The sequence below is a fragment of the Sminthopsis crassicaudata genome, chromosome 5 (assembly GCF_048593235.1).
Source record: "Sminthopsis crassicaudata isolate SCR6 chromosome 5, ASM4859323v1, whole genome shotgun sequence".
NCBI classification, from domain to species: Eukaryota; Metazoa; Chordata; class Mammalia; order Dasyuromorphia; family Dasyuridae; genus Sminthopsis; species Sminthopsis crassicaudata.
The window spans coordinates 99108697-99180785 of NC_133621.1; the positions used below are offsets into that span (position 1 = coordinate 99108697).

Below are 72089 nucleotides of genomic sequence, written 5' to 3' on the forward strand. Positions count from 1 at the left end.
TGAATGCTAGTATGTACCCTCCACCATTGTGATAATTGGAAACTTCATGAAGGTAGGACTATACTTAATAAAATCTTTACATCCCCCAATTTCCATTGTTGTTGTTGTTGTTATTACCTAGAGTCCATAGGTCTCTAGTTTGGTTATGATCTAGTTAGTTCTCTGAGCCTTCTATTACACTGATGGTGAACTCAAGCAATATTTACAGAGAGATACAGGGATACAGAGTGATAATAATTGGATTTCTGGATAGGGAAAAAATATATATATATACATATATATGCCACTTTTAAGTTTATTATGAACTATTAACACTTTATTAAGTCTAGATAATCAACAAAACAATAAATCAAGCCCGATTTATAGTAATTGCTGATTTTTGAGGTGTAAACAGTTATAATGAAAATTTAACAGTTAACTTTTAGCAAGTTGGTTAGGATATGTCTGTAAAAACACCCATTCTCATGGTTATAATTATTTCTTTTGAGTACATGACCAGTCCTAATAAGTGATAGTAATAGGTAGATATAATCATAACAGGTAGCATTAATATAGAGTCTTTAAAGTTTACAAAGTACTTTTACCTATGACATTTCATATCTCATTAAGATTCTGTAGGGTAGAATTATTATCTCAGTTTTACAGTTGGGGAAACTAAGGCAAGTTAAGTGACTTGTTCAAAGACACAGAACTAGTAATTGTCTGAGACAAGCTTCAAACTCAATTACCGACTCCATGCCTGACTTTCTATCTATTATGTCATCCACCTACCAAATAAGCCCCCTAGCTTTTCACTGTTTTTTCCTCAGAAGGAATTATTTTGTATTTTATTTTCAAGTCATATAATTTTCAATAACACCCCTTTCCTTTCAGTTCTTTCTTCCAAAAATATGGAAATACATGGATTTTCTTTCTTTTCTCTGTTTTCAGTTAGTACAAAACACTTGTCTAAGTTATAAAAGTCACTCATGAGTGACTGAGAAGAGAGAAGTATATGAGGCAAAGTCCAAACTCATCACATTCCTGTAATTTCCTATCATTTTTGCTTTTTTAAAAAATCATTTTGTGTTAATCTGGAAAAAATATGTGTTTCCAGGAAAAATAACATTTGAATGGTATATGAATCAAACGTAGAGTAAATGAATGTGCCTTTCTGTGGCACAAATTCTGTGACTAAATCTCTAGTCACAAAATCACATTATAAGAACCTTATATGTGCATTTAATAAAAAAGAAAGGACAACAAATACAGGGATTGTTCTGCATGGACAGATAGAGAAGGTATACAGCCTAGCCCATTTTAAGTCTTTCTACTTCTAGGTTGTCTCTTTATAGAATGGAGGTAAAATACACTACCTCTGTTTCTGCTCAGCAGGTTGGCTAATCATAATTTGATTATTGTATTTAATATTACCTTCCTGGTGATGATATCCTCTATGAACTAATGCATAGATTCACTTATAGGAGAGGGCCAGTACAGTGTTTTGGGAAAAAGGAAACAAAACTCAAGTTCCAGAGCTTGTCTTAAGCTATAGGAGGGAAAGGGAGAGGGAAAGAAAAACAATGCAAGTGATGACTCAGATTGGTGTCCCAGGAGGAAGGGGCTCTAGGATGAAAACCCAGAATCTCAGTTGAAAAATTCATCTTCATTTTCCTGACAAGGTCCAGCTGCATGAGGACAAACAGCAAGAACAGATCTGGTGCTGAAACCTTCCCCAGTTATTTCTCAGTTTGGGATTGCCCCAGATTAATAATGCTGAATGACCAGAGGGATAGGCAGCCATAATGATTTTGCACACTACATTCCAGAAACTGTTATCATCAAAAATGTTAGACATGGAGAGGAGCAAAGCAACAAAATTGAAAATGTAGAGAATGAGGAAAGAGCTTATGGCTTTGATGGCTCCTATGTGAGCCTCCATGCTGGGACTCCTGTAGCCTGTGGTTTTGCTTTCCATCTGTAGGATATGTCTCTTGAGAGAGATGATCAAGAGGACAGCAGCAAGCATGAAAAGGATGAGAGGGATGAACATTCCCACATTGTAGATAATAGCCAAGTTAATCATATTGGTATTGATTTTGTATTTCTTCTTTGTGAAGTTGGAGAATGGTTTAGGTATTGAGTGAATGCAGGATGTATTATATACCTGCTGGGAGAAAAGGATGCTGTAGCAGAAGGAAATGATCACTGATGACCACAGTAGCCAGGGCATTAATCCAGCGATTTTCCATTTTAGCCTGAGGAACAGAGGATGGTTGAAATTGGCAATCTTTACAAAGTAGAAGATGCTCAACCATGTTGCAAACCAAAGGCTGCAAAACGTCAAGAACATGAAAATGACTTTGAATATCTCATAGACAGTATCTTCTTTGTAAAAGGATGGAAATATCAAAGCGGCAGAATTTTCTATCATCATGCAACTCTGAAGAGCAATTCTAGACAAACTAAGGAAAAACAAAATCCTTCCACTTGGGGAGAACTTTTTGTTCTGAACCCACTCAGCCCCGTTTATAACCATAATGAAGCCATTCCCAATAATGCCAATGATGCACTCCATTCCTGGAACTGTGAAAGATATGATAATAACAAACATTGATAATTCATCTTCTGACGAGCTGCAGATTTCAATCATTATTATCAACTACAGGTCTTCTATTTATGGAAGAAATATGTTTTTCCAATACCTGACTGGCAGATCCACAGGAGCATTGAGAATTTATCTCATAGGAAGCAGTTGATGTAGCATTTCTAAATTTATATGATTTGTTTATTTCAGGATTCTTAGCTCTGAGCCTAGAGATGCAAATGACTGAAGGGTTTGATTCCTAGGCATCTCTCTATTTTAAGACATGTTGGCAGTGGACCAGCTGGGGGATTCTGGAAAGGACTCAAACAGAGTTGAACTATTTTACTCTCTTCTTTCAAATTCAGCGATACTGCCTTGAGATCATTGTCCTTCAGTGGTCTCAGGAACTAAGTCATTAGCTTGTTAGTCATTTCTAATCTGTGACTATAGAAAATTACATTTAAAGACTAGAGGTGTCTTTTGCATGCCCTAATGATATTCATATGATAGTTTAAATTTGTAAAGTGTTTTGCACATCATTTGGGGTAGCTCTTATTTACATAAAAGCTCCTCTTGGAAAACTATGAAAAGGGACTGCTGATCCTTTGTAGTGCCGTGTTCAAACCATACATAGCTTTTGAGTTTCCACTGATAATAAACCAGCAAACATAGTTAATCCAAATCAAGTCATTTAATGAAATAATATAGTAAGATACACTTAGTGTAGTGTATACATAGTGTAGTAGGATACGTTTTATCAGTGGAATGAGTGGACACACATACAGATCATTCATAGAAAGTACATCCCTAGGCAAACTGTGTAGACTTGGTACATGAATATGACATCATAAATTAAGGAACCTGTGACCAGAGGATATATATGAAGGGTTAACTCATGTTACTGATGCTTCAGGATTGCCCATTTCTTCTGATGCTTGGGCTGCTTTTGTCTTTTCTGCCTTCTCCCAACAGGGTGTGGTGTAAATGCATTATATATTGCATTAAATCTCTGCTGCTTGTTACCTATCTTTGCTGCTATTTACTAGTCTTCATTTGGATCTTTCAGATGAGGTGCTCTCTCTTTGCCATAAAAGGAGGAATGAAGTCAGCCATCACTGTTTTAAATCAATTCTTTAAAGATGGTAGGATCTTCCAACACCCAACTGAATAGGACTAGAGAAAAGCTGCTTTCTTTCTTTAAGAGAAGAGGGATTTGTCACCAATCAAGAGCTTGATCTTCAGGGGTTAAGCTTTTTTGGTATATAGACATCCATTCAAATTTGTAGAGACTTCAAAAATCTTCAAATTCAATTCAATCCCTCTATCTTATTTAGGATTGGGAAATCCCTTTTTAATTATAATAAAAATCTGATTATTAATCATCATTCCTATTCAGAATAAGAATTTCCTCAGTTGCAGTTCTTTATACTAATAAAATCACAGGCCCTCTCAGTAATCTCATTTGTGCGTGGGGAAACTGAAGTACTTCTAAGTTTCTTTTTTTTTTTTTTTTTTTTTTTCATATTGTACAACTAATTAGTGGCAGACCCCGGACTTTGATTGATAATCCAGTGAGATTGTATTACTAGGACCAGTGGGACAACTGGGTCATTAAAAAAGGCCCTTAAAATGATCGCCAAGTAAGTAGACAGGCTGGAAAAATGAATTGACTGCCAGGGTGAGAGTGGCATGAGTCACTTGCTGTTCCCCTGTAGTTCTCCCTCTCTGATTTTTGCGTCATGAGCCCAAAATGGTGCTGGTGCACAGAAGTGAATGGGGGAGGAAGAGGTCAGGAAAGGGCACCAATGATCAAACTCTTTCATGTACCTATCATGCACTGAACTTCTGCACGAACATGAATTTCTAAAGAAACCTTTCTCTTGACTGTTCTTTCCTCTTTTCTATGAGTCTTTGGCCCCTTTCCCTGGCCTGGCATTCAGATTTAGAAGTTTAAATCCTGGGAACAGAGGGACACAGTCTTTGATCACTGACAAGCAGGAGTATAGAGCTGAGTTTTAAATTCCAATTTTGTCACTTAATTTGTGTGAATCTGGGCAAGTCACATTGCTTTTTTTGGGATCTCATTTTTTTCATCTCTGATATAAGGGGATGGGATGAGATGACTTCTAATATCCTTTCTAGCTGGAAAACTATAATTTTAGAAAATATGTCTGTTCCATTCAGATAGTGTGTTATTGAGGCCATGGTTATAAGCAGGCAGGCTCTGAGATAATAATAGATAGAAATGTTTTTGTGGGATTAAATCCCAAAATAGATTTATCTTTTCTAAGATACTGGAGTATCAATATCAGAAACAAGTCAAGAGAGTGAAAAATAAAATACTTTATCAAATTGGAAAATATAAAGTTATTTTTTATTTGTACTAAGATCTGTATATATTAGTCATGGATAGTTTTAAAATATTTTGAACAAAGTCTCTGCCTTTTTTGTTGTTGTTGTTAAGATTCAAACTGATAACCAGTTCAATTATTTTGATTTAATTGGCAGACTAATGAATCATTCATTTTAGCCAGATAGATAATTAAGGTATTTTATTAAAAAAATTCTTGTGAGTATAAATTGTCTTATTGATTGAAAGACAGATGAAAGACAGATTTAGTCCCATGAACTCCTCCCTTCATCTGATTGTTTGAGATCCTTGGAATTGGTCTAAGCTTAGATTCTAAGTGATAAGTTGACCTAGAGAGAGGGAGAAGATTTGGAAAGTTTGATCTATACTCCTAATTGTGAGTGAAATGAAAGCCAAAGAGATGAAGAGAGGAAATAAAAATAAGGAGAGGGATAGAAGGATGAAAGTAACCAGAAGTTTTCTAAGCCTCAAAAATAAAATTAAGTCAATTAGAGTACCTTCAAAAAATAAAATGAATTAAAAATATTGAAAATACTGAAAAATTGTAAAGTAAGTGAGAGTTTTTTTTGTGGGAAGACTTAGAAAAGATTTAGAAAAAGAAAATTAATACCCCATCACTAGAATTACAAAATCTAACCCAAGTAATAGGTTCCCTGAAAATTAGATATGGCAGCAAAAATCATAAGAATTTCAGACTCCTGGAGGATTAAAAATTGTAAGAGAATTTAAAGATCATCTTATTATCTTAAAGATGTAACTGGATTTGCCTATGCCCACCAAAAATAGAGACTTCTAGGAGGAGAATATCCTACTGAACAGATGATATTGACCTAGATCTTCAACTCTGTAAGTGGATTGTGATTTGATCCTTAAAGAGAATTATGGAGATAGAAGGTAGAAGTGATGGAATGAGGAAGAGGAGAATATATTTTGTCTTTTTTTTTGGAGGTCCTTGGGATTGGTCTGGGAAAAGTAGTATTGATAGAATTTGGGAGATGAGATTAGGAGTGGAATTTCCTGTGGAAAAGACAGAGGATTTAGAGAATTTGATCCATATTTTTGCTTGTCAGTGACCATCTGTCAGTTCTGTTCCTAGGAGTTAAAATTCTAAATCTGAATGAGAGCCTGAAGAAAGAATCCATAGGCTCATATTAAAAAGGAGAGAGTAGGCAAATGAGAGAAATTTATTTAGAGATGCCTGTTCATATAGAAGTACAAGGCATGGCAATGGTGTGAGAGAGTGAAACAAAGTATTGGAGCCTTTCTCTAACTTCTCCCTCCTTCCCCAGCCATTTACTTCTATCTACTATGAGTATTGTGAGTTGCTAATGCAGGAACTAGAGAGGGGGAGCTAAAAAATATCAGCAGTTACTCATATGTTGGTGGGAATTGAATTGCAAGATACCACTTGGGCTCCACTTCTTTCTGCCTCTTAAAGGCATTAGCTCAAATTCACTAATTCATTGATATATTATTCAACTTCCTTCTTTAGTATCGGAGGAAGAGACAGAAGGGAGAGTTAGAAAATTTGGCATTAAGGGTACTGGGGACTTGCTGCTATTTTTGCTAAGGGCATTGATGCCCCAGCAATTGAGGTCATTATTTAATTGACTGTAGCTAGTCACTAGTAGGGAGTTGTTCCAACACTTTCCTATGTATATAATTCAGCTTCATACTTCATTTTATATTGGCTCATTCTATACACGCAGGCCCATTAATGCTACACAGATGAAGAAATTGAGACTGAAAGAGACTATGGAATTGATCCTGGGCATAAAACTTGTCAATGGTAGAGCTAGAAATAGATTTCAGATCTCTGATTGATCATATAGTATACTTGTCCCTGATTTAATATTATCTTTTAAAGTTATATGTAAAAATGGTTTTCAACATTTGCTTTTATAAGCGTTTCTCCCTCCTTCTTCACCAAGACAGTAAGCAACCTGATACAAGTTACACATGTACAATCATATTAAACATTTTGCACAATACTCATGTTGTAAAATCAGAATAAAATGAGAAATAAGGATCACGAAAAAGAAAAAAAATAGCAAAAAAGATAAAAATAGCATGCTTTGATCCACATTCAAACTCTGGATAGCATTTTTCATCATGATTCCTTTGGGATTGTCTTAGATTATTATGTTACTGAGAAGAGCAAAGTCTATCAAAATTGATCGTTACACAATGTTGCTGTGTTCTTATTGAGCAATAGTATGTCATTATATTCATATACCACAATTTGTTCAGCCATTCCCCAACTGATGGACATCCCCTTTGAGTTCCAATTCTTTGCCACCACAAAGAGAGCTGTTTTAAACATTTTGTATATGTGAGTCCTTTTCCCTTTTTGGAATACAGACTTAGGAGTGGTATTGCTGGATCAAAGGGTATGCACAGTTTTATAGCTCTTTGAATATAATTCCAAATAACTATCATAAATGTATTAGTGTTCCCATTTTCCCCCATAACCTCTCCAATATTTATATTTTTATTTTCTTCCATATCAGCCAATCTGATATATGTGAAGCGATACCTCAGAGTTGTTTAAGTTTGAATTTCTCTAACCAATAGACATCTATAGTATTTTTTCATAGGATAGCTTTGATTTCTTTATATAAAAATTATCTGTTCATATCTTTTTACCATTTACCAATGGGGAATGACTTGTATTCTTATAAATTTGACTCAGTTCTCTATATTTGAAAAATGAGACTATCTCAGAAACATTGACTGTAAATTCCTTTCCCTCAATTTTATGATTTCCTTATAATTTTGGTTGCATTGGCTTTGTTTGTGTAAATATCCTATTAATTTAATGTAATCAAAACTATCCATTTTGCATTGCATAATGTTTTCTATTTCTTGTTTAGGAAAAAATCCTTCTCTTCTCCATAGATCTCATAAGAATACTATTCCTTGCTCTCCTAATTTGCTTATGGTATTGCCCTTTATGTCTAAATTGTGTACCCATTTTGACCTTATCTTGGCATAGGGTGTCAGATGTTGGTCAATGCCTAGTTTCTGCCATACTGTTTTCTAGTTTTCCCAGCAATTTTTGTCAAATAGTGAGTTATTATCCCAAAAGCTGGAGCCTTTTGGTTATTGACTGTTGCATCTTATATACGTTATTCCACTGATCCACCATTATATTTCTTAGTCAGTACCAATTAGTTTTGATTATTGCCATTTATAATTTATTTTCAGATGTAATATGAGTTAGTCCCCCATGTTTTGCATTTTTTTTCATTATTTCCCTTAGTATTCTTGACCTTTTGTTTTTCCAGATAAATTTTGTTAATATATTTCTATTTTTGGTAGTTTGATTAGGATGACACTGAATAAGCAAATTAATTTAGATAGAATTGTCATGTTTATTGTATCTTAACCTACCTATAAACAAATGATATTTTTCCAATTATTATGTCTGACTTTATTTGTGTGAAAAGTGTTTTGTAATTATGGTTTCTATAGTTTGGGTTTGTCTTGGCAGGTAGACTCCCAAATGTTTTATATTATCTATCTAAAATAATATTAATGTTTTAAATGGAAATGCCAAAACATTCATGTTTCCTGCTTTCATTTTTGTTACCTTTTGTAGTGATATTTCAGGGTCTCATGCTATGGATTAGAAGGGATATTTAAAAGGTGATAAGAAGTAGTTAAAAAAAACCCCAAAGAACTACAATACTGCTAGATAGGTAAATATATAATTGGATCAATCATTTTGAATAAGGTAAGCAGAGACACTTTGCTTCAATGACAGGAATGTAATTGAGGATATAATCTTCATGACCTAGAAGATGCCAAATTGGGCAGCTTGAAATAATGATGATTATTGTGTAAGCCATTGAACATTCTTCAGGAAGATAAAATATAAAATTCTCTGTATTGCATTCAAAGTCCTTCACAACCTGGCCCCTTCTTACCTTTTCAGTATTATTATACTTTACTCATCCCTACACAATTTGAGATCCAGTGATACTGACCTCTTTGCTGTTCCTTGCACAAGATACTCCTTCTGATGAGACATTTTCACTGTTTTCCTCTGTGATGCAAAACTCTCCCTTTCATTTCTACCTTCAGGCTTCCTTAGCCTCCTTCAAGTTCCAGATAAAATCCCACCTTACATCTTTTAATGGTAGTGCCTTCCATCCTTTGATTATATACAGTTTGTTCTTTAGCTATCTTAATTGAGCATAATTCTTTTCATGTTGTCTTCACCATTATATTATATGTTCCTTGAGAGTAACAACTATCTTTACTTGTCTGTGCATTTATCAACACGTAGCATAATGCATAGCACATAGTTGATACTTACTAAATCCTTATTAACTGAGTGATTTACTGAAATGCAATTCTGCCTTTAAATTCATATTGAAGATATCAAAACAAAATAATATGTTCAGAAGGATCATGATTCAAGATGAGATCACTGTTTTTAAAAAAATTGACATTCTTTTTAATATCACTACCATTTCTTTTACTGTTCCCTCCAAATAAAAAAAAGCAAACAAGGAGTAATGAGTAGAAATGAAAAGAAAGTAGATTGCAGATCTATAGAAGATTTCTATAGAAATAGAATGGTTTCCCTTGAAAAGCAGGTAGTTTTTCATCATTAGATATCTTCATATGGAGGTTGGTTGATCACTTTTAGAGCATACTATATTTGGAATTCATGTTCTGTGGGGAGATGGTATTAGATAACCTCTCAGTTCCCTTCAAATGGAAGATTCTGAGAGTCTTAAAGCTGCCATACTGCCAAGATTGTTCTCTGGCTTCTGGCAAAAGACGATGAGGAGATTCTTTTCCAACAGCCTCAAATTCTATTAGTGACACTTATTTGTATTGAAATGTACAGGGAAGTGTTTTCTTCTTAATCTTTTATTTCATAGTAGCCAGACTTTCTGCCTCTCCAACAAAATTGGAGAGACAGAGTTCTTCATTTTTTTTATCATGCTAAACCCAGATGTAAATAATAATGCAAATTGAATAATGCAAATTTCCACTTCTTAAAACTCATATATATCTCCAAATAAAGCATTTTATACATCATGCTTTTTGGTTTTTTACTGATAGGCATCTTGGTATGAGGGACAGAAGCCTGGGTCTTGGAAACAGAAAATGTAGATTCAAATTCCAACATTGTTACTTATAAGTTGTATGATCTTGGCCTAGTCATGCAACTGCTCTGTGTCTCAGTTTCCCCAGCTGTAATACTTAATTCCTATTTCTAAATATTAAGGTGTTATATAGACATTAGTTGTTTTTCTTAAGGCTAAACACAAAGCACAAAACCTTTTGTGCTCTTCCAATAAAGTATCTCTTATAACACATTAAGATTTTATAATTTTTTTTGTGATAGACAAGCTGCACAGCTGACTTTAATGATACCCTATCAATACTTACTATAACATCATATAGGGAAATATATAATTACTAAGAGTATTTTCCTCTGTTATGGAGAATAGACAATGTATCATCCAAAAGGGAAAGGGATTCCCTTTAGGTAGTGAGGTCCTCTAGCTGCTCCTATTTGTGAATGTTTACTTAAAATCAATTGACTAAGCAATCTATATAAGAAAAACCAGGTGGATAGAAAATGTGTGTTATGCAGATTATGACATGAAGTTGGTTGGATGACACATTGAGCCAGATCATCACTGCAAATGGACAATGAGATGGGATCATAACTGGTTAAGATGAAGAGAATGGGCTAGGTTGCATTTGAGAAAGTGCACATTACTTTTTCATTGATTTCTCAAAAAATAATTCATCTTTTAGATGAATATTTTAACAGTGATGCTCTAAGACTATATATGGATTGGCTGAGGGAGTTCTCACACTGAAAATTTCTTGTACTGATGAAACCATAGTTAATTCATATATGGGAATTATACTAACTGTAAAACCATCTCATTTGATTCCTAGCATCTGGAAGAAAATTCCAGCTTATCAAAGTATGACTCAGACTGTTTTAAAATGATTTTTATTACCTCTTGATTGATGCAAAGTATTTTACTAGGAAACTAGCTAAAGAATTCAGACTTAAGAGGGGATTTATTAATAATCATATCTAACTTGTGAGTTCATAGTACTTCTGTTCGTGTTGACAAATGCTCTTAAATGCATAAGACTGGTGAATAATTTTTGAATTGTTTAGCATTTTTTTTTTGCAGTTACTTGTCAATAGCTCCTTTTTTTGGCTAAGATATAGCTGCTGACATTATAAATTTGCATAAAGCACAGAGTGTCCTGCCAAAGCAGTAGTGGTCATGGAGGCAACTAAGTATTTATTTGATTTGCTTGAGTTAGTGTGTGAGAAAATGGGCATTAGACAGAACTGTCAATAAAAGCTTACTGAATTGGGAAATATACAGATCATTCCTTGGAAGAAAAGGAGACCAAGTTAAAGTTCTAGCTTTGCCACTCACTTTCTATGGGATATTGCAGAGATTTGTTTTTACTCAGGGGATTCAATTTTCTCACATGTAAAATAAAGGAATTGAGGCAAATGAAATCTAAGTTTTCTTCTAGTTCTGTTGTTCCATGATAATATTATAACTTAATGGGAAAAAAACCCCTTGCTCCTTGCAAAGCAAATACAAATAGAAAAGCAAGACCTTCCTTTGTTGTAAAGGAGTTCACATTCTAATAAGGAGAAATAGCCAATAATGCAACTTTTAAAAAATGTAATTTCCACTGATAAAACCATATTCATTTTTATGTTGAATCACTTAATAGTGCTTAAGATTTTGGTGGCAAGAATTTTCTTTTCTAGGCCATTAGTATTGGATTATTCCTTTTGGTTTCTGGCATTTCCAAGTTTAGAAAACTGTTCTCTTCTCTGTGTGAGTTTGGAGGAAAGAAGAGAGTTGTTTTATGGGGAGACCAAGACTTTAAAAATGATCATATCTATTGCAAGAGGCAGAAGAAAGGTGGGAGAATTTGGAGGTGGGAGTGAGAGAAGGATTATGCTTAAAGTGAGAACAAGTGATCTATGACATATGATGGCAAGCTTAGGTCACAGGTTTTGTTACTCTTATAAACTTATGGAGTATCTGCTCAAATGGATCTTGAGTGTAGCCAAGCAAGATAGGTCCAAAGCAGTAAAAATTGGAGATCTCATTGGAATAGTTGTGTATATAGATATATAAATATAATATATATATATAATATAATATATACATAATATAAATAGATAGAAAAATGAGTATGTTATTCAAAATAACAACAAAAAGGAGGTTAATAATCATTTTGTCTAGTTAAGTTTCTATTTATAGAAATGATACCTACCCTCAACTGCCACCCCCATCAAGCCACTGGCAAAAGTTTATTGAATTAGAAGTTAGTTATATTTGGTTTTTCAAAGGTAAAAGTTAGGATTATGAAAGTCCAGAGCATTTGCAAGGCAAATCCTTTTCAAAAATGGCTTTGTATGGTTGACTCATCCTAAGAGTTTATCAGGGAAAGTGCTTAGTGATTTCTATGCAATATGCACAATGGGCCAGTCAAAAATGTAAGGTTGAAAAAGTAGATCAGATGTTTTCAGTTTCAGTTGTAATGATTGCTTGCCATTTATTATCATGCTTCTGGATATGTGAGATCCTTTATTTCCTTTTAGATTGCTATTTGGTTGAATGTACCCATGAGAAACAGGAAGAGGCCCTTTTTGGAAATATATTGATTCCTGAGTAGATAGTGATAATGAAAATAATAATAGTTATCATGTACATGGGAGGTTTACTAAATATTTTACATATATTAACTCATTTGATTTTCACAAAAACCCAGAGCTGTACTGGAATCTATGAGATATTAAATGATCCAAAAGAAAGCTTCCATTGTATGTGGGAAGATTCTTTATGGAGGATTTTTGAGAAGACAGATATAAGATTAACAAATGGTGAGAAGATACAAATTAATTGGGTTGTTCATGTCAGTGGTATCATGGATCTTTTGAAATGTTGCAAATAATTTTATAATGTGAAATTTTGTAAAAATAAATAGAGATCTCTGTCTTCTGTAAGTAAAATGGTTCTAAGTTTAGATGTCAAAACATAAGGAAGATAAATATTTTGATTGGAGGACAAGAAAATAGCAATTAGGGGAAGATAAATATTCGGTGACAACACTGCATACAGAGAGAATTCAATATGGATTAAGTGAGAGGGATAATACAGAGACAGGGTACCACACTGTAGAGGGTGCTGGGCTTAGAGAAAGGAAGGTATAGATTTAAATCCTGCTCCGACCCTTACTAGCTGTGTGACCTTACCTCTATGTAACTTATACATATGTTTTCTCTAAGTCATAGATGGATTTTTCAATGTTGGTTATTTTCTCTGGTTCACAGCTCCATTTCATTAGGCAATTTATGCTACAAGATTCAGTCTAAAAGAAGACTGTGAACTTTTGTCAGCTTTACCCCAATCTAATTAATAGCACTCCAAGCCATGGGAGATCGCAAAAAGGGCAGACAAGAGGGCAAAGCAGAAGTTTTGGGAGAGTATAAAAGAAAGTAGCATCATTCTTCAATAGGCAAATGAGGACTAGGAGACTTTGGGGGAAAGGGTTTTGAGGGATCTAGGTACAAAGGATCTTGGGAGGAGAGGATCATTTCAGCTAAAACTAAGTGATGCTAGGAAATGTTGAGTGTAGTACTTTAGGTTATTATCATTTGCTTATTATGTGGAAAATCCCTTGAGATAAATGTACCGGTGCTTTTCTGCCACATCAAAGCAGGTACTTATTAGTTATTAAGCTGATGGATTGATTCAAAGACCTGTATATATCTACATATGCATATATATAAATGTAGATATATAGAAAGATAAATACATTAAAAAAAATGATAGGCAGGAGTGCAATGGATAGAAGATTGACCTTAGAATCAGATCTGAGCTGGGTTCAAGTCCTTCTGTTTTCACTATGTGCCCCCCAATTGTCTCAGTACCCCCAATTAACTTTCTAAGACTAGATAGGCAACTAGATGATGAAGATGATCCCTTCTTTTTCTTCCCTTCCCTCCCCTCCTCTCCTCTTACCCTCCCTTCCTCTCCCCATACCCTCCTCTCCTCTCCCCATACCCTCCTCTCCCTTTACCCTCTCTTCTCCTCCTCTTACCCTCTCCTCCCCTCCCCTTCTAGATTAGCTTTCCTATCTTGCCAAAAATGAAAGTACATTGGCTTTATTCTAAATGCCAATCATCACGGGAACTTTAATTTGCTCCATTTTTCTGATTTGGGCCAATTCCATCTACTTAATACAGCTTAGAATCTAGGGGCTCAGGAGATATACCAGTCTCGATCTTTCTAATAGCAGGAAATACAGAAACAGGCCACTGCACCCAGCAATGAAAGTATTTTAAAAAATGGCATCCTAGAAATCCATAGTGTTATGAGAAAGAAAAAAAATATTATTGAGATCATTCAACTTTATTGTAAGATATAGGCCTTAAGTGTAGGTATTGTGGGGGGAGGAAAGCAATCGAAACAAAACAAGATTTGAATAATCCAGACAAGCAAGAAGCTTTGTAGGATGTTTATCTTATAGACCTCATGGCTTCAGATGTTCATTCCCAAGGCATCTCTCTGTAGCATGACCAGCCAGGGACGGTGAGAACAGGAGTCCAATTCAGTCCTTTGCAATGTATGTTTGGTTTTTATGAGTAAAGTAGCGTGATACAGGCACGTAACCATTTTCACAGATGTTTGTTTCTAAAATAGTAGTAGCCACACAGTGCACTCTTACATCAGCTAGGAGAAAAATGAAGTAGAGATGGTACTTTAAAACTTTTAGAAACATCACTTAGCCAAAACCCAACTTACTATATGCTTTTTATAGACATCATTTATTCATTTATACAAATTACATTTATTAAACACCTTATTGGTCTCTATCACTCTCCATTTAGTTTTTCCCAAACTCAATTTCCCCCAGGTCTCTCAAATCCCATCTATCACATACCTTTGAAACCTCATGTGCAAACTCTGAAATTGAGCTCCCACCTAGATGCTATTCTTTAGATTCAGTCCTCTTGTCACTCTTTTGCCACTCCTGTTATTCCCCATCACCCAATCAATGCTCATTGTCCTTCCTCATCACATTTACCACCTCTACTCTTTTCTTTTTGGGTAGCCCTCTGCCCGAGATTCCCTTTAGCTGTTTCTCTGTGACCCAACCTTTACAAATCTTCTCTTACTTTGGCTGCACATGTCCCAGTAGAAGTTCCTTGCCCTGTCTCCTGGGCATATACAGGCTTTATATTTGAATGCTGTATAAGGACAATCAGTGTTTTTGTTGGTCCAAGTATATATTTCCATCTGGGAAAAAAGAAGTGAGAATGTATTAATATTGTTGTAACTAGGAAGGACGAAGTGAGAAGAAGAATGAATGGATCTGAAAATAAACAGGCTGACTTCATGGATGGAGGGAAAGGAATGAACAGACATCTCTAAAGGAATCAGGTAAGTAGAGGAATTCTACTGGTACATATCAGGTAGAATTTGACTTATCTTCAATGAAAACTCTTTTCCTCCCTATCAGGTTCAAAATTCCTGATAGAATCAGACTCCTGGGGTTTAGGAGAAAGAAAGGAAATAAACTGTTATATAGATCATATTACATTCCAGGCATGGGATAGGCATTTTCCCAAATAATCTCATTTGATCCTCACAATAACCCTGAGAAATAGCTGCTATTATGGTCCCTATTTTTCAGTTGAATAAGCTGAGGCACTAGAACCATACAGCTAGTATATGCCTGTTGTCAGATTTTAATTTGGGTCTTCTTGACTCTAAGCCTAGTGCTCTATCTGCTGAGTGACTTAGCTGCCTTTATGTCATCTATCTGCCTCTAGATGGGAGATTTGAAGGGAATAGAGCTAAGTGAGAATTTATATTTTTAAATTTAATGTTATTTTATTTTCAGCTATAAATTTTCTCCACTCCCAACTGCTCCTCCACCCATTAAGAAAACAATAAATACAAATTCATTGCAAATATGAAGTCATACAAGTTTCTGCATTAGTGATGTCCAGGGAAAAAAGCAAGAGAAAAAGAAAAAAAAATGATTCAGTCTGCATTCTGAGTCTATAATTTCTCTATATGGAAGTTAATAGTATTTCTTATCGAGTCCTTGGGAACTATGTTGGATCATCTTATTGTTCAGAATTATTAAATCTTTCATAGTTGGTTTAGATGAGAATTTAAAGGCCATTTTGTCCAAATTTCTCATTTTACAAATAATTCATGTACCTCCTTTTCACATCATCTACTTCTACTTTCATGGTGTGACAAAGTGTGATGGCTGCCTTTTTAGCATACTTCCCTTCTCAGTGATATTAGGTTCACTCAATCTCTCTGGCATGGATTTCTGGACTCTTTATTCTTATTCCTTCGACTTCTGAGATTTCCCTATCCCTTCTTTTTGCTCTCCCCACAAATTTTTATTCTTCCTTCTTATTCTCTTTTCCTTTCTTACTCTTCCCTTCTTCTTTTCCTTCATTTTTCTGAAATCCCCCTTTTACAGATACACAAAGTATGTCCCATACTCACTGGCACACATTCTCTTGCTTCAGTTGAAACATTACATCTTAATTCCCATAGTTCATTTCTTTTAGCACTTGGTATTGGGCTTATTTGGAGGACAAGTGGCTTCCGGCTAATAATGGAGAGAGAGAGAAAAGCAGATCAGCTGTGATAGTCCGTACAACCTCTGATAACTAATGGCCTTGGGAAGGGGTCAAGGGATAGAAAGTAAGATGAATGGAAGAGGGAGAGGGTGAAAGGTTTAAGAATAAACAGAGAATTGTCAAGGGTATGAGAGTCTCTTTCTTATTTAGGACTCCAGCATTCCTTAGTCTTAGGCACTAGAAAGAAACTGAGGTCCAGAAAGTCATGAGATGATTATTCAGTTGCTGACCAATGCCTTGACCAATGAGTCATTCCCTTCTTTTCTCTTCAGCCCTTAACCTGGGCCCATATTATCCTGGGAAAGATACAAAATGACCATAGTGCCCTAGAATTTTAGAGCTACATGGAACTCTAGATCACCTTCCCATGCTTTTATTTTGTACAAATGAAGCAATAAGAGCTCAATACAGGACATCTTTAGCCCTACATATTCCTTGGATATCCATTTTCCTGATACAAAGCAACTTGCATTTCCGGAGTGGTTTTATTTTTCCCTGTGTTAGTTTAATGTTCTCAGGCAAGGGCCTAAAATTTTAATCTTTTGACAAAGTATAAAAGTTTCTGAAAGACTTTGTGAACTCCTTGCAATGGAAAACTATACTTAATTTGGCCCCTAGTTAGAAATTGAGAGGACAGTGTGCACTCACACTTGTTTCCTTTCATATTACTCGGCTGGGCACTTCAGGTCACTGGCCTGGAGCATATGTCTATGTAGAAAGATTGAAAGTCCTTAGGTTCAACCTCCCAATCCTCCAGTCTCTACCTACCACTCTAAGCGGGACCTATAACTTAAACTTAAGCTGAGATTTGATATGAAAATTCACAAAACCACTTACTTCACTTTGCACAATGATCCGTAACAGTCTTCTCAGTCCATTTTCTGAGGCTTAAGTCTACATGATTGGTGAAGTTTACAAAAAAACAAAAACAAAAACAAAAATACCCAAAGTTTCTTACATTTCTCCAAATATAACCTATGAGTTCAAAATTCTTAGCTTCCAATCATGACAGTGGGACTCAACTGTAAAATGGAAATAATAATACCACTTACCTCCCAACGTTGTTATGAGAATTAAATGAGAAAATTTAAAAATGCTTGCCACAGCTCCTGTCTCACAGTAGCACCTCATACATGTTCCCTTCCTTCTCAAGGAACTATACTTTCATATTTTCTGTAACTTCTCTATGGTTATACTGGCCAAAAGGTAATTGCTGACTAAGAATCAAGATTCTCTTTAGCCCCACTCCATGCAGTTCTGAATCCTCCCAGACAGATTTTCACAACAAAAAAGTAGTAGCTAATCCACTGTTGGTTGCTATTGGGAGGCCACAAACCTGAGTTGATCGCCAGGTCATTATGTATGAAAAAAACAAACAAACCAGGGATTGCATGAGAGTGCTCGGTTTTAGAATCCAGGTAAACTCAACCCCAACGCCAACTTTAATGAGCAAGAAGAACAATGGATTTCTTTTTCCATAGCTTGAGATAAAGAATGGGTTAGGAGAGACTTGTCTAGGTAAGATAGAAGTTAAGGCACAGGATAAGAATAAGAAGTTTTTGAGAATAAAGAACAGCCTAAACTTCAGATTTTATGCAGGGAAATCTGCTTCTACGTGGGGCTATTGAGGCCCTCAAAGACTAGGTATAGAGTTTCTGGCATTTGGGAAAAGATTCGCTCATCTATGGGGAGAGTAGATTCCCAGTGGGGATATAGAGAAAGTGGATATTGGAAGATAGGTATCCAGAGGGTGAAATGAATCCCCACAGGAGAGAATGTGAAGTCCCCAGATTGGGAAGTGGGCTTTTCCTGGCAGACAAGGAAAAAGTATCTACATGAGGGGTGCTTACTTTTCCTCATCTTCCCCAATGACGAGTTGTAGGCAGAACGCCAGGAATAAGGCAGTAATGCTGCATCTCACCGTTGCTTGGAGAACAGACATTTTGTAGGGCAAAAAGGGTGACTTCCCTGCTAATCAGGATTGTAGCTCAGGGCCACTACTTATAGTCATAAGGAGGAAGGTAGAGGAGTGATTGAGAAGAATATATAACCAACCAGCTTTTGCTCTTTTATCCTGACACCTCCTCTTCTGTTCTTGTTGCCATCAGGTTTGTTTTTCTGAAGAAAAAATGTCAACATACTCTACTTTTGGAAGAGTATTATCCTGAGTAGGGATTAGCATTGTCCTTCCTTATTTCTAAGTATCAGAGAGTCCTCAGGCTACAAGGGACCTTGAAAAACAGAACAACTACTCAGTTACTTCTTGTAAGCTGGGCTTTTTTCCTTTTGCCAATCATTGGAAGGTAGAAATAGAAGAGTAAAAACATCACCAGTTAGGAGATCTGAGTTTTCCTTGTCCTCTGCCATTTACCAGTTGTGTGATTTTAAAACTCTTTGAGACTCATTTTCTTTACCTATAAAATGAGGAAATTGGCCTATATGAATTCTAAGATTCCTTTCACTTCTTATATCCTGCAATTTTCTACTCAGACAGAGACTTTTCTGCCTTCTTTATGTCATCCATTCTTGAATTTCTCCCTAGGAAGCTCTCCAGATGCTGTATGTTAGGGTAGTTTCTCTTTATTTGTTCCCACAGTGGGCTGATCTTTAGGGAGCTGTGTTATGTTTAGGGAATGTGTTATGATAATAACATATTTTATTCCCTTCCTATCCTCCTGTTGATGAGAATTAGGTAGGGGGTAACCCCTTTTGGTTCGGCGCAAGGATACATAGTTAAATGCAGTCTAGTGATGGTGCAGAGTCCCCTGTAAAGGAATTTAAAGGTCGGAAAACCTAGATTGATTAAAAAAGGTTTATTGTAGGGATTTGGAAGTAAGGGTAAAGGTAGAAAGATGCCAGGGCCAAAGCTAGCATCAGGCGGATAGGAACTCTTTACATGGCTGGAAGGATACCATGTTTGGGGCTCCTGCAAAGAATGGACTCCAGGTTTTCTTTTTTATAATGGAGTTGTGGGGGTTGGGGAAACCTGAGCAGATCATTAGAGTGGGTACTGGGAAAGCCCAAGTTAGCTCAGATCCAGTGGGGGCTGGGAAAGCCCGGGTATCTCCTATTGGAATGCAAAAGAGTGCTTTTTGACCAGGATTTGTGAATCAAAGGTGCTAGCTTCTTCAGCTATGGGGGTGGGGTGGGGTTGGGAATCAGAAAGGAATCTTAAAGGGACCTCAACCCACATCACTATGAGGATGTTTTTCATGTTTTCTGTAACTTCTTTATGGCTATATGAGGGGCTGTTTCCAGTGACAGTGTCCATTCTCTTTTCCATGTGTAGCAGTTTCCATGTTTTGGACCTCTGTGTGCATACACTCTCTTCATTTTGTCCTAGAATTTCCAATTCTAGGCAGTGCCAAGCTTGGAAGATAACTCGACCTTGACAGTTATCTCCATGAAACCACTCTAACTCCTACAGATCATAATGGCTTTTAATATTTCCCATCTGTTTACTTTACCCACCCTCAAACTCTCCAGTCTCCCAAGAAGAACTTTCTTCTCTCCTTCAGCAGATATTGGGAGGGAGCTCAGAACATTAGCTCCAGATTAGCCATTCAAGGTCCAGGAAAGAGAGCCAGTACCTTGTTTTTTGAACTGACTTCTGTACTTTGATGGATGTACAGTCTCATTCATGTATATATTCCCAAAAGTCAAAATTCACTCATATGTTTTTATTCTGTGCAAATTTCTTCGTTAGCATAAATATTGTGTGCTTATCTTGCCACAGTTTTTGTGTGTGTGAGTGCCAGTGCATCATGCTATTAATTTGATATTCCTCATTCTTACAACTTGAATGGATCATCTCCTTTACTGATCATATACTGTATCTTTTACGCCACTTATTGCATATGTCATTAGTAATAGATTGTAGCATATTTACGTTCATGATACAGCTTTCTTGCCATTTCCATCATCTGTCATTGCTTGCTGACTTTGGTATCCCATGATTTATGGTCATGTGGCTTCATGCAAAGAGCATAATTGTTAGAAATAGTATTTTGTTTCGGGGGGTCATATTGGAGCTATGGGAAGTACTATAAATAGTTTATCAAATAAAATCTATCTGCTATCTTCCTCCTATTCAATTTCTGGATTAACTAATTTTTCGTCTGTTGTTTCTTCCTGAGATTTGTACACTTTTCAACTAAACTAGTTATCCATCTGTTTTTTTTTATTACTGCCTATGCAACAGGTATGTTCATTCACTTATATTTTTCCTCTCTATATACATTACTGTGCCAAACTTTTTGGAGTGGAGATTCCTTGTGTTTTTAATGCCTTTCTGTTTTCTATGGGAGTTTCTTTCTTAGATTGTTCCTATCCCATTCACCCTCCCATTTCATCTTCTAGATCTATCTTTTTATTTACTGCCTTGTTCCCTGTTCCAAATATACCCACAATGGTCTTATCCTCAAACATTCTTCAATGAACCCTAGTATTTTCCTCAAAATATCACCTTACATCTCCTTCTAAACACCTAAGAATCATCTTTATTCATTCTCCCAACTTCTTTACTTCCTGTTCAATGCTTTAGCCTTATAATCTCATTTCCTATCCTTACCACTTGACTGAATCTTCTGTCTCTAATTTTAATAAAGATCTTTTAATTACAAAATCCAAAAAAATTGAAACTGAGAATACTTAATTAGCTCTCCTGTTTTGGGTCTCTTCTTTCCTTCTTATATTCTATTTGCTAAAATAATATTTCTAATGCACAAATTCATTCACAGCATTCTCCCTGTACAAGAATCTTTAATGACTTCTTATTGTTTCTTTCTTTTTTTTTTGCTGAGGTAATTGGGGTTAAGTGACTTGTCCAGGGTCACACAGCTAGGAAGTGTTAAGTGACTGAGGCCAGATTTGAACTCAAGTCCCCCTGACTTTAGGACTGGTGCTCTAACCACTGCACCATCTAGCTGCCCATGACTTCTTATTGTTTCTAAAGGACAAACAAGATGGAATTTCTTTAAAATTCAAGTGTTTTTTTTTTTTTTTAACCTTATTTTAAGTTCTTCATTTTGAAACATTCTGTTATGCCCAAACTAACTTTCCTACTTTTCCTAGTAAATGAAATTCCATCTTCCATCTCTATGTCTTTGCTTAGGCCATCCTTCTTCCTTGGAGAGCTCTTTCTCCTTAGCTTTTATCTTTAACAATACAACTTTTTTTCCAGAAAGTCAGCTAGTCAATGCTTAGAGGTAAAAAAAATGCTTAGAGACCAAAGACAGTTTTTGACTTCAAGGAACTCATAAGCTAAAAGAGGAGACAATAAAGAAACAAATATTGTACAAAAAAATTATATGTGGGATAAATAGAAAACAATGAAGAAAGAGAAGGTGCTAGAATTAAAGAGGAATTATGAAAGACCTTCTGAGGAAAATGACATCTTAATTGATGATACATCAAGGCTGAGCTCATGTGCTACCTTGTAAAAGGAACCTTTCCTGATCTCGATTGATGTTAGGTCTCTCTCCTCCTCATATTATCATGCTTTATTTATCTAGTCAGATGTTTTATCTCCTAGAATTATGTAAGTTTGTTGAGAACAGGAACTCTTTTTCATTAAGAATCACCAGCTCTGAATTGAGCTTGCAACTAAAAAAAACTAGAAAAAGAACAAATTAACCCCCCCCCAATCAAAATCACACTTAAAATTCTAAAAATAAAAGGAGAGATTAATAGAATTGAAAGTTAAAAAAACCTATTGAATAAACAAATAAAATTAAAAGTTGGTTTTATGAAAAAAAACAACAAAATAGATAAAACTTTAGTTAATTTGATTAGAAAAAGGAAAGAGGAAAATCAAATTGTTAGTCTCAAAAATGAAAAAGGAGAACTTTCCATCAATGAAGAGGAAATTAGAGCAATAATTAGGAGTTACTTTGCCCAACTTTATGCCAATAAATTTGATAACCTAAGTGAATGGAGGAATACTTATAAAAATATAGATTGCCTAGATTAACAGAAGAGGAAATAAATTACTTAAATAGTCCAATTTTAGAAAAAGAAATAAAATAAGCTATTAACCAACTCCCGAAGAAAAAATCCCCAGGACTAAATGGATTTATGTGTGAATTCTACCAAACATTTAAAGAACAATTAACTCCAATACCCTATATTAAACTATTTGAAAAAATAAGGAATGAAAGACTTCTACCAAATTCTTTTTATGACACAGACATGATGCTGATATCTAAACCAGGTAGGACAAAAACAGAGAAAGAAAATTATAGACCAATTTCTCTAATGAATATTGATGCAAAAATCTTAAATAAAATATTAGCAAAGAGATTACAGAAAATCATCCCTAGGATAATACATCATCATGACCAAGTAAGATTTATATCAGAAATGCAGGGTTGGTTCAAAATTGGGAAAACTATTAGCATAATTGATTATATCAATAACCAAATTAACAAAACCATATGATTATCTCAATAGATGCAGAAAAGGCATTTGATAAAATCCAACATTCATTCCTATTAAAAACACTAGAGAATATATGAATAAATTCCCAATAAGATCAGAGGTGAAACAAGGTTGCCCACTATCACCATTACTATTCAATATTGTGTTAGAAATACTAGATTTGGCAATAAGAGAAGAAAAAGAGATTAAAGGAATTAAAGTAGATAATGAAGAAACTAAATTATCACTCTTTGCAAATAATATGATGGTATACTTAGAGAACCCTAGAGAATCAAACAAAAATTATTAGAAATAACCACAACTTTAACAAAGTTGCAGGATACAAAATAAATCCACATGAATCACCAGCATTTTTATATATAACTAACAAAATCCAATAGCAAGACATATAAAGAGAAATTCCATTTAAAATAACTGTTAAAACAATACAGTATGATAATCAGTTCTGATGAACGTGGCCCTCTCCAACAATGAGATGAACCAAATCTGTTCCAATAGAGCAGTAATGAACTGAACCAGCTACACCCAGCCAAAGAACTCTGGGAGATGACTGTGAATCACTACATAGAATTTCTAATCCCTCTAATTTTGTCTGCCTGCATTTTTGGATTTCCTTCACAGGCTAACTGTACACTATTTCAAAGTCTGATTCCTTTTGCTCAGCAAAACAACTGTTTGGTCATGTATACATATATTGTATTTAATTTATATTCTAACATATTTAACATGTATTGGTCGGTCTGCCATCTGGGGGGGAAAAGAGGGGGAAAATTAGAAAAAAGGGTTTTGGCAATTGTCAATGTTGTAAAATTACCCATGCAAATATATGGTAAATAAAAACTATTACTATTAAAAAAAATTAAATAAAATAACTGTTGACAGTATAAAACATTTGGGAATCTATCTGCCAAGTGAAAGTCAGGAACTATATAAGCAAAACTACAAAATACTTTCCAAATACAGTCAGATCTAACCAAATGGAAAAACCATTAAATGCTCTTAAATAGATCGAGCAAATATAATAAAGGTGACAATACTATCTAAACTAATCTAGTTATTTAGTGCTATCCCAAGAAACTATTTTACTGACTTAGAAAAAAATAATAACAAAATTCATTGGGAAGAACAAAAGGTCAAGAATTTCAAGGGAATTGATGAAAAAAAAAGCAAATGAAGGTGGCCTAGCTATATCAGGTCTAAAACTATATTATTAAGCAGTAGTCATCAAAACCATTTGGTACTGGCTAAGAAACAGAGTAGTTGATCAATGGAATAAGGTTAGGATCACAGAACAAAATAGTCAATGATTACAGTTATCTAGTGTTTGACAAACCCAAAGACCCCAGCTTTTGGGATAAAAACTCACTATTTGACAAAACACCCAAATAAAGGAAAATTGGAAACTAGTATGGCAGAAACTAGGTATTGGCCCACACCTAACACCATATATCAAAAGTTTATGATCTAGACATAAAGAATGATATTGTAAACAAACTAGAAGAACAGAGGATAGTTTACTCTCAGATCTTGAGGAGGAAGGCATTTGGGACCAAAGAAGAACTAGAGATCATTATTGATCACAAAATAGATAATTTTGATTATATTGAGTTAAAAAGTTTTTGTACGTACAAAACTATTGAAGACAAGATTAGAAGGAAAGCAATAAATTGGGAAAACATTTTACATTCAAAGGTTCTGACAAAGGCCTTCGAAATATGTAGAGAATTGACTCAAATTTATAAGAAATCAAGCCATTCTCCAATCGATTAATAGGCAAAGTATATTAACAGACAATTTTTCAGATGAAGAAATTGAAACTATTTGTATTCATATGAAAAGATGCTTCAAATCACTATTGATCAGAGAAATACAAATTAAGACAACTTTGAAATACCACTACACATTCTCTGATTGGCTAGAATGACAGGAAAAGATAATGACAAATTTTGGAGGGGATGTGGAAAAACTGGGATGCTGATACATTGTTGGTGGAATTGTGAATAGATCCAGCCTTCTGGAGTGGAATTTGGAACTATGCTCAAAAGTTGTCAAACTGTGCACACCCTTTGACCCAGCAATGTTTCTACTGGGCTTATATCCCAAAGATATCTTAAAAGAGGGGAAGGGACCCACATGTGCAAAAATGTTTGTGGCAGTTCTTTTTATAGTGGCAAGAAATTGGAAACTGAGTGGATGCCCATCAATTGAAGAATTGCTGAATACATTATGGTATATGAATGTTATGGAATATTATTGTTCTGTAAGAAGTGATGAGCAATATGATTTCAGAGAATTCTGGAGAGATTTACATGAACTGATGCAGAGTGAAATGAGCAGAACCAGGAGATCATTATACATGGCAACAACAAGGCTATGTGATGATCAATTCTGATGGATGTGGCTTTCTTCAACAATGAGGTGATTCAAACAAGTTCCAATTGTGCAATGATGAAGAGAGCCGTATACACCCTGAGAGAGGACTGTGGGACCTGAGTGTGGACCACAACATAGCATTCTTATTCTTTCTGTTGTTTGCTTGCCTTTTGTTTTCTTTTCCAGTTTTTTCTTTCCTTCTTGATCCTATTTTTTTCTTCTGCAGCAAGATAACTATATAAACATGTATACATATATTGGATTTAACATATATTTTAACATATTTAACATATATTGGACTATCTGCCATCTGGGAGAGAAGGTGGAGGGAAGGAGGGGATAATTTGGAACAGAAGGTTTTGCAAGGGTCAATGTTGAAAAATACCCACATATGTTTTGTAAGTAAAAAGCTTTAATAAAAATAAATTTAAAAAATAAAAAAATAAAATATGGTTTTCATCATATCACTATTATGGTAAATAATTTTCAATGACTCTTTGTTGTCTTCAGAATAATATTCTCGCACTGGCTCCAAATTTGGGCCTAATCTTACAAGTAACTATTTTTAATTCTGTTCAATTTTACCCTTCTTCCTAGCTAAAATGTTCTTTCTCTCCCATGATCAGGCACATCCTATTCCAGCCTCCATGTTTCACTCATATAGTTCTTCTTGCTTACAATGCTCTTTTCTCCATTTGTCTATATTCTATTCAAGTTTTAAGGCTCAATTTAGTCATTTTCTTCTCCTCAGGATCTTCCCCAAGTACTTTTTCTCTGAACTTTTATAGCATTTAATTTTGTGAAGTTTACATAAATTTATTTTTTTAAATAATAAATTTAAAAATATTTCATTCATTTCTCATAAGCTTTTTGATTGCAAGGACATTATCGTGTATTGAGTTCTTAACTCTTATCTTTGGGTTGTCTTCTCTCCTAATGTGGATCTGGATATAGGCTTTGTCTAGATTGCCTAACATGGAGGACTGTATTATTGATCATGCAAATAGTAGTAGCCTCTTTTGGCTACCTTGTTTTTAAAAATTGAGACTGAGTCTATTACTTACTCTTATCTGCTATGTTCAAAAGGTGAAGATCACAGTTCACTCAAAACAAGGACATCATGAACTGAATTGGTGAGAGGGGAAGTACTTTCCTTCCCGTTTAAGTAAACTGATGTATATAACAGTATTATCTGGGCAATTGGACCTGCTCCAAAGGCCCCTCAAGGGCATTTCCATGTTAGGGGAACTGGTCATGTCTAAACATGTCCTGATTACATATCAAGATATTGAACATGAATTCATGTAGTTTTCCCCTTAAAGATGGCACTTGCATACAATAAATAGAGATGACTACAGCTTTCAGAAGTTTACCCAATAAGATTCTACAGTAGCAGTTTAATACTGTTTTCTTATCTCATTGAGATTTCACAAAGTCTCCATAATTAAATTGATATCTCTGATCTAAATCAAGAATTCTCTTTTTTTTTTCAGATCTCATTTTCTGCAAAACAAGAGTTGGATTAAATGATGTCTAAAGTTCCTTCCAGCTCTAATGTTTTACTGAGAGTTCTGTGGTCTATGTCAAGTCATCATTACCAGCAATGTATAAAATTTCTGGAAAGGCCAGAGTAAGAGAACAAAACTTGGAGTCAATATGGCATAATAGGATTGAGCACCTGGATTCTCATCTTGGCCTTGCAGTGAACTAGCTATATGATTTTTTCCCAATTTATTTATTTTTAAGGAATTCATATTTTTAAAATTAATTTTATAACATTTTTGACAGTACATATGTATAGGTAATTTTTTACAACATTATCCCTTGCACTCACTTCTGTTCCGAATTTTCCCCTCCTTCCCTCCACCTCCTCCCCTAGATGGCAGGCATTCCCATACATATTAAATGTTATAGTGTATCCTAGATACAATATATGTGTGCAGAACCGATTTTTTTTTTTTTTTTTTTTTTTGCAAAGGAAGAATTGGATTCAGAAGGTAAAAATGATCTGGGAAGAAAAACAAAAAATGCAAACAGTTTAAACTCATTTCCCAGTGTTCCTTCTCTGAGTGTAGTTGTTTCTGTCCATCATTGATCAGCTGGAAGTGAGTTGGATCTTCTCTATGTCGAAGATTTCCACTTCCATCAGAATACATCCTCATACAGTATTGTTGTTGAAGTGTATAGTGATCTTCTGGTTCTGCTCATTTCACTCAGCATCAGTTGATGTAAGTCTCTCCAAGCCTCTCTGTATTCCTCCTGCTGGTCATTTCTTACAGAACAATAATATTCCATAACATTCATATTACATAATTTACCCAACCATTCTCCAATTGATGGGCATCCGTTCATTTGCCAGTTTCTAGCCACTGCAAAGAAGGCTGCCACAAAAATTTTGGCACATACAGGTCCCTTTCCCTTCTTTAGTATTTCCTTGGGATATAAGCCCAGTAGCAGCAATGCTGGGTCAAAGGATATGCACAGTTTGATAACTTTTTGGGTATGGTTCCAAATTGCTCTCCAGAATGGCTGGATCTATTCACAATTCCACCAACAATGCATCAGTGTCCCAGTTTTTCCCACATCCCCTCCAACATTCATCATTATTTTTTCCTGTTATCTTAGCCAATCTGACAGGTGTGTAGTGGTATCTCAGAGTTGTCTTAATTTACATTTCTCTGATCAAAAGCGATTTGGAACACTCTTTCATATGAGTGGAAATAGTTTTAATTTCATCATCTGAAAATTGTCTGTTCATATCCTTTTTCCATTTGTCAATTGGAGAATGGCTTGATTTCTTATAAATTAAAGTCAATTCTCTGTATATTTTGGAGATGAGGCCTTTATCAGAACCTTTAACTGTAAAAATGTTTTCCCAATTTGTTACTTCCCTTCTAATCTTGTTTGCATTAGTTTTGTTTGTACAAAAGCTTTTTAATTTGATGTAATCAAAATTTTCTATTTTGTGATCAATAATGATCTCTAGTTCTCCTTTGGTCACAAATTCTTTCCTCCTCCACAAGTCTGAGAGGTAAACTATCCTATGTTCCTCTAATTTATTTATGATCTCGTTCTTTATGCTTAAATCATGGACCCATTTTGATCTTATCTTAATATGTGGTGTTAAATGTGGGTCCATGACTAGTTTCTGCCATATTAATTTCCAGTTTTCCCAGCAGTTTTTGTCAAATAATGAATTCTTATCCCAAAATTTGGGATCTTTGGGTTTGTCAAACACTAGATTGCTATTTTTATTCACTATCTTGTGCTGTGAACCTAACCTATTCCACTTATCAACTAGTCTATTTCTTAGCCAATTCCAAATGGTTTTGGTGACTGCTGCTTTATAATATAGTTTTAGATCAGGCCACTTTCACTTGATTTTTTTTTCATTAATTCCCTTGAAATTCTTGACCTTTTGTTCTTCCATATGAATTTTGTTGTTATTTTTTCTAGGTCACTAATAAATCAAGAATTCTTAACCTGGGGTGAGAAGTTTGTGAACTTTTTTTGGGGAGGGCAATGATTGTACTTGTGACAACCATGTTAGCACCCAGGATACCTTATAATCAGCTGGAGTCAGGATAAGCAAAAGTCTTTATTCTTGGTCGTTAGCAGTAGAAGTGAAGGGAATGGACAGTAGGATCTCCCCGACTTCACTTCTTAGTCTCCTGCCCAGAGTGACTCTGGCTAGTCTTACTCTAACCTCTAGTCCCTCCTACAATTCTCTGTCTACACTAAATGATTGGGCCAGCACAGGATAGTGGGAAGGGCTATTTTCCAAGCATATTCTTATAATTGTCCAATTGGTAATTAGCCTCAAGTGCTCGATTGTCTGACCTCAGTTCGTTGACTCAAGATTTTCAGCCCTTTACGTGTACTTTAATGAAATTGGTTATCTTTGTAAACATATGGATTTTTAAAAAATGCATTTAAAATCATTATTCTGAGACTGGTTTCACAAGTTTCATTAGATTACTAAAGGAGTGGTAAAACAAACAAACAAACAAACAAAAAACCTTAGAAATTCTAATCCAGATGAGTGCCCAATTTGTAGTGATAAGCTAAAATCTCCCTGTGGAATGTACACACACACACACACACACACACATACACACTCACAAAGAGGATGTATTACATTGACTAGTTGAAAGAAACATTGAAACTTGAAAGTGACTATTTGTTATAGTAAGACAGTAAATATTGTTTAGTAAAGTTTGCACCTAAGTGTAGGATGCCAAGTAGAATCTAAATCTCCTTGTTAAGTCTCTATTTAATACATAGAGGTATCATTCCTACTACTAATTTCTAGTGAATGCTGAGAGATCTAAAAGTTTAAAATAATAGAGAAAACACATATTTATTCTAATTCTTATAAGATTTACATTGATGTCCCATGCAATAGAATTTGATGTGCTAACAGGATGTGAGGTACACAAGGCGTGTGAGTAAACATGCCATATAAGTCTTTTTTTGATTCAGGATGTTGTGGAAAGTGGCTTGACCATGGTAAGGAGTGATGGAAGAAGGCGATGATGGCAGTAAGTTTAAGCAGCAGCCCAGCACCCAGCTCACTTTAATGAACTTCTTCCCCTTGTACATTACTTTCTGATTCCCAACAATTGCCATTTTCCTTTTTGGGAGGTCATCTTTGTCAATCTGATGGGTGTGAAGAAGAAATTTAAAATTTAAAATTTGCATTTCTCTAATTATTAGCAATTTAGACCATTTTTTTATGACTGCTGACAGTATGGATTTTTCCTTTGTAGAATTTACCACTTGTTATAGCCTTTGATCAGTTATCTATTATAGAAGAATACTTATTCTTATGTATTTGAAGAAATTCATCATAAGTCTTAGATATCAAATTTCTACAATCAGAGAAATTTGTTGCAAGGAATTTTCCCCATTTGAATGCTTCCCTTATATTTAACGGTATATTTTGTTGTTTTACAACTTCCAAATTTATGTAATCAAAACTGTCTGTTTTATTTTTGGTGATCCTCTTTAGTCTTTTTTTACTTCGTTGAGTACCTGTAAAAGATATTTCCTCTTTGCTTCTCCGATTTGATTATGATTTGACTTTTTGCATCTAAATAATGTGTAATTTTGTGACTTATTGGTCAAAATATAATTTCTTTCAGACTCCTTTAAGTTTGCAAAGATTTTTGTTGAATAGGGAATTCTTATCCCAGTAGTTGGGATAAGTTGGGATAAACACTGTGTTGTGGTGTTTGTTTACTTTTGTACGTATAGTGTACCTGGATTATTCTAATGATTGATTTTCTATTTTTTTAAAAAAAAACAACCAGTTTTCATGATTAATGACATGTAGAATATTTTAAAATATAGAACTACTAAGACTTCTTCCTTCTCAATTATTTTTATTGATTTCCTCGAGATTCTTGAACTTTTGTTCTTTCAGATGGACTTTGTCATTGTTTTTCTAGTTCTAAAAACGATTCTGTGGGTAGTCTAATGAGTTTGGCATTCAGCAAATGCATTAACTTAGCTATTAAAATTGTGTTGGCACAGCCTAATAATAAACAATTTTTATCTATCTACTTATTTTTGTTTTTCTTTATTTTCATATGGAATGCATTACAGTTCCATTCATATGGTTCCTATGTATACTAATGAAGGTAGTATCACATATTAGTATACTTTCAAGGATTTTATACTTTCTGTAGTTATTTTGAGTGAAATTTCTTTTTCTATTTTTTCATGCTAAGTTTTTGTGTTACTTTAATTCCATTTTTATAATTTTATTTTCATTTTGTAACAACAAAATAAAAAAATGAATTTTCATGTATGCAGTAAAAATGATTATATTTGAATCCATAAATGTCTATTATATAATTAGCATTTTTATAAGACATATGAATTCATTATTATTTTCAAACCTGTTCTGCATATCTATATTTCCATATGTTCTATCTTGTGTCTTTTCTTTTAAATGATGCAGCAACTTTTTTGTGGGAGACAATAATATTGCTAATCTCCCTTTCTTATCACAATGTCCTCATTTTTTTTTAACATAAAAAAGATGACATCCATTTGCTGATATGATCATGGTGGATATAGTTTTTTCATTTATGTTTTATGGGTGTTTTGTTTCTTTTTTAAATATAGTGCTTTAAAGTTTGCAAAATACTTTACACATTTATTTCATTTTTAGCCTTATAAGAATTCTGGGTGGAAAGTGTTATAATCATCCCTATTATGAGGAAATTGTGATACAGATGTATTATGAAGTGACTTGCCCAGACTCATCAACTAAATTGAGTTGGCTAGATTTGAACATAGGTCTTCCTGACTCTAGAAATAGCCTTCTCCACTTTATGTTGCCACTTTTTCAGTTTGTTCAACTCTCTGAAATATTTAAGTAACTGTCATTATTTTTTGTAAACGTTTTGCTAGAATCCAAAGTTCAAAAAGTTCAGAGCTGAATTTAATACTCCACTAAAAGTAGTTCCTTTTAAACTTTAGGCAGTTCTGATTCCTTTTTCTTCCCCATATCTAAACAATTGCTCATTCCTTTCTATTCTTTGTTTGAAATGTCTCCTGTATATATCTCTTTCTTACAAATGATTTCACCCAGTTATTGGCCAGATTACCTTTATTACTGGATATTTAATAATCTATAGATTCTTCCTTGAGTATCACAGCCAGAAATGACTTCTCCTCCTGAATCCCTATAGTATTTTGTCTATATCTCACATATAGTCTTCAAAGTATTAGCTTTTTTACTATAGGTACTTGTGTATAATTTTCATTTCTCTTACAACTGGCAGATATTTGTGGGCCCTAGAAAGTTGTTTTCTACTTAGTATGTCAATAAATGTTTGTAGAATAAATTAATCAGTCATTCCTTGGATTGATGAGTGGAACATTTCACAGTCTCAAAGGACAGTTATTTCACATTAACTGGGCTCATATGACTTAATTTGGCTTTAGTCTCAAGCCAACTTCAATTGGTGGCCTCCTTTGCACAAACTAAGGGGCAAATGCTCACAAGAGGTTGTTTACAAGGCTGGGCTCCCTCTGCCTTACATTTTGAGAGACCTGTTCTATAAAGAGGATTGTCTGGCCAGCTATTGACTTTGAGAGGCAGTTTTGAGCAGGAAGATTACGTTCTCAAGTAATTGTGAAAAACAAGAAGTAAATCCTACTATAAACATTCATGTGGCTTCATGTACCTTGTGGAATTTTTTTTCTTCCTTAGTTTTAGCCACAATATTTGACAACCTGATCTGACTCACAGGAAATTCATTAAATTTTCTATGAACCAGTGACATTGAACCTTGCTTGGAATAGCCCTATTTATATATTTCTGAAATGGTATCCAATGAAGCAGTAGGTTAATTAATATACATGACTTAGAGATGGTATCATTTTTATCCTAAAATTCATGTCAACAACAAGAACAAGTGTTGATTAAGTACTTCCTATGTGTCAGGCACTGTACTTATTGATTTGAATTCAAGAACTATGTGGAATCATTTGCTTTCTTTTTTAAAATGAAATTTCATTTTTTTTCTAGTAACAAGCATTCATTTTCTTTCCCACTTTTCATCCTTAAGAAAAAGGCCTATTATTAAATATGCATAATCAAGCAAAACAATTTACTGCATTAACTATGTTTAAAAAATTTACCATGATTCTGGAGCTTATGTTCCTCACTTCTGTTAGGAGGAAAGTAGTTCATCATCATATATCTGGAATCATCATGATTGACCATTGCATTGGTCAAAGTTCTTAAGTCTATTGAAATCATTTGTCTTTACAATGTTGTTTTTTATAAATTGTCTTCTTTAGCTTTTGGCTTTCAATATAAGTATTACGAATAAGTTCTTGGAACTTAATAGGTGAATTGTAGACCATTGTCATCAGAGATAAATCTTTGGGATTAAGTACATCTACAAGATTTCATTGGAGAATACATGAAATTGTAGACAGTGTTGAATTTGAAGTCAAGAAGATTTCAGTTTAAATTCTGCCTTCAACACTTACTAATTTTGTAACCATGGCCAAGATACTTAATATCTCTGTGATTCCATTATCTTACCTGTAAAGATGGGCATGATGGCCTCTTAAAGTCCTCATAGTTCAAAATCTATAGTTATATAAGTTTATTTCATTGAATTTTCACAGTTGAAGATAATAGAATCTTAGAATCTAAGAGGTGGAAGAGAACTTGAAGATCATTATTGTAGCCAAACAAAATTAAATTCCTTTCATAACACATTTGAAAAATGATGTTCCACCCTCTGTTTGAAAGCCTTTAATAAGAAGAAATCCACTACCTCCTGAGGTAGCCCATTCTACTATTCCTGCCAGTAAGGTCATCCCAGATTTGCCTTGATTCCTATGATCCTTTCTTTTTTTTTTTTGCCAAAATTTGAAGTTGTATAACATACTATCATTCTCCTCACTCAAGAATTCCTTTTAGTTTATGAACATAGCTTTTATGAGATCACTCCCCCAAACATATTCCCTGAGAACCTCTTTCTTTACTTATCAATATGACTTTTATCACTGATCCTAAATATATGGTCAGAGCCTGTCATTAATTACTCAATTGCCTCTGTCAATAAACAATGCACTAAGATGGTGTGGTTTAGGAATCAAAATGCTGGATTTGCTGTCAGGGAAACTTGGCTCCATTTTCATTTTCAGTTGTCACTTCTGATACTTCCTAAGTTTTATGACCATGACCATGGCAAATAACTTCAACTCTTTGGGTCTCAGTGTCAGCATTTGTAAAATAGGAATAATTATAAATGTAGCATGAACTTCATGGGGTTGTTTTGAGACTCATGAGTTTATCCATGTAAAGTGCTTTGTAAACCAAAAAGGCTACTTAAATTTTAGTTGTTTTAACCATTTTCTAGATATGCTGTCTTTATTTGCAAGTGTTTTGGACTAATATGGGGGAGAGTATCTCATTTACAGGGTAATAATGAATGGGTCTCTGGGGAAGATGCTCTTTCTGGAAAGTCTTTCTATTTTTTTTTTCTGATACATGAATTCTAAAGGAAAGTGCACATTGGTTTTCTACTGTCCTTTGACCCATGTTCCAATAACAATTCAAGGGTCTAAGATAGACTAATATAATAACATAATATCCAGTTGCTGCTCCATAAGGCCATATTTTTACCCTTTAACATGCTTTTCACATGTTGCCTAAGGTTTCCAGATTCTTTCCTTCAGGAGAATAAGAATCTAATAGGGAGTGGTCATTAGTTTTAATGGAATATATAGAGGGCTTCCTGGGATTACTTGAAAATAAACTCAAATTTTTTTTTTCTTATATCTGTGACATCTAAAGAAATATTATCTCTCAGATCAGATTGTTGAACAGGAGTAGATCTCTATGTTCTTATTTTTTACCCTCTCTGTTACTAAACTGTAACATCTTACAGTTAGGCAACTAAGAGATACAGTGGATAGAGTTCTGGGCCAAGAGTCAAAAGACCTAATTTCAAATCTGACCTCAGTCACTTGCCAGCTATGTGATCCTGAGCAAATCACTTAACTTTTACCTCAGTTTCCATCAATAATAAATGGGGGATAATAATGGTATATGCCTCTTAGAGTTGCCACGTAGATCAAATATGATAATATTTGCAAACTGTTTAGCACAAGGTACAAGATTAATTAATGCTGTTTCTTTCCTTCCTCTTACTTATCATTTTCTTGATTTCCTCAGTTTTCTCCTAACAATGACCTTTTAGACTTCAAGATCCCCTGAGTCTCAGATATCAGTGGATTACACTAGTCCTCTGGCTTCATGCTAGTCAGTCGGCATGCCCACATCCTTTGGATGGCTTGGATGGGACGGAGGAGCTGATCTCCCAGATCTGAAGAGGGAGCATATGAGATCTCTAACCCTTTGCATAACTATCTGACCCTTAGATCCAAGACTTCATGGTGGAATGTGGTTGAGGAATGCAGCAAGGAAAGATGGACTATTAATTGGAATTTCAGGAAATAGGGGAAGCGAACATCAAATAATAAAAAAGTTAATACATTCCCTAGTTACTGAATTGCTAAGTCCTAGTGATGCTCTGAGTGGTGGTGAGGAAAATATAGAGAAAGGATAGTAGTAGAGCAAAAGAAATTTAAAAGCTGAGAGGGAAGAACAAGATACTACAGGTAAGAGCCAGAAGAACACCTTAGGCATAGTGCTTTTTCAATGAACTGCTCAACCCAAAGTAGTGATACATTCCCAGACTTGTCCTTTTTTCTTTACTTAGTTAAAAGAATAACTCTTTAATTTTGACAGATGCCCCAGGAGCCTCCATCCTGGAATATGGATCTTGCTATGACTCAGGATTTTTCTCTAGGAACAAAAGCCTTATTCTTCTTAAGAAACCACAGAAGTAAGTTGATACCTTTTCCTGGTATCCTCTACCATCATAGGGGCTGGTACTTCATATCTACCCTGTAAGCATTTATTAGTTAGTTAAGAAACATTTACTTAGCACCTACTATGTACTAGGCACTGTGCTAATTGTTGGGTATGCAGGAAAAAAAAGTCAAAATGCAGTCCCTGCTCTCAAGGATCTCAAAATCTAACGGGAGGGTCAGCAAGCAAAGAAATATCTACAAACAAGCTATAGATATGATAAATGGGAAATAACTAAAAGAGGGAATGCACCAGAATTAGGAAGAGTTGGGAAAGGTTTCTTGTAGAAGATAGATTGTGCTGAATTTTAAAGGAAGCCAGAGAATCCTATAGGCAAAGATGAGAAAAGAGAATCCTCAAGTGATGGTGGACAAGCTGAGAGAATACCCGGAGCTAAGAAGTGGAGTGTATGTGTGGAACAGACAATGTCACTCTTTCTCTTCTTCTTCTTCTCATCCTCCTCCTTTTCTTCCTCCTCCTCCTCCTTTCTTCTCTTACTCCTCCTCATGCAGGATCATGTTCTTATCACTAGTCAGTTTGACTCTATTAGCATTGAATAGTTGAGATGTACTATAGGTTTTTTGACTCATAAATAGCTTTCAGAGCATCATAAAAATGCTTTAGATTATTAATGTCAGTGTAAAACTGAATTTTACTGCCTTATTACTGAGCAAGTAATTTTACATCTTTCTAAGATTTGCTTGCACTTTACTTTTGAGTTAAATACTGCCTTCTTAGAGTTGAACTATTCTGTTAGTAAACCCTTTGGAATTCTTGTTTTTTATTTTAACAGCTTTTCAATCTCCCCATCATTTTTGCCAATCTTAATGTTTGCAAATATTCTGACCCAATGTTATGCTATACAACACATAGCTGAAGCTGCCCACTCCTTTTTTGCTTCATTCTTGCCAACTGTATATTGCTCAGCTTTCCTTTCAAGTTAGCAACAAACTGTTAATGCTTGGAGAAGAACCCTAATCAGAAGACATTAAGTGTTTTGTTAATAATTTTGTCTTGGGGCCACTGCTGTTTTTGCATGTGAATGTTTAGCTTGGAGAGAAAAAGCCTATGATCAGTTCAGTACTTTAAACCTATCATAGTTACTCCTATTTCCTTACTATCTCTTATAATGGTATATAGTCTATTAAATGTCAATGTTTGCTGCAAAGATGCATTTGGGAAGTTTTATTGTGTTTAGGCAAACAAAAGACACTATTGGTGATGAGACATGAAATGCATAAATCTTCAGTAGTAAGTGACCATTGCTGTTTCTGACTCTAATCTTCCCAAGGACTACTTGTCATGTCTGATAGTCTGAGCCTACTCTGAAAAAGTCACCCAGAATTAGAAGCTTGTCCTTCTTTTGGCAGATTGATGAAGAGGATTTTCAGGTCTTTATAAAATTTTACTATCACATCACTAGAGTTCATCAGAGTAGGAGCCTATGCAGTACTAATGGTGGTATGACATTTTCCTGCAAGTGGCAATCACATTGTCAGGAGACTTTCATTTATTTCTTTTGGGAAGTATCTATGACTGTTGACTAGATTAATTTTGATTGTGAAACCTATGTCAGCTTCATGATGCTCCCCATCACCATGTCCACTCTAGGAAAATGTATCCAGTTCTGATTTCAGTAAGTTGGCCATTATTGTCCAGCCTTATTTCACTCAGAGCTGTGGATACAAGACAGATTCTACTAAAGGTATGCCTCAAAATCTTTCACAAAGAATTCAGAACTAGAAAGAATGAAGCAGGAAAGACTTTGTGAATCTACTGGGATTATAGCTTGATTTCAAGATCATAGGATCATAGATGTAGAATTTGAAGCTTTAGCTTCCCATTTATTTGTTTTGTGTTTTTCTATTAATCTTGATTTTGTACATATTATCTGATAAAATGCAAATTTTTGGAGAGCAGAGACACCTTCATTTTTGTCTTTATATGCTGGGGCCTGGCACATTGTATAGCTACTTAGGTAATGGTTATTGATCGGAGTATATAAATTTCAATCCCTTTATTATAAATGAGGAAACAGAGAGCACAGGTAGTAAGTTCACCCAGATAGTAAGTAACAGAGGTGAGATTTCAATGCAGGTCCTCTGTCCAATACTTTTCTTATTCTGGAAAATGTTTCTTCTTCAAGAGGAAAGAGGATATAATGGGATGAAATTGAGGTCAAAAGGATTTGTCTTAGAAATATACCTAGAGTAAGGAGATAGATTTTGGTCTCTTTCTGGGTCTTGCAGTTCAGTATGAATAAAGAGTTGGCTAGAATTATGGGATAATGGGAGGAAATGAAGATGAGGGAATTGCTCTTTCTCTTTTCAGTTTTTAGGTGAAGGCCAAGGAGTCACCTGAATTGCTTGTAAATATACTTTTCCAGGAGAGACTTCCTGAACTGAGTTATCCCTTGAATATCTTTTGGTTCTCTAGAGCTACTCTAGTTTCTTAAAGGCTCTATTGTTTTCATCTGTCCTGAGTTAGCCTGCATACGAAATCTCTGAGGAGAAAGTCTTTCTCCTCTGCTACTATGTCCTCTGGTGTTTTCTGATAGCAATTGGGAAAATAGGCTCTTGGTAGATCCTTTGAAAACCATTTGGCAATGATACAGCACAACATCCTCTTGCCCTTTAGGGTTTGTTATTAGCTTTGTGCTTCTGTAAGAAAAATCAACAATAACAGCGTAATAGTGCATGTGATATATGTCCCCAGTGGCACAAGACTTAATTAAATGACAATAAAGGGTCAGTTTATATCTCCCTTCTCTCTTCCAGGTAGAGTATGTTGTTCTTTATTTGCTTAACTCTGGGCTTAACTGCCATCTACCTCTATCTTGTAAGATAACCACTGTATATTTATCTTCTCTAAGTAGTTATCTTCTCTTCCCAAAGTGTCCTCAATATTGTCTCTTCTGAAATATCTACTTGTCAGTTTTCCAGGATAGTGAAAATTGGTGAAATGGAAGTAGAGAAAGCCTTCCTATATGGTATCCTAGTAATACAAATTTGGGTTATGACCGAAGATGTGTGTTATGAGAATACAATAGAATGTTACTGTGAAGCAAAAAATAGTGAATATGAGGAATTTGGAAAAAGATGGGAAGATTTAACCAAACTAATGAAGAATGAAATGAAAAGAACAAGAGTATGTATAAGGACTACAGCAATGTAAATGAAAAAATCATGAAAAGGAACCTGAGCTCTGAATTACTGAGAAACCAAAATGACTCTGTAGAATAAACAAGGAATTATATTTGTGTTCTTTTGCCAGGAAGGAAGCAGAGGTAGTTAAAAGGGAATACTAGAGCAGAATATTATATATTTTATCAGATATGGTCACCATATCAGTTGGGATCTTTAATTGTTTTTCTTCTTTTTGAGAGATGTTTGATTTGAAAGGATTAAGGACAATGGTCATACCTAAAAATGTCTATGATATAAAAACTAAAAGATATAAATAAGTTAAAAAATTATAGGTGGGAAAAATGATTGCAAATGAACATGGATATAAAAAGTAGCATAGTTCTATGAAAATAGTGCCAAGCAAAATAAAGCCCAAAATAAGACTTGTGATAAATCCTAAAATTGACAATGACAATGACAGTGATAATGAGGATGACAACAACAATCATAATGCCTTTTAAAACTACTAAAGGGAAAGAAATTATGTGCACACAGACATACATATTGGACAAGGTTATTAGAGAAGTACATTTGAGGAGTACAGTAGACATGGTTGGCTGTTCTTCATTTTCAAAGTGGACTGAAATATGTTCAACTGTGGCTGATCTGACCAATTGATTTTGAAAGTCTCTACCATAAGTTGGGTGTATGAATATTTGAAGGGAAGCTATGTTTAAATTTTTATATCTCACATTTCTTTTGAGCTACAGCAATTCTGCTTTGCTTATAAAGTAGCATATCATGACTTTGGTGTAGACATGTCATCTTGGAGGTCCTGTGCCAGTGTTTTCTCTTACTTTGACCATAAAGGCATATTTGAGGGTTGTTTTTATCTGCATCAGAGAATAAGGATAATTCACATTATTCAATAGGTAAGCAGAGAGACAGCTAGGATTCCAAAGGAGATTATAATACCTTATTTGTGGATAAAAGTACCAGGGATCTCTAGACATGTCAGGCTGTGGATTTGTGCCTTAGAGAAACTTCATAAAAACAAGGAGAAAAAAAAGGTGCATATTCAGTGTCTTGCCCCAGGAGTGATAAACAGTAAAGATGAAAGTTATATAGAAAACTGGGCATGAACCTCTAAACCTAACTAGTGAGCAAAGGGAAAATTCTCAGGATAGTGGTAGTTGATATCCATTCATATCCCTGAGTCCTTCCTCATATCCAGTCAGTCTTTCAGTAGGAATGTGTCTGAATTAAGGAAGTTAAATATCAGGGGAATAATTGGAGTTGGAAATATTATATATATATATTTACATATTATTATATTTAATTTAGAGCTGGAAATGAGTTTACAGGCCATTGAATCTACCCCTCATTTTATAGATTAGTCAATTGAGGTCCAGAGATAAGTAGCAAGTGTTTATTCCATTGTACTAATTGTACAGGTAAAATGCAATTGGGAATTACATATATATACATATGTACACATATATATGCAAATGAATATATATCCATATATGTGTGTGTATATATATATATATACACACATATACACACACATGTGGATGTGTGTGTGTAGCAAGAAACTATAAAGTTTGGAGAAGCAAGGAGAGAGAAGGTGAAAATATGTATATATGCTTTTCTGAAGTTACATTTTATATGTTTTGTAATTATTGATATGTATAATAAATTGTTTCCCCTTTTAAAATATAAGTTCCATGCTTGTATCTCTAAAACCTGGCAGATTCTCTGACACAAGGCTAAAATAAATGCTTGTTGATTGCTGATTGATTTAGACATATCTTAACATATTAAAAGTATGCCCATATTTATAGCTGGAAGTTTCTCTGTGTGATCCTCACTATATGCTAATGTCTATCATTATTTATATATCTCTGTTGCTCTGTTTCATTTTTATCAAATGAAATACTATTTTAAGCATTTTATATGGTGCCTGGCATGTAGTTGGTGCTTAGTAAATATTTATTCCTTCCTTCTATGTGTATTCATATATATGTGTTTCTTCATGTTCTCAATTCATGTGGGTCTCATGACTGCACATACTTACCTGTTTAATTCATTGCTCTGCCATATTTGAGGATGATGCCTTTGGCTGCCTTGGCCACAGGAAGAATATCCGGGTAGAGAAGGACACAGGAAATTTTTTTTACTAAATCATTTGTGACAGATTCTAGCCCCAAGACTATTGGTTTTGGAAGACAATAAGGGCATGGGACATTCAATTAACCCTGTGTCTGAGTAGTCTTGACAGGATGAAGATAGCCACAAAGTCATTAAGAGGAGGATCATTTCCTTAGACTCAGGGGTTCAAGGCTCTAGAGAAGGGAAGGTTGTCAAAATTGTAAACCTTAATATTCTGCCAGCAGCAGAATAAAAATAATGATTCAGAAAAGAGAGGTAGGAAAAAATTCTCCTCTGGATTTTTCTCTACTTTTCCCTCTTGCTCTCTGGTTAGGGAACCTGGGAACTAGTAATGTGAGAAAATGGTCCATTTCATTATCCCTAAAGTTAAGAGTTTTGAAACAGCTAATTTTAGTCTTGTTTGGTATTTTGGATTCATGTTTGAATCTGTTCGAATGTAAGCTCTTTGAGGGCATAGAATGACTATTTTTTATTTTTATTTTTTTGTTTATGTCCCCAGAATCTAATACACTCCCTGGTCCATAGTAGGTACTTAGTATTTATTAAACTCACTGATTAACATGTCAGAGTCATGTCTTCAGTCTTCTGACACAGGGTCTGCTCGGGGGCAGGATTGACTGAAGTCACTAATCATGTATTATGGACCTTAATATATATGTAGATATAAACATAAGTAAATAAAAATATGAGAGACAGTATGGTGCAGTGGATAGAAGAATGACAGAATCAGATCTGAACTGGATTCAAGTTCTTTCTCTTACATTTATTAATTGGGTGGTCATCTCACATATTGTCCCAGTGCTCCTAGCTCTAAGACTAGCTAGTCAGTTACCTGACACAGTGAAAAGAGTGTTGATCCTAGAGTTAGGAAGACTCATTTTCTTGAGTTCAAATCTGGCCTCAGACATTTATTAGCTGTATGAACTGGTCAAGTGATATAATTTCTGTCTGCCTCAGTTTACTCATTTGTAAAATAATAACAAAAGGACTTACCTTCCAGTATTATTGTGAGGATAAAATGAAATAATATTTGGAAAATTACTGATCTGTAGTGGAGGAGTTCCCACCAAATATATAAACATAGATGTTCAGATAGATAGATGACCCAATAAAGGCTAGATGAGAAAATACCAAACATAATGATGACCTAGTGCTATATAAAGCAAAGACTACAATAAAACAAGTATATATTCTTTTTTTTTTTAATACTGAGACATTATCAATGCAGAGATAATTATGATATAATAAAACAAATATAAGGTTTATATAGAGAAAAGATATTGTTTATGTAGCACTATGAGGTTGGTACTCTTTCAAGCTTATACTTTGTCTCTCTGTCTCTGTCTTTGTCTGTTTGTTTCTCTCTCTGTGTTTCTCCCTTCATTTTCTCTCTCATAATCTCATTCCATGCCATGAATTATGTTGTATGGATATTTTTTTCAGGGATGTTTTTGTATACAATGCATATATGATTCTCTCTTCTTCATTGCACATAAATTCATATGTCTTCTCATTTTCTCTGAATTCACCATAGTTATCACTCTTTGTAGTAGAATATTTTATTATATTTATGTAGCACAATTTGTTCAGCCATTTCTTAACTGGTGAATATCTATTTTAATTCTGCTACAAAAATATTGTTCTGAAAATTTAGGTAAATGTAAATTTTTTCTGTTATTGGTTTCCTTAGCATCTATTAAAAATAATGAGATCATTGAGTCAAAAGGAATGAAAATTTCAGTGATTTTTCAAATCATTATCAAGTAATAAAATTGTTTTACTCAATGGTCAGACCAGTTCATAGCTCTACCAACAGTAAGTATTTTTTATATGCAGGTCTTTCTATAACTCTTCCAGCACTGACCATTCTCATCCTTTAAAAAAATCAATTTTTGCTATTTGAAACTTGAAATATCTCATAGTTGTTTGAATGTTCATTTCTTTTATTTTTTATGATTTATGATTTGGAACATTCTTTCTTGAGGTCATTGATAGTTGGCATTTTTTCTTTAGAAAACCATTCATATCCTTTGATCTATATGATATCTTCAGTATTTAGGTCACAAAGCAGAGATGTAGAAAAAGGTTCCAAGCCAAACTGTTTTTTGAGTGTTAAAAATGTATGTATCTTTGGAAATCTACTGGATTAGTACATTGAAGGCACTATCTTTGAGGGCATTTGACTATCTTTTGTCTTCTTTTGTATCCTCAGAACTTAGCACAGTGCCTGACATTTGCTAGTTGCTTAAGAAATGTTTATTGATTGATATTAGCAAGGCACTTAGAAAGTGCCAGATATATAGTAAGTGTTTAATAAATAATTGTCTGAACAGAAAGTTTATGTGGTGGGAAATCTGTGTACTATCCTTTTAATAAGAACATATACATGTCTTCCATTCTAATTAACTGATATTTTGTTTCTTGTTAGGATTACAAGGTGATAACTCAGGTTGTCTAAACAATTCTCTAGCTCAGAATTCACATCTTTGGTTCAGACCTTTGAAAGAAGTTTGCACCTTTGGACTTCTGGGGGGGGGGGAATTTACATGTTTAAAGGAGTTTGCACCTTTAAGAGGAGCAAGTTCATTGGTTGAAGTATTTTCCCACAAGCCCCTGAATTCTCACATGCCCATTCTCTGGGAGGATAAAAAAAGACAACATTGGGCCTGGAGAAGCCATCTGGATTGGGGAAGGACAAGAGCTGGAGGAGATTCAGAGCCAGGATTCAGGAAGAAGAAGAAGAGGCTGGCTGGAGAAGGAAACCAAGAAACCTGATCACACAGAGAAAAGGATTCACAGAGAAAAGAGATCTCCTCCCAGAGAAGGATTATAACTGAGAGAAGATCAGAACTTTACATATTGGTGCAATTGTTTAGACAACTTGAGTTATCACCTTGTAATCCTAACAGTTTCTATTTGATGTTTTTATTTACATAGATGTTGGTTGCCATGCTGCTGTTCTTTTGAATGTGCTTTCATCACTCTGATTCAGTTCATATGAATATTTCCACATTTATTTCATACTTGTTGCTTCTCTAACAGTATAATATACTGTTACATAAGAGAAGAGTTGCTATGTTCCTTGAGCAAAGTAGAACTGTAGTAGCTCAAAGCAAACATAAGCTACACAAATTTAGATATGACTCCATTCCAAATATCCATATGGACTTTTTGTGCTCATCCTCTAGTAGAATCTTCTAAGTTTTTTATTGGTTTGATCAAACACAGTTGGATACATACAATAGAGTGATGTCATTTTGGTTCTCTTTGACAGCGAAAGACAATTAAGAGAGTTGGAACAACCAACCCTCCCCACCACTTTATTTAGCCATTCCCCAATTGTCATGAGCACAGCTTGTAAATTTTTGCTATTATAAATATTGCTACTATGAACATTGTTATACATGATAGCTTTTTTTTCTTCCACTGAATTTATGGTACGAACAACTTTGTAACTTTTGTTGCATAATTCCACATAACTTTCCAAAATATCTGGGCTTAATCACAACCTATCAGCAATGAATAAGCAAGTTTGTTTCTCCACAGCCATATCAGTATAACATTTTTTAATCCACCATATTTGTCAATGTAGTGGGAGTGAAATAATACCTGAGAATTATTTTAGTTTGTATTTCTTTAAGTATTAATGATTTAAACTCTTAATAGCTGTTGATAGTTTGGTTTCCTCTTGGAAAAAAAATACCAGTTCACATACTTTGACCATTTATTTACTAGAAAATGTCTCTTGAATTTAGAGGTTCATGGCTATTTCTTTAGGTTTTGAATGTAACATTTTTGTCAGAAATATTTAATGAGAATTCTCCCTATTTGTTCCTATTCTTTTTATTTTTATTACATTGCTTTTATTTAAGTCATAGCTTTTTTGTTTATAGGTAATTGAAATATATTTTATAATTTATAAATTCCTTGTGAAGAATTTTCTCCCATCCATTATAATGACATGTACAACCTATTGTCCTCAAACATTTTTATTATTTGGCTTTAACAAATCTAAATAGTTTATTATTTTATAATTAATTTATTGCTTTTTAAGATGATTGTGTAAATCCACTAGGAATAAGGAGGCAAATTACAATTTCATTTCCCTAGAAAATTTTGTTGAATATTTAATTCTTTCTGAGGATTTTGTATCATTGGATTTAACAAATATTAAACTGCTATATGTGTTTGTGCCTGATTCTTGATTATCTTATCTATTTCACTAATGTACTTTTATAGCTTTTAGTAATACAACTGTAGAGAATTTTTATGATTACTGCTTTATAATATAAGTTAAGGTCATTTAATGTTATTCCTCTGTCTTCATGAACATTTAACACAGTTCATGCTATGCAACCAACACTTAATAAATGCTTGTTCATTTGCTTTCTTTATTGTTTCTATAGACTTGAGACCTTTTGCTCTTCTCTAAGAATTTAAATTTTTTTTCTTTCATTCTATAAGTATCTTATTGATAATTTGATTAGTATAACATTAATCTTTAAGGTAATTTAGGTAACAACTTCATTTTTACTATATTAGCATGTTTGTCTTATTGAGATTGGCAGCATGAAACCAATTCCGATGAATGGATTTGAAATGAGAGAGCATGGGTTTAAAACTCAACTCTGCTATTTACTACTTACTTATGTGACCTTAGGTAAGTTACAACTTCTTTGCCTTATTATTATTATTATTATTATTATTAAAATGAAGAAGTTAGACTAGAAATTCTATAAGTTTTTCCTAGTTTTCCAAACCCTTATTTTTATAAAATAATATTTTAATAGTTGTAATTATCTAGTCTTTTATGATTGTTAACTACAAATGACAAGTCTCTTGACTTGTCTTTGATAAATCCTTAGAAATTTATTGAATTTTGTTGTTATTTTATAAGGTATTTTTCTTTTTATCCATTTTAAAATATGGAAACATGCTAATGTTTTGATTATCAGTCAATAAGTCAATAAATCATTGAGCAGATATTTATTTCAGTTGCTACTATGTGCTAAACACTGTTGTAGAAACTGGAGATGGAAAGACAATATATAAAACTATTGTCATGAAGCTTATAGTATAGCAAAAGGAGATCACACAGATAATTATGGGAATAGACAAAATGGATATAAATATTTGAAGAAGAAACTCATATTTGAGTAGTAATAGAAGATAATATGTAGAAGGTAGTGTTTGAGTTGAGTCTTTAAAAAAAAATTGTGATTTTGAAAGATGTAGGTGAGCAGCAGTTGCATTCTAGGCATAAGAAACAGCCAATACAAAGGGATGGAAAAAAGAAATGGAATGCTATGTTTGAGGAACATCAAGAAGTCAACTTTTGCTGGACCATATTGCATATAGGCTGGGAAGGAAAATTGGGGCTTGTTTATAAAGGGCTTTTGATGCTCAAAGAAAAGTTTATATTGATCTTTGAAATGATAAGAAGCTTCTATCTTTTATTGAGTGGGCAAATAGACCAGGAATTAAATAGGAATTATCGACTAAGAGAACTGGGAATCATATATGTTAAATCCCTTTGAGTGTGTTGACAAAGAAGAGGATAGAGCCTTATACATTGATTCAGGACGCATATTATGTAGAAGTTGCCAGAAAATTGACATATAATAGTCAAATTTGGGCTTTAGGAAAATTCTTTTGGCAGCTATAGTTAAGGATGGTTGGGAGATTGAAGACTAATTTAATCAGGAAGACTAATTAGAAAGCTATTGCAGAAGGTCAGGCAAGATGCCATAGGGGAGTGAAGTAGGATGATTACCATGTGAGTACAGAGGAGGGGATGAATTCCAGAGATTTTGTGAAAGTAGAAATGACAAAATCTAACCAATGAATTGAAATTTAGGATTTGAGATTGCAAAGTGGGTAATTATAAGAATGGCTATAAAAAGGAAGAATTCATGACCAAATAGGAGTTAGCTTTATGAGATATAATAAAATGTAATTATATTGTAATTTTAATTAATATTAATGTAATATTTTAACTATTATTTTATTTATATTATAATTATATTAAATTAAAATTTTAAGTTATAATTATATTATTTTAATTTTAATTAAATTAAATTTAAAAGGTTTTGCACAAACAAAACCAATACAGCCAAGGTTAAAAGCAAAGCAGAAAGTTTGGGGAGAAGAGAGAGTTTAAAGTAAATGAACTATACTGTTTCAGTAAAATATGAAACAAAGTCTTCAGCTATGAAGGGAAAGAGAAGTGGCTGTAAGAGTATTTTTAGGAAAGAAGACAATATTTGGAGCAGCTAGGTGGCACAGTAGATAGAGCACCAGCCTTGAATTCAGGAGGACCAGAGTTCAAATATGGTCTCAAGACACTTAGCACTTCCTAGTTGTGTGACCCTGGGCAAGTCACTTAACCACAGCCTGGGGGGGGGGGGGAGAAGAGAATATTTGTGGTAACTACTGTGGATATTGGTATAGAGAGTCAATGAGGGCTCAGTATTTGATTTGTTTCTTACAATTTTGTTGAAGCATTATTTGTCATTGTTTCACTATAGTTTTCTAAGTAAATTATCATCTCATATATTTGCTTCCTTTTTAGCAGTATGTATTCTCCTTATCTTTCTTTCTTTCTTATCTTTATTTTATTCCCCTAATTAATACCTCTAATATTAGGTTAATTAAAAGTGGTGAAAGTAGGTGTCATTATTTTGCTTTGATTCTTTGTCTTCAGTAGATTAAAAACATATTATGGAAATGTCCTTTCAGGCTTATGACTTTTTGTGTCTTTAATATATAATAATGCTATAATTCATCGAAGATTCTTTCTATATCTTATTGAATTACATGCATTTTGTTGTTCTGATGTCAGCTATTTATTTTGACAATTGTTTCTTAATATATTATTTGTATCATTTTTACAAATTTAAATGAGAAATAATGAATGAGGTTTTTACATATAGTAATTTTTTCTTTGTGTTTTATTTGAGAAAGTTTTTCATAATAGGTAAAATGCTGACTCAGAATCAAATCTATGCTCATATTTCACTTCATTTCATTTATTAGCCCTGTGATTATGGGCACAGAATAAAACATAGGGTTTGGGTAGTGATGGTGCTATGTTACACTTCTAAGAGCTGCATCTTTGATAGCACCTCCTGAGGCCTTCTCAATTCTCCTTGGTTTTCCTGGAAAGAGAATATTACAGAGTACAGAAAGTCTGGGCAGATGTGATCAATGGGATTACTGTCAGTTATCTTTTTATAATAACAGAGAATAAGTGAGGTGGGATAAGACTAGAGACAGGCTAATGTTTTCCTGATTTTCAAAATAAGAGAAGATATAGACCAATGACCTTGACTTTTATGTCTTTTGAGATTTTGGAACATGTTATGATAGGGGCAGTTGGATAACTAGATAATAATAACTGCCTAGTTTCTGCTTCTTCCTGATCCCTATAGTTTAGCATTCTAGCAGTGCCTTAGGCTGTATATGCATGGTTTGACTCCCAAATCCTAGTGTCACAATGAAGACACATATTCTGAATAACAAATAATTCCATTTGTCCAGATCCTGGTCTTCCAGTTTCCAGCTTCAAAACATTTCTCTTTTCCAAAGCTTTTGCCAACTCTGGCAAGCAGCATTGAGTAATCAGTTTTTATCAATGAGGAAAGTCTTATGCAAATAACTCTGAATTGCAGGTTACATTGATAACCAGAGGAACATTGAACAGTTATCTTAATCAGTACATTTATCAAAAATCTTGTATTATTTTAACATGAGCATGTAAGATAATACCTTGAAAGAAAGTTTTTAGAGCTGCATTTTGTTCTTCCATATGAAATGCTTTAAAATAAATAATAGACAGTAAAACTTTGTATTTTCTACACATTTTAATCAACTATGTGATTGTAAAAAATTTTGCTGGAACAAAATCATTTAAAAAAACCCATCGATTATTTTCTCAAATTTCCACCAAATATGACCTCATATGCATTTTTATCACAAAGATTTTATAGAAAGCAGAAAGAAGGAATATGGATTGCTATTTAATGTCTCAATCTCCTTTTCTTGGCCTATGATTTTTTTCAATTCCTTGGCATTTTCCCCTGTTTGAGATATTTGTTTATTATTATAAATAGAATGGAAATGTGATTACATTGTCTTTCATGGTAGATTAGTGGATGAGAATAAAAATGCTGATATATCTGTTTATATATATTGGTGTGTGTGTGTGTGTGTGTGTGTGTGTATACAGACACACACACATGATTAATAGATGACTTATTAATTGAACATAGAAAGAGTACTATTCCTGAGAAGGGAATGTTTCTAGGAATCATTTTTATCATTTCCCTCAATCCTCTCATGGAGCCCTTAGTCCACCTAATAGAAACACACATTTACCATGAGCTTCTCAAAGGTAGGGACTGCTTTTTGCCTTTCTTTGTATCTCCTAGCTCATAGTTAACACTTAGTAAATACTTGTTGGCCAGCACACCCATTTTTGCAAACACACATAAGACATAGAGATAACAGTATCCATTGATCATATTCACAGAAAATCTGCTACAAAGACATGTCTATTGTGTGTGTATAAATATATTTAGGCATATCCTGTGCATGTATCTGTGTCATCTTACTCTCAAATTAAGTGTTCTTTCCTATTGTACTATCTTTGCTGTCTGCTCTATCCTGTCCATTTACAGTATATTCCCAGATTCTAAGACCTACAGGTAGTTTTTTCAATGAGAGGTGAGAAGTATGAACTGTGTTAGTAAAGGGCAAATGGAAAGCAATGAGAGAAGAAAGGCAGAAGTCAAGATTTCACTATTTGTCTTAGTGGTCCTATCAACTCTTCTGAAGTGACTAGAATATTTCTTCCCTTTACAGTTATCTTCTAATACCTCTTAATTCTTTTTTATCCTTTACCTTAATACAATTCATCTGATCTCTTTCCCAATCACTCTGAATTCTTTAGATCTTTTATTTTTTGCACCTGTCCTCGGATAATGGTCTTCACTGTCTCATTGCGGAGGGTAAAAATAAAGGGATTGAGGACAGGGGTCAGGATAGAAGTGATTAAGACCACAAATTTGTTGAGCTCCACAGAATGTGCTTTACCAGGTTGAACATAGACAAATATTGTACTGCTATAGCCAATAAAGACTAGAGTTAGGTGGGAGCCACATGTGGAGAAGGCCTTTTGGCGGCCACTGGCAGTAGGGATACGCAACACTGTGGTAATGATATAGCCATAAGAAACAAGTGTTATCAGGAAGGAGCTGAGGACAAAAGCCAAGGCCATCATAAAGTCCCAGAACTCTAGTAGGGATGTATTTGAGCAAGCTAGCTGTAGCAGTGGGGCATTGTCACAGAAGAAGTGGTTAATGATGTTGCCATGACAATAGGAGAGCTGTACCCGGGAGATAACAGTGGGTACCATGGCCAGGAAGGGTGCTGCCCAGGCAGCCCCTACCAGAGAAATGCATACTACAGAACTCATAAGGCTACCATAGCGTAGTGGGTGACAAATAGCTATGAAGCGGTCCAGAGCCATGTCTGCCAGGATCAGGAAGGTAGTAGAACCGAAAGAAAAATAGAAATAGAATTGGACCATGCATCCAGTGAAGGAAATTGTCTTCGTGGAAGCATGGAAATCTGAAAGCATCTTGGGTACTACAGTCATGGTAACCAAAGTCTCTAGAAGGGCAAAATTTCCAAGGAAGAAGTACATAGGTGTATGTAGTTGGGCACTGGCAAAGACCATGGCAATGATGATTATGTTTCCTGTGAAGGCCAGAAGATAAAGCACCAGGAAGGGCCCATACAGTGCCATTTGCAGCTCCCCAAAGGCTGAGAAGCCCAAAAGAATAAATTCAGATGGCTGGCTTAGATTTGCCATATTCTTATAACAGGATAACCTGGAAGAAAAGAGAAGGATGGGGGATTAAAAAGAAGTAGAGATAAAGAGGCAGATACGAACCGAGAGAAATGGAAAAAAAGAGGGAGGGGCAGTTAGTTGGTGTAGTGGATAAAGTACCAGCCCTGAAGTCAGGAGCACCTGAGTTTTTGAACTGGCCTCAGACACTTAACAATTCCTTGCTGTGTGACCCTGGGCAAGTTACTTAACCCTAATTGCCTCAGGAAAAAAAAATGGTTCTGTTCCCATCTTCCCAGGGAGAAAAGACAGCCTCTGATCTCTTCCTTTGCCATTACCTCTGAGTGTCAAAAATCTGCTCTAAATAGTAGCTTGTAGATTTGAGATTTAAAATCACCTGGATATGTTTAAGTAGCTCTCTTTAGAGCATTACTGTGATTTTTATGCTATCCACATGTTACAGGCATTTAGAGACTCTTTGAAGAGAATAAGAATCTGAAACATTGGTCATAGTCATAGATCATTCATCAGTAAATTTCATCTTAAAGGAAGAAAGGAAGAAAAAGGAAGGAATGAGAGTTTGTTCTTTCAGCCTCCTATGGATGACAAAGAGCCAATTAAAAATAAAAAAAAATCTGTGTTGTTAGTATGACTAAATTGTCATCCATCTAGAATAAATAGTCTGGTGATGTTATAGCTTTAACTTCCTAAATAAACCTTCTTTCTTTCCAGTTGTCTATATCAGTAGGTGGCAATAATATTGCTGAGAAGTTGACCTGTTCTTCCTGAAAAGAGTCCTTTATAATGCTCAGAAATTGCCACCTTTTTTTCCTCACAAAAGGAAGTGAAAGAAGGATAGAAAGAGGAGAAAGAAAACAAGAGGGGAAGAAGAGGGAGAAGGGAGAGAGGAGAGGAAAAGAAGAAAGGAGAAGAGAGAAGTAAGAAGGGGAAGAAGGGAGGGAGAGAAAGGAAGGAGGAAGGGAAGAAGAGAGAGAGAAAAAGGAGAGGGACAGGAAGAAACAGGAACAAAAAGAAAGAAAAAGTAACACAGAAATAGAGAAATAATGAGACATGTATAGGTAAAGGGAGGAGAGAGGACAGTAAGAGAGACAGAAAGGCTTTTCAAGTTTCCTGTGCTTAGGGATATTGTCAACTTGTATTCCTATAAGCATATATCTCTATTATGCCTTTGGTTTTGTGTTGGGAAATTTATTCATAGTTCTTATTAGTTAACTGCCAAATTTACTACAGCTTCTGATTTTGGGATGACTGGATGCTTTACCATCTGTTTTTAGAAACTGAGGCTAGAAAGAACATTCAATGCTTATTTAGTTCACCCTTTCCCTAGATTGTAGAGAGTATTTTATCCAGCACAGTGGAGATGGCAAGTGGGCCTGTTATTCTTTGAGGACATAGTGACCATATATTATATCATATATTTTGATAGCTCTAATCAGTAGTACATTTACTTTGTCAATGATACTAGGCTGCCTTGACTGACAGGGCTGATAATAGTTGTTGAATTGAATTGAATTCTGTGAGATTGAGTTCCCTGCTGGCCTTAGTTATAACACAGAAATTTCTTGCCATGTCTCAAATTAAAATAGAAAGTGCCAGTAAATTTCTTGTTAAATTGAATTCAATTGAATTGTGTTGTAAATATCTGGGAAAACTATAGTCTGAGCTCCCTGTATTTAAAAATTTTTTGAAGGTGCTTGTGACATTGACTAGAGAATATGAATGTTCCTTAGAAAGTCATCAATGTTCTTAATAATGTAAAGGCTTTTCTTGCTGACTGTAAGAGTTCAACAAAGAAGCAAGTGTACCAGGAAGAATGCATTTGATTGATGAAGACGAACAGTGAAAGACTAGGACAGACTAAAAGACACATAGATGCTTTAGAGAGACAACAGTGTATAATGCAAAGAGTAATGAAAATTATAACCACATTGTCATATGTTAAATAGGAATGATACCCATCTTTCCTGGTTCCTGGTGTTATCCCAAGGTTTGGCTTAGATAATGTATATGAAGATACTTTGCTTTGTAAACTGTAAATTGTTGTGCAAATAGATGATATTATTAGTACTTTTGATCATACATAAGTGAATTCCTGATATGGGGAAACAAGACTACAAAGTTCTTGAGATAATTGAAGTCTTGGTTCAGTGAAATAATGAAAATAGAATTGAACTCTTTTACTTAACATTCTAGAGAGGTAGAACTTTAACTTTGAAGCCTGACATGAGGTTCCTTCAGAATATAGTCTTTGCTTTAAGGGGAAATGGATTTAAGGCAAAAGATGAGGATGCATTTAGACTCCACATACTTGACTAATCTCTATTTCTCAGCTTACTACTATAAGATGCTTTTAGCAGAAGACTTACCTTTGATGTCACTGGGGTGACTCACTGTGGTTATTAGCCCTGAGTCAGGATGGTCATCGCTCTGAATCTAAACCTTAGTGTTTATCAGGATCAGACAGTAAATCTGCTTCTCAGAGGGCCGAACAAACACGAGGGAGTAGAACTCCATAGAGTTAAGAATCTGGCTTTAACCTGACTCCCAATTAAAAGGTTTAAAATCCTACCAGTGGATGGAATGAGGATAGGGTCATTCCATTTCCTTTCAATCTCCAGGTAGTATTCATGGGCTACTGGAAGAGAGAGTGAAGACATGTAGTAGGCCAGATATTCATGACCTCTTGAGAGGAATACATCTTCTCTTTGAGTTCAAGCTCTATTTCCATTTCTGGCTATAGTTGCCCCTCCTTTACCCTGGATACTTTGTGCCTGATTCTAAATCTTTCCAGTTTTGCTTGGGAATTCCTGATTACTTACCACTCATTAGCAGAGAGTTGGTTGAGCTATATTGTTCTCTCAATGAATTCTCTGTAGGCTGGGAGGCAGAAACTGGGGGCTCCCTTGGGACTTGAAGAAAGTAGTTTGCCTACCACCTAAACTAAGAGAGGTCAAATGTCTGAGAGATCAGCTTGAGAGTTAGGAAAGAATGAGGAGAAGCTAGTGAAAAATGTCAAGGCTGAAGCCAGCTCTAAATTTGAACATTGTCTGCTTCCTTAGTTGTACTAGAGAAGGACCCTATTGGAGCCATATTCTTTTTTTTAAAACTTTCTTTTTTATTATAGTTTTTTATTAACAAAATATATGCATGGGTAATTTTTCAGCATTGACAATTGCAAAACCTTTTATTCCAACTTTTCCCCTCCTTCCCCCTCCCCCCTCCCCCAGATGGCAGGTAGAACAATACATGTTAAATTTGTTAAAGTATATGTTAAATACAATACATGTATACATGTCCAAACAGTTATTTAGCTGCACAAAAAAAATCGGACTTTGAAATAGTGTACAATTAAACTGTGAAGGAAATCAAAAATGCAGGCAGACAAAAATAGAAGGCTTAGGAATTCTATGTAGTGGTTCATACTCATTTCCCAGAGTTCTTTCTCTGGGTGTAGCTGGTTCAGTTCATTACTGCTCTATTGGAACTAATTTGGTTCATCTCACTGTTGGAGAGAGCCACGTCCATCAGAACTGATCATCATATAGTATTGTTGTTGAAGTATATAATGATCTCCTGGTCCTGCTCATTTCACTCAGCATCAGTTCATGTTAAGTCTCTCCAGGCCTTTCTGAAATCATCCTGCTGGCCATTTCTTATAGAACAATAATATTCCATAACATTCATATACCACAATTTATTCAGCCATTCTCCAATTGATGGGCATCCACTTAGTTTCCAGTTTCTGGTCACTATAAAGAGGCTGCCACAAACATTCTTGCACATCCAGGTTGGGGCAATATTCTTAATCAAATTTGATAGAGTTCTTAAAAGCTGCTTTTCCTCTTCTCCCCCCAGATCTACTAGGTAGATATACAATGGTGAGTGGAAGTCAATTGATTAGAGAATAGTATATGTTTTTATAAGCCTATGTAGCTGTACATATATTTATATGTCATATATAAGACAAGATGGTTATTCTTCTTACACCCTCAATTAAGCTAAATGGATATGCCTCAGGGTACATTTTAGCCTCCAGAGTGTTGGGTCATACTTTTCTATTTGTGCCCAGAGTACAATAATATGTATGATGATGATGATGATGTTTGCTGGGGCAGTTGGGGTTAAATGATTTGTTCAGCATCACACAGCTAGAAAGTGTTAAATGTCTGAGGCTGGATTTGAACTCAAGTCTTCCTGACTTTAAGGCCAGTGTGCTATCCATTGCGCCATCTAGCTGCCCCTTGTGTACTATATTTTAAGTAAACCCATCACTGTTCACATAGCCCCCTCCTTCTAGGGAAAACCATAATGGAACTTTTAACTACTGCATTTTAACTACAAGGGATTCCCCAATGGTTCAATCTTAGGGGATTAATTACTTTAACAACTTTTTCAGAGTTCTAGTTCTTAGCAACTGTTATGGAAAAAGACTTGGAATACAAAATAGGCTAGAATAGACCCATCTCTTTCTCGCCCTTAATGGCTGGACTTCTTGACAAGTTATCTATACTTGATACCATTTTCTCACCTCCCTTTCTTTAATCTCTTATAATTTGTTCTCTGCCATTACTACTGTACCCAAACTATTTTTTCCAAAAGTCATCAATGACAACCTATTTTCCAAATATAATGCCTTTTTCCCCATACTCTTCCTTGTGGACCTCTTTCTAGCATTTGACACCTTGAGCATATCCTCACACTAGAAACTATTTTCCATCAGTTTTATATTCACCAACTCCTTCCTGATTTTTCTTCTATCTCTCTAACTGTCTCTACTTCATTGCTTTCTCCCTTTACAAACTACAAAATACTTTATTACATATTTATTATCTACTTTTTATGTTTTCCTTTAATATAATTATTTGTGTTTCTCCGCAGTTGACCCATGAGCTGGGTGCTGAATTGGATAGGAGGCAGAAAACAGACATAATTGAGGAATTATATATATATATATATATATATATATATATATATGTTTTATCATGATGAAATTAGGTTCTAAAGTCAGCCAGCAAAATGGACTATTAAAATTACTCTTGAAAATAAAAGCTCATTAAGTACATTAAAGTTTTAAAAATTGTAGCTAGCAAGTGGCTAGATGTCTTTGAAAAGTAGCCATCTTAGAAAAAAAATAAATGAACCTGGTTGGTTGCTTTGGAAGCAATTTCATGTCAATTATATTTTTCATATTGTTCAACTAAGGTATTAATCAAGAGAGGGTACATGTGTGTGGTTGGGATAGTGAAGTAGTGAGAGGACTATTACTCATATAGTATATTTATTTGGTATATTTATCTGGCAAAGATAAATCAAGAGAAATTTATAATAAACTTGATGAACTGGTAGAAAAATATAAAAATGTAAGATATAAGAAAATATTTTGAATTCCATGCTGATAGAGCTCAACTGATGTTAGAATGAAATTCAGATCCATAAGCACTAGTAAAAATATTGTTCATCTTGCAACTTGGATTCATTGAATGCTTAATATATAATCACTAGTATCAAGAAATGTAAGTGGTGAGTGGGTGATCTATGTGTAGTTTTTTAAAGCATTAAAAAGTTAATCAACATTGTAAAAACCAAACTATTAAAGTAGTATTCTTTGTAATGAAATATTATTGTTCTATAAGAAATGATCAGTGGGATGATTTCAGAAAGTCCTGGAGAGACTTACATGAACTGATGTTAAGTGAAGTGAGTAGAACCAAGAGAACATTGTATAGAGCAATGAGAAGATTATGTGATGATCAATTCTGATGGACTTTTCTCTTTACAACAACTGAGGAGATTCAGAAGATTCCATTAACCTTGTGATGGAGAGAGCCATCTGCATTCAGAGAGAGGACTATGGGAACTGAATGTGGATCACAATATAGTATTTTCACTTTTCTTGTCCTTGTTTGCCTGATTTTCTTTCTTTCTTTCTTTTTTAATTGAAGCTTTTTATTTACAAAGCATATGTATAGGTAATTTTTCCAACATTGACCCTTGCATATCCTTTTGTTGCAAATTTTCCCCTCCTTCCCCCCACCTCCTTCCCTAGCTGCCAGGTAGTCCAATACATGTTAAATATGTTGAAATATGTGTTAGATCCAATATATGTATACATATTCATACAATTATCTTGTTGCATAAGAAAAATTAGATCAAGAAGGAAAAAAGAGAAAAAAAAGAAAAATTATGCAAGTAAATAACAATGGACAGAACGATAATGCTATGCTGTGTTCCATACTCCATTCCCACGGTTCTCTCTCTGGGTGTAGATGGCTCTCTTTGTCACTGGACAAGTGGAAATGGTTTGAATCATCTCAATATTGAAGAGAGCCACTTCCATCAGAATTGATCATTGTATAGTCTTGTTGCCATATATAATGATCTCCTAGTTCTGCTCATTTCACTTAGTATCAGTTCATGTAGGTCTCTCTAAGCTTCTCTAAAATCATCCTGCTAGTTGTTTCTTATAGAACAATAGTATTTCATAGCATTCTTATACCATAATTTATTCAGCCATTCTCCAATTGATGGGCACATTCAGTTTCCAGTTTCAAGCCACTACAAAGAGGGCTGCCACAAACATTTTTGGACATGTGGGTCCCTTTCCTTCCTTTAGGATCTATTTGGGATATGCACAGTTTGATAACTTTTTGATCATAGTTCCAAATTACTCTCCAGAATGGTTGGATCCGTCCACAGTTCCACCAACAAAGAGTCAGTGTCCCAGTTTTCCCATATCCCCTCCAACCTTGATGATCATTATCTTTTCCTGTCATCTTAGCCAGTCTGAGAGGAATGTAATGGTATCTCAGAGTTGTCTTAATTTGTATTTCTCTGATCAACAGTGATTTGAAGTACCTTTTCATATGATTGCAAATAGTTTCAATTTCTTCATCTGAAAATTGTTCACATATCCTTTGACCATTTATCAATTGGAGAATGGCTTGATTTCTTATAAATTTGAGTCAATTCTTTATATATTTTGGATATGAGGCCTTTAACAGAACTTTTGAATGTAAAAAATGTTTTCCCAATTTATTGTTTCTCTTCTAATCTTGTCTGCATTGGTTTTGTTTGCACAAAAAATTTTTAACTTAGTATTATCAAAATTATCTATTTTATGATCAATAATAATCTCTAGTTCTTTGGTCACAAATTCTTTCCTCCTCTATAAATCTAAGTGGTAAACTATTCCATGTTATTCTAATTTGTTTATAGTATCATTCTTTATGTCTAGATCATGAACCCATTTTGACCTTATCTTGGTATATGGTGTTAGATGTGGGTCTATACCTAATTTCTGCCACACTAGTTTCCAATTTTCCCTGCAGTTTTTGTCAAACAATGAATTCTTATCTCAAAAAGTTTCTTTCTCATCTTTTTTTCCTTTTTGATATGATTTTTCTTGCACAGCATGATAAATATGGAAATATGTTTAAAAGAATTGCACATGTTTAACCTATATTGGATTACTTATTGTCTAGGGGAGGGGAATGGAGGGAAAGGAAAGAGAAAAATTTGGAATACAAGATATTGCAAGGGTGAATGTTGAAAACTATCTTTGCATATATTTTGAAAATAAAAAGCTATTATTAAAAAACATTCTTTGCAAAATTGTGTGTTGGAAGCAGACCATGAGATAACATATATTATTGTGAATAATTCCAGGTTTCTTGTGCCAAATATATGATTTAAAAATTTTTATCAAATTTCCATGTTTACCAGTGACAATGATTACATTAAATTCTTTTAATGACAGAAACTTGTATATTTGATGAATATTTTAAACTATAATCTAAATCCTATATAGAATTCACACTGATTCAAAAAGATAAAGTAACTACATTTGTGAAAAAGCTATAAATAATAAATTCACCACTTATATGTATGTGTATATACATATACATGCACATGCATACAAATGAATGTATGCACATACATATGTATGTATATATGCATGTATATAAATATGTGTATTATATATATATTTTGTGTGTGTGTGTGTGCGTGTGTATGGTAGTCTATACATAGATATATCATCCCGATTTAAAATGTAGCACCCTCTGAAAGTATTACTTAGTTCTCACAGCTTGAAGATCAGATTTCCATGATGATAAGGACCTCTAATTCTCAAGGTATTTTGTGGGTCTTTTCTCCTAAAATTGTAGTCAATATTCCCTACTGGAATTTTTGCTTTTAAGAGTCACCAGTAGACACAATTAGCTCAAAACAAAAAAAAAATATAATATTGGATAATAACATCAGTATCTATGCAAAATTCTTCCAATAAAAGTGAGGAATTATTTCCCACAAATATACATGTAGGGAACACGTATGGAATGTAAATATAAAATGTAAAACATGCCTGTAGCACTTCAGTATCTAGATATCTTTTCTCTTCACATGGAATCCTCATATTACTAGTCTACTGGGTTCAGCATCTTGATGAATAGATTACCAGCTAAGTTTCTTAGGTCTGCTCCTCTTTGCTCAACTTCTGACTGTCGGGAATAAATCTTCCTCTTTGAAGCTTAACTCCTGACTTTCAAGGCTGATTTTTCTCTTGAATCGTTGAATAGTTCACTCCTTTTTATGGCTCCTGCGGGTCACTGTTCTCAGGGTTATATCTACTGCCTTCTTGAATCCATGGGCTTGTACTTTGCTAATTGCAGTCCATTCTACTGGGAGAGTATCTCCAGAGATGATACCATGACCAATAAGGGTAAAAAATAGTTGGAGAAATCCCGCTTTCCCCATTTATTTTTGAGAGAGCTACAAAAGATCATGCTGGAGTCTTCCTTTCATAGCTAGATCTCCTTTATGCTAGCAGGAATTACTACATGCTTGGGATTTCAGAGGCAATGGTAGGACACAAACTGTTATTTCTTCTGAGGTCACTTAGACTTATATAAAGGGCAAGAGAACAATGAAATCTAGAAAAGTACAACCAAGGGAGAAAAAACAGAAGAAATTATGTTATATAAGACACTTGTTTTTATTATTCAGTCATTTTAGTCATGTCCAACTCCCCGTGATTTTCTTTTCTTTTCTTTTTGAGGTAACTGGGGTTAAGTGACTTGCTTAAAGTCATACAATTAGTTAGTGGCTGAGGCCAGATTTGAATTCAAGTCATCCTTACTCCAAGGCTACTGTTTATTCCACTATATCACATAGTTGCCTCTATTTGGGGTTTTCTTGGCAAAGATATTAGAATGATTTGCATTTTCTTCTCCAGCTTCATAGATTAGGAAACTGTGTGGAGTAAGGTATGGTGAAGAACTTACAGATTAAGCACATAATGATCAGAGACTGCTAGCTAATGGCAAAATCAGGCCTATAGGCCCAGTCACGTGAAGGCCTAGGCTGCATTCCTTTGCCCAAATAGGGATTAACCTATACGTGGCCGAAGAAGCTATAAATCACATTGCCAGCTGCATTCCACTGATCAAATATGACCAATCACAACCTATGAAGGGTGGGATTTTGGAGGTTCTTTGTCTGAAATGTATAAAAGTCGTGAGCATCTTCAAGGGAGTGGTTCTCTCCTGCTGTGAATCTGGCTCACAGACCAGGATGGGGTCCGCTTCTCGAGATTCTAATAAATAATTCTGCTTTTCTATGAGTGATCTCTGAGTAGTCATTTTTGGATAGGATTTTCTATCCCTCACAAAACTGAGGCCAACAAAGTTAAGGGACTTATCCAGGATCACACAGCTAACAAGTATCTAAGGCCAAATTTGAACTCAGGTAGATGAGTCATTCTGATTTCAAGTCAGGCACTATATCCACTGTCCTACCTGCTTTAAAAAATTCTAGTGAGAAATCTCAGGCATGCCTTTCTGTAAATTTGTTTGCTGAGAATTTTGGAACATGCTCCCAGTTAACTCATAGAATCTCAGGAAGTATTAGGAGTATTGGTTATCCTCTGGTGCCTTAATTAATGAATATCCTTTATATCAGGCCTTAGTTAGCCCTAGAAAACCTGACCAGTTCCTGAGTAAATAAAATCATCCTAAATGAATGAACAAATAGCTTCCTTGATGGGTTTCTTGCAATGAAAAAATCCTTTCCCTGAGGGGATTATTCCATTTCAAAGATCACCTATTAAATGAGAATATTTATGGTAGTGTCTTCTTTGTTCTCAGACTATAAAAACCTCTTAGTGGAAAGGGATTTTAAGAATTCAGTTAGGAATTTTGGTGCCATTTAACTAAGAGCCTCCCACTTGAGACTGCAAATAGCTGTGAAACAGGTTCTCTCAGCTAAAGGAATTCAGATGTTGGTGCTTCCTTGTAGTGGTGATGATGTATGTTGTACATTATCTGTTTCTTCTGTTATCTTGGTGATCACTGTGTTTGTTAATTGTGCATTGGTTTTATACTATGTTTCCTCTTTTTTCATATTTTATTTAAATCAAGATTCTGAGCAGTAATAAACTTCTATATTTTACCTTTTTAAGTATGTTCCTGTTGAATGCAAAATCTTTCAAACCTAGGTTAATCCTATACCTACCTGCCCCCCCCCCAAGTATTACTATTATGTTAAACTAATAAAAAGTTAATAGAACTTAGAAATTTGTTTTGTGTATTTTTCATATTTTTGTTCTGTTTTATATGTTGTGTTTTATGTGTGTTGTGTTTTATACTTTTGTACTACTTTTATGTTTGTTAGTACATTTGAATTTTTATGTTTTTTGTATTAATAAAATAAGAAAAATAAAATCAATTTGGTAGAAAATCATTTCAAAGGAACAATACATAAAAAGTGTGGAGGCAAGGAAGGAATCTTGAGAGAGTAACAGAAGGCAGCATGTGCCATGCAAGTCAAAACAATCATTATTTTGACCATCATTAACTCTCAGATACTAATGGGAATAACCATGTTTCCAGTTCATGCTTTCAGACATCAAGTACCTTCCCTCCAATTTCAGAACTTTTTCCAGTCTGGACCTCATTTGGAAAATCATCTCTGGATGGAAAAACAGTGGAAGATCACTATCTGCTAACAAGTACCACCCATAGAGCAGAAAAGTCAGCTCAGCTAAAGAGGCAAGGTGTCTTGAGGAAAAAAATGTGCCAGGCAAGTCAAAGTATCATCTCCCCCTGGAGCCTGATAGGAATAATAGTGCTTCCAGCCAACTACCCTCAGTCAACATCCTGGAAAGAAATCCTGTGGAGATATGCTTTGATTACTAACTGTAGCTGCAGGTGCTACAGTCACAACTATTGAAGACTTGGAAAAGAAAGTGCATATCCTCAAAGCCTTTGGTCCTATCAAATGCATCAAAAACTATTATGACTTTATCAATGGATATGATATAAAAGAAAAATCACTATCTGCTTTGCCACTGTGCTCTAAGTGTCATGGGACCCTTTTCCATTTCACTTGCAGCTGAAACCTTGAGTACATATTATCTTTCCCATTAGAAAGTGTTCCTTGATAACAGAGATTACATTACTTTTCTGCACTGTGTGTTGATTCAATTCACTATTTAAAGGTCCTGCTAGGTCATTGTGTAATTGACTTAAAGATAGAAGATTCCAATTCAGTTTCTTCAATGATCAAAGAGAGTAAAAGAATTATCTTAACAATTTTGGATTTGATTTAGAAGCTGAGGACAAATTGCTAGGGAAGGATAGTGATACAAAAGCTGTAAAGATAGGTGAAACTGATTAATGCTTTAATCAGTTCAAATTTATTGAGTAATATTGGATTATATTGCTGTAATTTATCTGTTTTTAGGTACTTTGTGTCCCAAGATTCTCTAACAGTAAAATACTCCTTACACCCTCACCTGACTAACTACATATCATCTACTATAAGGGATCTTCTCTCTCTGGGGGAAAAATAAGCCCTGCCATGGGGATGGCAGCAGCAAATCTGCTAGAGAAGGAAGAACAGGACAAGGTTAAGGAGCCTTCTATTTGGGACATATTCTGGAGTCTATGTCTTGGAACATCCTATTTCTTCATGATCCCCACTGGAATTATAATAGAATCAGGAAGGAGAGGGACTATGTGGCTAAATGCTTAATTGAAGGGATGAGGGTAGGAATGAAGATTCAGGGTATTTATGAAAAAAACTTAGAGATGTCCTTTAAGGACCTGATAAGAGTCCCTCAATATTCAGAAATAGATTTGGGGAATCCATGGAATTTACATAGGAATTGACCCTGAAACCCCAGGTGGGGAAAATCATTCAGGCCTCCCACTTCATAATCCCAGCTACAGTTGGCATATTTTGTAACTTCCAGAAGCTAGCACAGGGCCCTCAAACCCCATTCAAGGAAATAATAGAAGCTCCTTTAAGGTTTTCAACAATAGGACCAAAACAGAGATAGAAGGCAGAGAAGAGAGGAGTAAGCAGAAGACTAATTTTCTAGTGGTAGCATTAGGTAGCTTTGGGGCAGATTACAACTGTTCTCCTTGTAAACAGCCCTCCCACTTTACCTGGGGCTTGTCTTCAGAAGGGACAGCCTACTGGACCTTGCCTCTTTGCTCTCAGAAAGGCCATTGGAATCTTGACTGTCCATGAAACAATCAAGGAGGTAGAATGGCAAAATCCTAGATTTCTGCAATCTGAGCCTCTTAGGGTTTTAATTGAAGAGGCTAGGGGCAAGCCTTGCCCCCTATATTAATATCTTCATGACTGAACCCAGGGTGCAAATGGGAAAGTAGGTTATTGAATTCTTAATAAACAGCAGTTGGGCAGGGGAGAGGGGAAGCTGCCTACTCCAATTTTCTACATTTTTTCTGGTCCTACCTACCTCTCATCGATTCCTTTGGTGGGAATTGACCTCACGCCATGAAAAGGTAAAGAAACTTATCCTCTCCCTTGTCAATATGAGGAGCAGATATTTTTTTCATAGTTTCCTCATTTTACCCTCCTGTTCCATTCTCCCTACTAAGGAGGGACCTTATGCTCAAACTGGCTCACAATTCTCCCTTATCTCGGGTCCCTCTGGACTCTTGCCAGTTCAGGGCTCTAGCTCTAGACCTCCCACATCCCTATTGTTATTTGGTACTCTGTGTCCTCTGAAGCCAGGTATCAGAGGGTTCCTGAGAAATCCACTTATGCTGTCCCAGTTCAAGTCAAACTGAAAGATCCCCATATATATCTTCACCAGGGAGAGTATCCCTACGAGAGGCCATTGCTGGCCTGCAACTCTTTTATTATAGGTTCTTTGAACATGGCCTTCCCACCCCCTGCCAGTCATCCACTACCTCAATATTCCTGTCCTTAAACTAAGTGGGGAATATTGGATGGTTCAGGATTTAAGAGCAAGGAATAGCTCAGTTGTACCTATTTACCCAGTCGTACTCAATCTCCAAAACATTTTGGCCCAGGTCCCAGAAGGGCCCTGCTGGTTAACAACCTTAGATCTCAAAGATGCTTTTTTTTTCTTTTTCCCTGCATTCCCTTTTACCAAGACTCCCAATTCATTTTTGCTTTTGAATGGGCATTCCTGGAGAACACACAACCCCAACAACTTACTTGAAGAGTGCTATCCCAAAGATTCGCACACAAATAGCAGCACTTAGTCCTGTGAACCAGCTAAAAATTTAAGACTGCTAGTCAAAAAGACATCAAGCACCTGAATGCTGCCATGGAAAATAGGATACTGATTTTTTTTGTCATATTTGTGCTTATTTTCTTGTTTGTCCTTTTCTATTTTTCTATGCATATCTCAAGCAATCTCATAGTCTAACTCCACACCCTTATCTCCCTGTTGCAGAAAGTGCTATTGTACATTTTACTATCTCTTCCTTTTGGTTATGCCCTGGGGTTTCCAGCTCTACTCAGAAATCTCATCAGGATTGGGGTTATCGTTTCTGTTTTCACAGTGCCCAGCATTAATGTCTCTTTCTTCCCTGAAGAAGTAACTCTCAAATTCTCCCAAATAGCACGGGAATTAGGAACAACTGATGTTTTGTTTCAATATGATTCCCATTTACTGGACCTCTGTTTTTTATCTTAGATATTTTAAAAGATCTTTCTTTTCCTTTTTGCAATAAGGGTAACTCCACTGGACCAGATGTAGGCTCTACAAATATCTCCCATTGTTCTCTTGTCATTAACATTTCTTGCACTAGCTTCCTGCCCACGACAGGATATAGTCATAATTGGATACCATCGTCTCACTGGCACAGGCAACCCTCAATAACTACCTTCTCATCCTTCTTCTTCAACCTGGATCCGGGAAAAGGAGTATATACTGCCACATACTGCCCTAGGGACTTTGTTGACAAATATCATCTGATAAATATTTACCTTAGCATTCCATATTAACTGGACAGCTATAAATTACTTAACACCCCTTTCTTAGAGGTCTGGGATCCTACTGAGGAGGGAAAAAAGCAGACAGCCCAGTATGTAAATGACCAACAATACCTTATATCCTCTAGAGAAAGATTCCTTTCTTATACAAACTTACAATCTATGGAGAAACTCCTCTGTTATACAAACTTCTCCATATCCCTATGGAAACAGAAAAGTCTTATCAGATACAAATCCTGTTCTATTATCCTGTTGTGTATAAAATAAAGATCTCAAGCTATGCCTCCTCACAATATGATTTCTCTCTGGGAGCATATTGCCCGCCAAGACATCTTGGTGTTCTTTTCCTAATCAATAAAGACTTTCTTGTCACAGCTTTAAGTAGGTGAATTCTTTCACCAGGAATCCGGTCTTGGCACTTTGGAGGGAGGAGGAGAGAGAACCACAGACTCATCTCTGCCCAGTGTCCCACCCTCTTCACTACCTGTGGATTCTTCCATAATGGACCTTTCATTATGGACCTTCTATAATGTCTCTGGTGATTGGTCAATCCATCAGAGAGACTGTACCTTTAACCCAGCCCCTAATCCCTCCATAGCCTTTCTCATATCACATTCACATCTAAAATTCCTCTATAATTGGTTCAGACACATGTCAGAGCCTAATTATGCAGATTTTCTTTTTTATTTCTCCTCTAGATTCTGTCCTATTTTTGTGTCAATAATTTCCTCAGAATCCTTTTACCCTTTTTGGACTGATGACTTCATTTTAATCCTTGCAGTTTCTCCCATGACTACCATTTCTTCCACTGTCTCTTTTCCCTTCCCATGTATGCTTGACATTTCTTTGCTCACCTTCCTCCCCTACCCCTCATCCCCACCCCCTGGCTCTTGTCTCCCTCAGTAAGGAACATTACCTCTCTTGCCTATTTTTATTTTTATAAGACCAGTTGGGAACTTAGACACCAGAATAGTGAGAAACCCAGAAGATTTATAGTGGTCCTTCCAAAAGTCTGGCTGAAGTCAAGAACCATTTTACTGCTAGCACTCAAATCCTGGACCAGCAACAGCAATCCTTGGCTGCCATTGCTTTATAAAACCAATGGACTTTAGACAATCCTTATGCAGTACTTGTGCCTGCCTGGGAGAGGAGTATTGTTTTTATATCAAAAATTCTGGCATTATTCAGTCCATCACTGATGCAGCTGAGATTGATGCCAAACAATTGTTTAATAACTCCAATTCTTCTTCCCCATCCCTTGATTTATCTGGCTAACAAGTTTTATAACTCCACCTAATTGTCTGTTTTTGTATATTGCTCCTTTTGTTGGCCTGCAGCCTTTATTTAATTGTTTTTTTTTTTTTTCTTGTTTCTTCACTTTCCTAAGTCAAGAAATTTCCTTCATGTACTCCTGACCCAATTCCCTCCTCTATAATAGATAAGGCAAATAGGGATAAGTTTACACCCCATGTCAGCTTGAAACAATTACAGAACAATGATATTTGTCCTTGTTCCCAGCTCAGAAATGTACTCTAGAAATTTAAAAAGTGGGGAATGATATGGACTTTGGAATCAGCTTATTCTTTTCCCTTATCAGGAAGGAGCTCATCCAGCTATTATCAGCCATAATCAAGTCCCAGATTGTCTTGTTTGTTTAGATTGATGGGACTCTTTATTAGTCTCCATTGTCTACTCCTCCAATCCCTGAAACTGTCTAGTTAGAATCTTAAAAAAAACCTTTGAGCTTAGACTATCTTTAAGAAAGTTTCAACATTTCAATACAGATCATTGTCACCCCCTAGATCCTTTCTTTATCTCCTCCCTTTCCTTCTGGTAATAAATGTCACCACCTTCTCAAAACAAGTCACAGAATCATTTTTGGATTTTGTCTGTGACTTTTTCTCATGAATAAAAGCACCTTTTTGTCAAAGAAAACTTCATTTCACCATGTGTGCCTTGCTACTCACCTTTTGAATCAGGTATTGCTCTCCTGACCCTCATCACTTTTCTTGTTGGTTGACTTTCTTTTCATAATCTTGTTTTTCTTGTATCATTCTTTTTTCTTTTATTCTTTTAAAAATGTTTTACTCTGTCTCTCTAATTTGATTTTTTAAATCTTTTTTTGAGTCCTTCTATGGATTCCTTTTGAGGCAGGTAACCATTTAACATTACTCTTTGGGACAGAAGGGGCTTTTTATTAACTTTATCCTTCTTTGAAGATGAACACTGATCTTCCCTATTTCCATAGTAATTTTTATATTTGGGTTTTTCCTCCTTTGCCTGTTTATTATTATTTATTAAATAAGAGCTTGTTGGTATAATCACCTCTAAACCTGGGGTAATACCTCTGGCTTCAGGTCTTCCTTCAGTTATTCCCTTTGGTTTGGAACCCAAACCATGAATTCTACCCTCCTTTAAGTGCCTGCAGTCAGCAGCTTCCCTGCTCCGCTGCTTTTGTACTCATAGAGCTGTACTGGTTCCTCCTCAGTAGCACAGCTGGGCCTGGAGTTCCTTATCTGCCGAGGTTCTTTTAGTCTTCCCTGACTCAAACCCTTCTATTACTCTGTCTGCCTGGGAGGTGAAAGTTCCTATGGTTTTGACAGAAGCTACCTAACTCAGCTAGCCCCAGGACTTGCTGTTTAAGATGACCCAGCCTGGAGGTGTTTACACTAGCTAAACCTCCCTCTTGTAGATCTTCTTTGGTAGGAGGAATCTAGTTCTGTCCCAAGTCTTATTTGTTTTTTCACTGGTCTACATTTGCCCTTAGGCACAATTTTGTTTCCTTTGTGGAAGAAGTATGGAGCATTTAGGATTTTCTGATCTAATCCACCATCTTCCCAGAAGAGGCATATCCGGTATATCCAACATTTTATGGGAAGACTAACATCATTTGTGGACTCTTCTATGAAAAGTGACATTTTTTTTTCATTGTTTCCTTTATGATTCCTTTATGATGTTAAAGAAAAACTCAAAATGATTCAACAAAAGTGACCTAATATAAATAAAAGGTTATGGTCAGAGAATACCTAATTTTCTTTGATGAATTCAAGACACTTGATCCAAATGAACTACATCATTAGTTTTTAAAAGATATGCAAATGTGATTGCTGAGCTATTGTCAGTGATATCTGAATAATCATGGAAAACAGAAGAGGTACCATGAGACTGGGGAAGTATAAATATTTCAATTAAAAAAAAAACAACTACAAATTATAGGACAGTGAGCTTAGCTTTTCTTGGGCTAATTCTAGAATAGACCTTACAGAAATGGCAGACATCTTGAAAGTGAAATAGTCATTATAAAGACCCATCATTTCTTCAAGAGGAACAAGTCATGAGAGTATTCTCACTTTTTTTTTTTGAAAAGATCACTAAACTAGAATATGAGAATGTGGTGAATACAACTTGCCTATTTAGCAAAACTTTTCAAAAAGTATCTCCTCCTGTTTTTGTGGAGAAGATAGAGACATATGGATTAGATCCTAATAGTAGATGGATTTGGAACTATTTGGATGATCAAACTCAATGAGTTAATGATTCAAGGTCCACTTGCCAGTAGGCTGCAGTATAATATCTCAGGGATCTATGCTTTTCCCGGTGCTATTGGCATTTCCATCAATGCCATAGATCAGGATTTCATTTCCTTTCTCTGGCATTCTGGAAAAGCCTATGGATCCCTTTAATCTAATTCAATCTAATCCAATAAATATTAAATGTCTATGTGGCAATCACTATACTAAGCACACAGGTTACAATTAATAAAAAGAAAGACAGCATCCAGCTTCAAAGAGCCTACAGTTGAATATGGAGAGATAACACAGAAAAGGAGCAGGAAAACAGGGGAAGAAGCTCAGGGGTATCTGGCACAAGGGCATCTTGTTCCGTTGAGCTTTTCCATTGCATTTGCAGAGCAGCAAATGTAAAGTGAAGTGAGCTGAGAGTCCAATTTCTGCCCACTAAAAAAGGCTTTGGGAGAGGAGGATTCTGGGAAGATTGTGCAATAGGTCAGTAAATTTCAAGCTCTCTAGATTTCCTTCACAAACAGAACAAATTTGTGCTTCAGATTGAACACAGACTAGTGAAAAACCAAGAAGTTTTGAGGATGAATTGGGGTCTTCCAGGTACAACCCAAGAAGATCCAAAGAAAACCTCAGGCAGGGGATTAACGTATATAAAATGCAAATAAATGCAAACATCTGCAGGCTAGATCAGCAGAAACCCCAAAGATGTTTCTGGCATGAGCTGGGTTTGGCTAGAGCCTCAGTGAGAATTAGAGGAACTTTTATTTCCCAGACAATGAGGAGTGGTATGTTTTTAATCTTGTCTGCATTGGTTTGGTTTGTACAAAGCCTTTTTGATTTAATATAATCAAAATCATCCATTTTTCATTTCAAAATGTTCTCTAGTTCTTTAGCAACAAATTTCTTCCTTCTCCACAGATCTGAGAGGTAAACTATCCTTTGTTTTCCTAATTTGCTTATAGTATCACCCTGTATGCTTAAATAATGAACTCATTTTCACCTTATCTTGGTATAGGGTATGAATTATATCTTCTTTTATCTTGGTCCATCTAGCGTTGCCTACAGTTTAAGTGAATTTACCAACACAGTTCATGGATATTCTGTTAGCTTTCATTATGCTTTATTTATATCCATTTGTGCTGAATGTGTCAAAAAGTTGGAAAAGAGAGTCATTGAGTTTATATATCAAACTTCTCCAAGATGCTTTGTTTCCATGCATAATTAATTAGGGATCAGGACAGAGCAATCAGGGGTTTGACTGGGTTTGTCTTAATAAAAAAAGGAAAAGAAGGAAGCCAAGGAGATGAATTCTCACCAAATTTAGGGATAAATGCCAGGAGAGATCCTGGGCATAATCAATGCTGTAAAGTTTCTATGGGAGATACTAAAATTATAGTTAGGGATCAATAAGATAAGAATAAATATTTACGTCTTACTTTATATGCATTATCTAATTTGATTTTCACCATGGCCTTGTGTATTTAATATACACACATATGCACATTTTATTGGTGATATTGTTGTGGGGAATTCTTGGTGAAGCACTTCTAATAATACAGATATACTGACTACTTCTTCATAATTTACAGTCTTTGAGAATTAAATTATTTGATCAGGGACATATAGCTAATGTTTCCTGGGTTTAAACCTAAGTGTTCTTGATGCCCAGGCCAGTTTATTATCAACTATATTATACTAGATCTCAAGTACAGATAAGAAAACAGAGCTCAAGCAATGTCAAAGTTTATCTGAATTCATACAATTAGAAGCAAAGGTAGAACTCAAACTCAGTCTCATGATCTTAATTCCAGGGCTTTATATGCTTCTCATACCCAGCCGGATGCAAACTCAGAATTCAAATTTGCTATTGGAATATGGACTTTGACATCTAATAACAGCAAAGGATGATGGCTTTAAAACCATTATCCACTTTTCATATTGGCCAAGATTAAAGATATCAAGGTTAGAGGTGCCCTAGATGCATGAACTCTGAAGATAGGAAGTGTCACTTTCTATCTGAATGACACTTCCTTCAGTGTCCACTTGCTCAGTCTTTCTCTGCTATGAGTTCCCTTTGACTTACTTCTTACTCTGCCTCTAAACCTCTAAACCTCTAAACCTCTACCTCCCACTAGAATTTTTGAAGAGTATATTAGAATAGGAGGACAAGCCTTGAAAAGAGAGATTTGGGTAATTGTTTGGTTATTTATTACCTATCTGACTGAGCAAATATTTAACTTTTAGTTTTCACTTTCCACATATGTAAAATGAAAGATTAGATATCTTTTAATGTTCCTTCTAGATCTAAATCAATCATCATAAGACACCTAAATTGCATTTCACATAATAATGGCTCAATGTGACAAATAGCATGAGTTTAAAACACTTTTTCCACAAAAATCCTGTGAAGTAAGTAATATCATTATTCCCATTTCACAAATGAAGAAATTGACACTCAAAAAGATTAACTTTATGTGGCTAGTGAGTGACATAGCCAATATTTGACCAAGGTCTGATTCTTAAATCCAACATTTTGACTTAAAGGTGGAGAAATTGGGTAAATGAAAAGATGTTGGTAACCTTAACAGAAATGGGGACATTTTAGGGAAGATAATATTTAGGGAGAAATGCAGTAAGTTCTACTTTTGAGTTTGAGTTACTAATACAAAAGTTAGATGGAAATATACAAAGGGAATTGGTCATGTGGAATTGGAGCTCCAGCGATTAGGGCTAGAAATATTGATTTGCAGAGAGATGGTAATTAAACCTATGGGAATTGATGAGATTCCTGAGAGAAGATGAAGAGAGAAAGGAAATGGAATTCTGGGACAGAATCTTAAGGAAGGAGAGGGAGGAAAGATAGATTATATTCTAGCTAAAAAGACAGAGAATGAGTGGTCAGACAAGTAGGAAATAAACTACCATAGAATCATGAAAACCAAAGGAGAAGGGAGGATGTAGGAAGAAGGAGTGGTCAGCAGTCTCAAAACTTGCAAAGAAATCAATAAGATTGATGATTCAAAAAAGAACACAAAAACAAGTAATTAAGAGATCCTTATTGAACTTGAAGATAGGAATTCTCTTAAGTGGTATCTTGGAAGTCAGATCACAAAATATTTAGAAGTGAACGGTAGGCAAGAAAATCAAAACAATGAATCTTAATATTATGAGAAAAATTATCTATAGTTCTTTTCACTTTGATTCTATTTGTCACCCAAATTTAATCTGCTTCTAGCTCAGGCCTGTCTTTTCTTGGCTTTATATTACCTTTT

At 35.0% G+C, this 72089-nt stretch overlaps 3 protein-coding genes across 4 annotated transcripts; all 3 read right to left on the reverse strand.

Annotated features, from left to right (window-relative positions):
• Positions 1–1645: 1645 nt before the first annotated feature.
• On the reverse strand, positions 1646–2632 carry LOC141545230 (taste receptor type 2 member 40-like). Its single transcript, XM_074272268.1, has one exon. The coding sequence runs from the start codon at positions 2630–2632 to the stop codon at positions 1646–1648; it is 987 nt and encodes a 328-aa protein (XP_074128369.1).
• Positions 2633–14383: 11751 nt separating this feature from the next.
• Positions 14384–18590, reverse strand: LOC141545231 (prolactin-inducible protein homolog). Of its 2 annotated transcripts, none has more exons than XR_012482930.1 (4): positions 17685–17930; positions 16496–16601; positions 15142–15262; positions 14384–14695 (listed from the first exon to the last, which is right to left on the reverse strand). XR_012482930.1 is itself a non-coding variant. In XM_074272269.1 (4 exons), exons 1-4 carry the CDS (start codon positions 18572–18574, stop codon positions 14574–14576), a joined length of 441 nt encoding a protein of 146 aa, XP_074128370.1. In that variant the 5' UTR covers positions 18575–18590; the 3' UTR covers positions 14384–14573. The 2 variants fall into 2 exon arrangements, 1 of the variants encoding a protein (XP_074128370.1); XM_074272269.1 differs by lacking the exon at positions 17685–17930 and adding an exon at positions 18483–18590.
• A 31493-nt stretch (positions 18591–50083) lies between these two features.
• Positions 50084–51025, reverse strand: LOC141543043 (olfactory receptor 6V1-like). Its single transcript, XM_074267847.1, has one exon. It carries the CDS (start codon positions 51023–51025, stop codon positions 50084–50086), a length of 942 nt encoding a protein of 313 aa, XP_074123948.1.
• Positions 51026–72089: the final 21064 nt, after the last annotated feature.

Excerpts from the sequence above, each read along its gene's own strand:
- LOC141545231 (XM_074272269.1), bottom strand. The coding sequence starts at position 18,574 with ATGTCTGTTCTCCAAGCAACGGTGAGATGCAGCATTACTGCCTTATTC. Across the intron at positions 15,263-16,495 it reads AAGCAAGAGAATGTGTGCCA|ATGGAAATATATACTTGGAC; the intron begins GTGAGTATGGGA and ends CTTTTTTCCCAG. Across the intron at positions 14,696-15,141 it reads CTGGGACATGTGCAGCCAAA|CTGATGTAAGAGTGCACTGT; the intron begins GTAAGAGAAGAT and ends TTTTTCTCCTAG.
- LOC141545230 (XM_074272268.1), bottom strand. The coding sequence starts at position 2,632 with ATGATTGAAATCTGCAGCTCGTCAGAAGATGAATTATCAATGTTTGTT.
- LOC141543043 (XM_074267847.1), bottom strand. The coding sequence starts at position 51,025 with ATGGCAAATCTAAGCCAGCCATCTGAATTTATTCTTTTGGGCTTCTCA.